The sequence below is a fragment of the Schistocerca gregaria genome, chromosome 8, assembly GCF_023897955.1.
Source record: "Schistocerca gregaria isolate iqSchGreg1 chromosome 8, iqSchGreg1.2, whole genome shotgun sequence".
NCBI classification, from domain to species: domain Eukaryota; kingdom Metazoa; phylum Arthropoda; class Insecta; order Orthoptera; family Acrididae; genus Schistocerca; species Schistocerca gregaria.
Genome location: NC_064927.1, coordinates 232,061,632 through 232,133,720, shown reverse-complemented (window position 1 = coordinate 232,133,720; position 72,089 = coordinate 232,061,632). Strand labels below are relative to the sequence as shown.

At 42.2% G+C, this 72,089-nt stretch overlaps 1 protein-coding gene across 1 annotated transcript; it reads left to right on the top strand.

Annotated features, from left to right (window-relative positions):
* Positions 1–27,370: 27,370 nt before the first annotated feature.
* On the top strand, positions 27,371–45,633 carry LOC126285128 (trypsin delta-like). Its single transcript, XM_049984449.1, has 2 exons — positions 27,371–27,736; positions 45,153–45,633. The coding sequence occupies exons 1-2, from the start codon at positions 27,371–27,373 to the stop codon at positions 45,546–45,548; spliced, it is 762 nt and encodes a 253-aa protein (XP_049840406.1). The 3' UTR covers positions 45,549–45,633.
* The last annotated feature ends 26,456 nt before the right edge of the window (positions 45,634–72,089 follow it).

Sequence of the window (72,089 nt, the reverse complement as noted above, 5' to 3'; positions counted from 1 at the left end):
CAATCTGAGGAGAATACTGGTGATTGAAATTTCATGAGAATATCCTGTCGCAACGAAAAACGCCTTTGTTTTAATGATTGGCACTCCAATTCACGTGTCATTTCTGTGGCACTATCTCCCCTATTTCGCGATAATACAAAACGAGCTACCCTTCTTTGTATTTTTTCGATGTCATCCGTCAGTCCCAGCTGAGGCGGATCCCACACCGCACAGCAATACTCCAGAATAGGGCGGACTAGCGTGGTGTAACCAGTCTCTTTAATAGACCTGTTGCACCTTCTAAGTGTTCTGCCAATGAATCGCAGTCTTTTGTTTGCTCTACCCACAATATTATCTATGGTATCGGTCCAGTTTAGGTTATTTGTAATTGTAATCCTTAAGTATTTAGTTGAATTTACAGCCTTCAGATTTGTGTGACTTATCGAGTAATCGAAATTTACCGGATTTCTCTTAGTACTCATGTGAATAACTTCACACTTTTCCTTCAGGGTCAATTGTCACTTTTTGCACCATACAGATATCTTATCTAAATCATTTTGCAAGTAACTGTGATCATCTGATGACTTTACAAGACGGTAAATGATAGTATCATCTGCAAACAATCTAATACGGCAACTGAGATTGTCTTCTATGTCGTTAATATATATCAGGAACAATAGAGGGCCTATAACACTTCCTTGGGAAACACTTGATATTACTTCGGTTTTACTCAATGACTTTCCGTCTAATACTACGAACTGTGACCTTTCTGACAGGAATTCCGAGTATGGAGTCAATTTGACAGCCCCTGTCGATAGCACTTATTACTTCATGAGTATAAAGAGCTAGTTGTGTTCCGAAAGAACGATAATTTCCGAAACCGTGCTGACTATGTGTCAATAAATCGTTTTATTCGAGGTAATTCATAATGTTCGATTACCGTATATGTTCCAAAACCCTACTGCAAATCAACGTTAGTGATATGGCCCTGTAATTCATCCGATTACTCCTGCTTTCCTTTTTGGGTATTGGTGTGACTTGAGCTATTTTCCAGTCTGTAGGTATGGATCTTTCTATGAGCGAGTGGTTGTATATAATTGCTAAATTTCATCAGCATACTCTAAGAGGAATCTGACTGGTGTACAATCTGGATCGGAGGCCTTTATTGATTTAAGCTGCTTCGTTACTCCAAGGATATCTATTTCTATTCTTGGCACTTATTACTGATTGGAATTCAGAAATATTTATTTCGTCTTCATTGGTGTAGGAGTTTCTGAAAACCCTTGTTTAATAAGTCTGCTTTAGTGGCACTGTCATCAGTGACTTCACCGTTGTTATCGAGCAGTGAAGGTATTGATTTGTCTTACCACTGGTGTGATTTATGCACGACCAGAATCTCTTTGGGTTTTCTGCCAGATTTAGAGACAGAATTTCGTTGTCGAAATAATTAAAAGCATCTCTCATTGAAGTATGCTCCATGTTTCGAATTTGTGTAACGCTTTTCCAATCTTGGGGATTTTGCATTCTTTTAAATTTGGCATGGTGTTTTAGTTGCTTCTGCAACAACGATCTGACCCGTTTTGTGTACCATGGGGGATCAGTACCACCAGTTATTAATTTATGTGAGATATATCTCTCAATTGCCGTCGATACTATCTCTTTGAAAACATTCCACAACTTTTCTACACTTCCATGATCAGAGCGGAAGGAGTGAAGACTGTCTCTTAAAAAGGTGTTAAGAGCATTTTTATCAGTTTCTTGAAAATAGATATACTTTGCAATTCTTTTTGATGGTTGTAGGTCTTACGCTATTCAGCCTAGTTTCAACTGCCTTGTGGTCGGTAGTCCCTGTATTCGTCACAATACTCACTATTTGTCAATAATTATTTGTTGCTAAATGGTCAAGTATGATTTCGCAAACATCTACGCTTCGAGTGGGCTCATGAACTAATTGTTTTAAAATTGTTTATTCTAAATGTAGGATAGTGAACCCAGTACATAATTGGAAAGTTGCTTTGGTTGGTTCCTAGTGCATTTGTCAAGCTCCTTCATTAACTGCTGTGTTAATATTACGTGTTTCTTAAAGATAAAAGGGAAATGAATGTTTAAATTAAAAATTTTCATTGCTCACTGACATTAAATGTTATATTAAAAGAAAAGTGAGACAAAATTGTTCTATTAATTTTCTTATAAGGCTAACTGGCCCTCACCTTAGAGTTTTCTGTTTGTATTTAATAAAAGCGTGAAACTTGTTCCTTGGAATGTCATTACATATCCGTCTGAAGCCCACTAAGACCACTCCACTGCTACGTCACAAATAGAATGTTTGGTTGAGAAATCTATAAATTCTGTAAATTTTCCAGATGAATGTAATTCAGAATGGAATGACTATATGTAAAGCAATAATATACAGAATTGGTCACATGTTACAAATATGGGCAAAAGCACAAGACTAATCTAAAAAAAGGACTAAAGGAACTTTCTGATAAGCACGAACAAACATTTGTGTAAAACTGTTAAAAGTTAGACGCAAGTTAGAGTGCAATCACGATAGACTGTATATGTGAAAGTGCAATGACCATTTTCGTACATTGCGTAGCGTGATGGTACAGTACACAAATTACAAACGTCTTAACTACTGGACATATGGTCGCGAAGCATAAGCACTGAAAACAACTCTACATGTATTTGTTTTTCGGACGAGATTTCTGGGAATGAAATGTGCTCAGAATGCAACGATCTCCGCCTGGATTAATCTTGGGTCGATATCAGAATATTGCCGTCTGAAGTCTCATATCCATGCCTTCACGGAACAAGATACTGGGGAATGGTTATTCACTGGTCTTGAAGTGTAAATGAACAGTGCCACGTGTGAACAAAATAACGCATTCGACATGAAACAGTGAAGAATAAGGTCGATGTGCAAAAACTTTCGCGTAAACAAAAATAACAGAAACAATAAACTGTCAACAGCGTGTTGCGAGATGGAATATGAAATATTGCTCTTGGCTGACAGAGTTATTTATTTTCTGAGTCGACCGCTGATTGTGCACCACATGCAATGTTCGGAATTATGCAGTTACTTTCGTCCTGCTCGTCTGCAGCTGATACTCCACAACGGCGCCAGCTGATAGAAAAAGAAACTAGAGTTGACAAGAGGATCTAGTATCTGAGCCAGAATTTAAACGATCTGTGGAAGATATGAGATACAAAGAAAGCGGCAGGTTTAAACAATTAGATCCGAATTTTTAAAATCAATAGGGAATAAAGATAATCAAAAGATTTTTCGCGTTAGTGAGTAGAATCTAAAAGGCTGGGGCCGTACCATCAAACTTTCGGAGAAATATGTACCCCTAAATTCCGAAGAAAGCAAGGCAGGAAGGTGCGAAAACTACTGCACAATCAAGTTAAAATCTCATGCAGCCAAACTGCTGTCGAGATAAATACACCGAAGAACGGGAAAAGCTAACTGAGAATCTGTGGCGACATGATTTCTATATGTAGGACTAATTTCGTCTACACGTAAGCATCGATCGAGTATGTGATACATTTGTGCAAATACTCGTGTAATAGTAACTAAAAACTCTATATCTCTTAAGTCCGCTGATGATTCATTAAAGGCTAAAGGTTTGGGGATAAACATTTCAAAATCAGGATAACGTAAGTTAGGAGTGTACAAGCAGCTCATGTTAACGTGCCTTAGTAGGGGTCCAGATACTTTTGATATGGTAGTGGTATGCATGCAAGCGCCGATGTCGTCGGTACGCTGGAGTTTCATCTACTCGAATGTACGTGTACGGCAGCTCCACTCAGTAATCCAGAGGGACGATATAGGAACGCTTTTACCGAGTGGTTTTCTGAGCAGGAATTTCGTTTACGAATGAAAATGGCATTTAGCGGAGAAGAACTGTTAGGTTTTAACAAGTTAATACAGGTTGTTACTTCTATCTCTCTTCCTCTGGAGCAGTTGTTGTTTGTGAGAGAGATAGCTTGTAGCATGTGCAGCACTGTAGAATGGTCCGCCTGAACATCATCCTTACATCGGACATAACTGCCGTGTGGTATGATGTTGTAAGCGAAAAGATCAGCCCAGGCGAAAAGATCATCCCAGGAGAAAAGATTCACTACACCATACTGTAGCCATTGCCACCTTATAGATACACTGAGTCACACTTTCGTTTGTAGAGAGAACATCCTGATACGGAACTGGACGTGGAAAAAGCCATCGATTATTAACAGGACGACAGAGAATGCAATCACTGTGGACGATGTGTTACACCCGGACTGCCACTTGTTCCCTGCCTCGAAGAACAATAATTATACCCGCCTCCTAGAACAATGGGCGTACTACATTGTCACGCAACAACATGCAGACCCCAAAACATTCATTTTGTGTATTCTGGAACGACATCATAATTTGAAAAAAACGTCCTAAGTATAAACAGTTGTTCGAAAACTTTCTTATTTGCACCTTACCTCAAATCTGAGAGTCATTCCACATTGTATCACTTCATGTTCGGAAAAGCAACTTGTCATAGTTGAGGAGCGCAAGTGATTTGTTGGAGCAATCTTTTCTTTGATTTTGTTTTCTTTACTTTAAACTAACGGTTACATATTGCTGCGAAGTAAATTTCATTTCCAAATGGTGAGAAGCTACTACCACAGAAGAAGCAACTTTCCTTCCTTTCCTTTTCTTTACGTTTATTTGTCGTTAATAGCATTCATGCACAGCATACATTTGTATATTAAAAGGAGAAGTCAACTACATGAATGGGATACCCTCCTCATATTCTGATGCTCCCAAGCTGGGAGAAAGGATTGAGACCTGGTGGTCAAGGAACGCAGGATTCGTTTACAGTTGTGGACGGGGCCGTAATCAGTTACTATTGGTTGGCTTTTCTTTTAATTACATACAATTTATTTAAAATCAACAACAATTTAAATCATTTACGAATTGTTTCGCGGCTGAAGGCCTCAATGGCAATAAATTAAGAATTGATTAAACTTGCTGCAACTTACAACTGAAATTATTAAAATATAAAAGACAAGTGACCGAAGTCTTAAAGTTAGCTGTAAAAATATAATTGCCAAATTAAAATTTGAAGACAAGTAAAGACACTCACGTCTCAAGGCCTTAATGGCAATACATTAATAATTGTTTCATGGCTGAAGGCCTTAGTGGTAATAAATTAAGAATTGTTTAACTTGTTGAAACTTACAAACTATAGTTATTAAAACACTGAAAACAGATCACCAAGGTCTTAAAGGTTATCTGTTAAAATATAATTGCCACATCAGAATTTTAAGACAAGTAGCGACACTAACGGCTGAAGGCCTTTAACGCCAAGAATGACAACTATATAAAAAAAAATTACAACCATATTGTCAAACAGCAAAGCAATGGCAAAAGTTAATAAAAGACAGGCAACTGATCACCAAACAGATGAGACAAAATGATAGTAAACTTGGTCCCAGAACCATTTAAACTTGTTGTTACGCCAAGTATGGCAATTATATTAAAAAATTTAGAAACATACAATAAATCAGTAAATATAACAACTTAATTCGAAAGGAGAAGCAACTGATCACCAAAGGGCTAAGACAAATGATAGTAACTTGGTAATACAACAATAAAATATTAACACAATATCGAAACACAAGGGCTAGTCACAGACGGTGCTCCACAAATCGACCTCTGAGTAGGTCAGGCCAAAAACACTTTCGCGATGAGAAAGGCAGCCAAGAGTTGCACTCACTTCACAAGATGGTAACTCAGTGGCAGTCTAACGAATGGCTAATGATAATCTGCTGAAGCTACCTAACGTCCGGTGGAACACCACGCCAAAGCCGGAACCGGTGGTTAGCACTACATGCTTAGATGGCTGTGTTTAGGGAGTCCAAGAGGTGAAAGGAACCACTACTACCAGAGTACAAGAAACTCCAACCGACCTACAAATCAGGGAAACTGTCAAAACTACACGCCTTACTGGACAGCACCGGTCGTTACATACACTAACCTCCAGGGCAAGTCACTGGGGAGCTAGCGGCGACCAGACAGGGAAAATACCGCTGGTTGAACTTAACATATGGTAACACATAGAACAGAGCAATTAGTAACCAGAAGTCGAGGAAAGCTAATTAGATCCGACTTCCCCAAGCACTCCACTCGCGGCTCTTTGTCTTGGCGACACTGCGAGCAGCAACACAAACCCAAGTCACTGGAGAATCACGAGATCTCACAATGGTGGAGGTTTCACTGCTAGGAATAAAATCCACCCAACTTAAAGCTTGTTGGATCCGGTTGACGACTAGGCCGTGTACCCCCGCGACCACAGCCCTTCCGTCGGGCAGTGCATTCGTGCCGCCATCGGCCTCGGCGTGTTCGCCCACATCCCTTTTGGCTCCTCCAGAGTCCCCAACCGAACTGCTCACCCGGACGACCCGCAAGAACAACGACGTCACCCTAAAGATAGGGCCACAGTTACTACATATCGATAACGCCGCTGCTGCCACTAGCGGACAGGCAACGCTTGCGAAACCAAATGGCGCCAGTCAACACAAAAAGAATACAAACAACCGGAACCATGTCAACTAAACGATACAGTCTGCCCTCCAACAGAGGACGGAAACCTACAACAGCGCAAATGCAAGACTCACCACGGCTCATGGATCTTTCAGAGCATGACGCTGCGAGTTTAAGGAGATAAACAGAGAAACCCAAATTCGGGAAACCAGAGTGTGGATACATACTTGACGCGAAACGGAAAACCAAGAAATTGCCCTTCTAGAAGACCAACTACACCTGGGATCTCTCATGCAGCGTAGACGGCTGCGGTTACACTTCAGGCGGATACAGTACCCACCTAATCGAAGGGTTGTCCTCCGTAAGAAGAAGCGTGAAGCTGTGCATCTCCTGTAGCGAGTGGGTGTTGTGTTGCCTTCAACATCATCTTATCATCACTGACACGCAAGTCGCCTAATGTGGTGTCACTTGAAATAAGATTTGCAGCCCGGCTGCCGAACTTACCCAGTAGTGGTCTCCTGGCCATGGGTGCTGCAGGATTTCCTTTTTTCTGTAGAATGGTACAGTTTCCGAGGAAATAGCCGTATTATTGGAGGATGCAGTAGAAAGTGTATGCCTGGTTGCTGATCGACACTCAAGAATGTGCATAACTCGAAACACATCTCTGAAGTACTGTTCACTGTCCAGAAAAACAGTGATTTGTTACAGCGTGAAAAAGTAAAGCCAAACAGTGTATTGGTATTTGACGATCACGCAGTGGAAAATCGCCATGAGATCGGAAGATATTTCTGATTTGGTCGTCATATACAAGTCAATATATTTTATTTGAACCAGAAATATTCGAGGACCCCGAAGCAGTTTCTCTGGGATAATGCAAACCATACTATCACTTTCAAACAAGACAATCTGAATTTAAAGCATAATTATGATGCAAATGTAGGATCTGACATGTAGTTCAATGAATTCGTTGTAATTGCTGTAGTAATTCGCGTTATGGCTTTCTGGTTGTTGATAAAACTAGGAGGGCCGATGTAGACGAAACTTCAATGAGATTCTGTATAAAAGGCAGTGTATCTAAGCGTATATTGTAGACTTCTGACCAATTTGCACTTGTGTCGCACACCCTCTCAGAGGCAGCAAAGCACCTGCATCTATTTGACGATACAATAAAGACAGTCAAAGCTAAATTAATGGAACTGGAAGGTCTTGTATAAATCAGGACTATGAATGTTGACGTGTTGAATGCTAGAATACAGCAGTGTTAAGTATATGTCAATGAGAAAACTGAAAACATCAACGGACAATTAACATATTTCTGTCAGTATTCAATGCGATTGCAAAGGCACTTGAGTCCCATCATCTCCAGTAGTCTCGAAGAAGTTGTACATTATCTCCAAAACGGCTACGTATACAGCTGCATTTCGTCGACTAATCGTAAAACTACTGAGGCGCGGATGGCTGTTCGACGGAAGTTACGATTGTCAAAGTTAGGGCAGCTGCAACGAGGTCAGCATCTCTTGGAAACGTTTAAGCCAGTAAACGACCGTCTGAGAGGTCTGTCACGCACTATGGAAGGAAGCGGAAAAGGAGGAGAAGTAGAAGAAGGAGTAGATGATGAGGGAGTAAATGCTGTTTCTGACTTTGTTAATCGTTACAGCAGTGCTGAGGTAGATAGAACATACGGGATTAGCAGGAGAAAACCGTATATGCCAGATAAGCATCCAATGCATTTAACCGAGAATGCAAAAAGAGTGGGAAAGAATGAATTTGAAAAAACTCCCGGTTTATTACAGCTGTTTGATAACGTGCTTCACAAAGCCGCACGCAGAACATTGATGCACAGACATTTGATAATATGAGCATTCGATGACTTGTGTCGGGTTGATTTCGTACACATGTCGTTTGGGTCTTACGGTGAAGGTAAAGACAGGGTAGTAGGTTCATATGTCTTCGAACAGTTGTTGCAGACTGGAAAGAATCGATGTCGCAACTACCTACAGACCTACCAATGAGGGAATTTTGCAATACTCACTTCAAATAAATAATGGAACAATATAGGATAAATCACTACTCAGTATTCTCCCTTTTAAAAGGACGATCAAAAACAGGACGTGGGGAAATTTGATCTCCAAGGTACTTACAATGGCTCTGAGCACTATGGGATTTAACATCTGTGGTCATCAGTCCCCTAGAACTTAGAACTACTTAAACCTAACTAACCTAAGGACATCACACACATCCATGCCCGAGGCAGGATTGGAACCTGCGACCGTCGAAGTCGCGCGGCTCCGGACTGAGCGCCTAGAACTGGCTACACATCCTACCACGCGTAACTGACAAGTATAATCGCACTTCTCACAAAACCTCTTGATTTCCATAATAATAGATACTAAATACAGTGTACAACCGTAATAAGATGGAGTATCCAAGCAAGCAGAAGTTGAACGTAGGTGATTTGATATGTATTTCGAAATACAAAACCGCGTTTGAGAAGTACTATCTACAAAACTGGTCAACTTAAGAACATACATCTCAATAGACAGTGATGGGAAAGAAATCACAAGAAGCTTTTACACAGAGGAATTACAGAAAAGCTCCGAGCTTAATGTGTTCCTCGCAGAGCGGGTCATAAGACGTCAGGGAAACAGGGCTCTGGTAAAATGGCTCTGTTTCTTAACGAAGCACAACAGTTGGTGAACGCCCGCAATTGGTTATGTAACAGGAAACGCAAACCTCGGACCATGCAGTTGCGTGACATCAGTACGATAAACGTATCAACAGAAGTGGAGACGGCATTCTCGAGAATCTACCATTGGAACTTAATATTGCTGAATATATATTCGTGGACCTGGAAAGAAATTGAAACAGCGCCTGGCCCATGGCGGCAACGGAATTAGTATCTACACAATGCATGCAAAGAGAACGACATTGCTTGCGCTATAAACAAACGTTGTAGCGTTCCAGCCAAATGTTAACTGATAAGGCTGGACAGATTCCTCGATGTAAGGATATTGGTATAGGGGAACATATTGCTGGATTCGTGGCCGATAAGGCAATGTCTGCTAAACTTAAATTTGGTGGAGGAATAACCTTCAGGCAAATGAGAGTGCAGCTCGTCACACACTAAAGAAGAAGAAAAAACTACGGGTTGTTTAAAAAGTAGCACCGAATCAGCACTGACAGCAACGAATGTGGCTTTGAGGCAGAAAGGAGGAAGGAAAAGACGTGTTAAAACGCTTAGGGGCCTGCCAATACCAAAAAAATCGAGCGGAATGTTTTCGCTTTTAAACGAACCATTGTCGTAACTCGAGACATTGCCATAACTCAGCTAGTAGTGAGTGCCCGAAACGCTGAGAAGCAATTGAAGTAAGCTCAAAGATATAATACGGCCATGGAGTCCATCAATATCCATAAAAGCCTATATTGAAAACCATTTGTTGAACATAAACAAAAAAGAAGCACGTAGCGATACTAAAAGACTGCTTACATATATCTGCTAGAGCTCATCAGAGAACTCAAAATCTGTAGACTCTGTGCCTTTTTTATGCGGGATACATTGTCTGAATCCATAAGAACGTGGGACTGTCGTTAAGAAAACCGGAATACTATCTTTTACGTTGACTTATTCAGCGATTTACGACTGCCTGAAGAATTGTGTCTTTACTTCATCGACGGACAGCAGTTGTTCATATTTCAACGCTACCATGACTTACATTGATCGACCTGTGGACATTTCTGCCTAATGTCTCTCCTGACAATTACACGAAGCAAGCAGGATGCACGTCATTGCATCACTCAAGGTCGAAATGCGACCGGTAGATCTTAGCAGGGTGGGGAGAAGTGGAAACACACAACAGCATAGGTAACGTTACTGAGATAAATAATAAACGACATCTAGGAACTGGTGAAGTCGTGGAATTCTCTTGGCTAACTCGATATTGCAGATGTTATGCATGTATAAAATGATTTGTAAAAGGCTTTGAGCTACAGGCAAACGTTAATAAATTTAAAACAGAGAAAAAGACTACAGGAGAGACATGAACTTTAGTCACAAAGGTTCATAAGGATTGATACAAGGTTTCGTTGGGGGACAAGGACTCAAGCATAAAACTGATATAATTTACGAGTCGATTCAGTCAGTAGGCAGTCAGTACGATTCATGTCGAGGGTAATATCGCGACGAATTCGTAACGACAGATTAGTCCACACTATATGTTCATTCTGTACTATACTGAGCTTCGGTTATAAATTTGCAGGGGATTCCAGGAGCCTCATAACCTTTTAACATTATAGATCAGAACGCCAGTCTAGTTGATTTTGAATGTGAGGAGATTATAGTACGTCTTCATATGAAGCAGAATTACGGGCATTAAGTATAAATACGGCCTAACTGTCAGAACACCATTTTGAAGCACAAGCAGAACACAATAAGACGCAAGAATTACGTCTTAAATCCACTGGACAGATGCCTAGCAGTCATGCTACTCCTGGTAACAAGTTCAGTACCACAAGACGAGCATATCATTAGCCAAGAATATCATTCCCACAAACCTTTTGCCCCAGCAGCGCTTACAACATTGAATTATTACTCAGCATCAAGGCAGGTGACACTTCCAAGCAGAGTCTTCCTATATTTGTAGGGGGTATTTACACATAATAAAGCTTCAAGGTGGCGTCCTATCTGGGCTATGCATTCCAAGTGCTAGGTCCACATATCCGCAAATTTGCATTTTTTTATTCTGAATTGAGAGTTGCCAAAGCAACCAGCAAAGTGCAGAGATAAAAGTAAGGGTTCCGCACGCGTAATTATAACGCAGTAAGAACAGAAGCTACGTTGCAGTAAAAATGACGTACTATGAAGAACATTTCCGTGGCATTCTGTCGGAGACCACTGCAAGCGGGCTCGATACTGAGCAGTTAACGGGAGATTTTATAAGACCCACAGAGAGGGGCGCCCAGGTCGATATCCTGTGCAGAAGCATTCCTTTGATCTTATGTTACACCGGACGCTCGTGCCAGACAATTGCGGCGCCGCCGCCGTCCAGCAGAAGGACCTTCCAAGAATTCTGAAACGGCGCCGGTGTGGTGCTCGGGCCAGTGACCGCAGACAACGGGAGCCTCCCAGAAGCAACGTTGATTGTACAGCTGCTGGACATCCAGACAGCGAGTAGTAATTGGGAAGTTCGCTTAAAAACTGTTACCATGGTACGGGCCCTGGCGGGGAGCGCTAAGTCCGTCTGATAGCTACAGAAATTACGGACCCGTATTTTAGATTCAATGCCAAGCGGTCGCTTTTGCTCCAGTATGTGCGACGGAGTGATAGTGAACTTCTTCCTTCCGACAGCTCGGAGATTAGTTTTGCACATACGCGAAAGCGTGGGGTAGTCACAGCTGCAACAAGACGCTGATCCACATCTCGACGCCTGGAGGGGATGGTTTCGACGTTGCACAGAACATCACAGGGAAAATATCGGCAGCTCCGGCCGTATTCAAGTCGCTCTTGCCGAGTTAGATACAGAAGGGCTTGATGTTGGCCATATATGCAGTGTAGCGTTTGATCAAGCTTTAGTTTCTTCCGTATGGGAATAACCTTCATGTTGATAGGTAAATCAACTACAATCTCGTGCGCTCTGTGAGTGATAGGAAAGGTATCAATCCGTATTGAAAACCGAATAAATAGCACTTTTGTGTTAGTTATCATTTTTACCTGCGAACACTGTGCCACAATAAATCGGAAGCCATCATCTCATCATGTAGTTCAAATGTTGATGTAAGAACCTAGTAGTAATAAAAACTTTGTTTTATTCAGCACAAAAATCTGGCTTTCAGTTCAAAAATACCCGCCAGCCCCTCAACCCAGTCATTATTTCGGGGGATTATTTTTGTGGTTTTATTAAATTGATTCTGCTGCTGTAAACTAGCTGAATAAAGGAATACTTCTGAGTACCGCTGTATCACTATGCACTGCCCCTTGATGATATTGAAAGGGCGAGGTGGGCTCCGGCTTCACCTCTGCCAACTGTAGTCCTGGGTTCGAACATTGTTGGGCCGCAACAATTTATATGAAGATGGACATAAGAATTTTTTCTGTATTTGTATGTAGTTAGTATTTCACCTTTACATATGATACTTACTTGTACTTACGTGTTCCTTGTGTTTTTCTGCTATAGACAAACAGATCGTTGTGGAACTCTCATAGCAAGCACCAGTGATGTCATTTTCCTGTCAGAGCACTTGGGAGATAAAAACAGTCACCGAGAGTCAGATAGTACAGTAGAAGTACTGTTACTTCTTTTATCGATAATAATAACAACTGTTTTTATGGCTCCACATGGTGTTGTTTCTTCCTGGATTCACTGGACGTTGATATTGCAATGGAAGGCGAAATGGAACTAAACCAAAAAATTTTATAATAAGGGACTTAATGGTATTGTTACTAACGAGGATGATAAGTGTCTGAAAGGAAATAATTTTGGCGATCTTAGATGTATCAATGTTTAATTATTAGAGGTGGATATACATGTGTATTACTTGTATCTATGTGCAGTACTATTCGGTTTGGCTTCTTCTTCCATCGCGAAAGACATGGGACTACATCACCGGCATCAAACCCTTCATTAATGGGGCCATCAACGTATGTGACAGCGTGGCCTAGCGGTTACGGGGTGCTGCTGTCAACATCCGCATCACCTGAGTTGGTGTCATCAGGCTACAGCTCCCAATCTGGACGTAGCTGAGACATTGTCATAGACATAATCTCTGTCAGCCATCCTGAGTCGCTAAAGCACTTACCGTTGGTGGTGATGGACGTACGTTTAGTTAAAACGTCTCGGCTGAGAGGATATGGTCAATCTAAAAACCCGCTTCCTGTCTCGTCTACACCTGCGGGAGATACCTCCCAAGTTAAAACGTCAACCTGCACTTGGATAACTTTGGGAAGTAGTTTTATACCTAGACCACGGCGTCTCGGACCAGATGTCTTACATGAAGAAGACGTCACCTGTGAAAGCCTACATTGTGCGATTGATGGTGAGCGGCACAAGCCTACTGCTTGTATCTGTGTGTGATGCTAATCAATTTCGCCTTTAGGCGTACAATACTACTGCCTTCGTTGAAGCGGGCGTCACCTCTGCGTCGCCTCGGCCTATTAGTAGCGGGGCGGTGCCGTCTACACCTACATCATCTCGGCCGGGGCCGTTAGACACCACTGGCCGCAGCCTAGCGGTAGCAGGACAGTAACGTCGACATCGTGGCCGTCATCCCATCCCAGGTATAGCAGAGGAAGAGCCCACAGCCCCTCTTTCTCACCAATAGCTGATAAATCATGCAGCCAAGTAAGACAATTCTGTAGTTGCTGCTGCTCTCAGGGACAGAATCATACAGTCCCACATTGATAAAGTGAATGCTGGATTTCGAGATCTGGCTACCTTTCTTTGTGTCTGTCAATCGGTACTAGGAAGAGCGATATTCCACCGTTCTCTATACAGAGCTGGTGCACCACACCCTTAACGAATGCAGCAATCATGCTGCAAAGACAAGTATCATTGCAGAGGGATGGCGTGAAATTGCAGGAAAATGCTATGGCATATTTACTGAGAGCGTGATATTGAAACGTTTTTCCCGATAGGAAGGGAAGAGGATCTGCTAAGGCATTCAGCCACGTACTCCACCGTGATGTGCGCTCTCATGGTTTTGATCCAGGTATCCACCTGCTTTGCTGAGTGGTAACGTGTTTGCCTACAATGCAGCTGAACCGGGTTCGACTCCCAGGTGAATAGGAGTTTTTCTCCACTCGTGGACTGGGTGGTGTATTGCACTCATCATCCTTCATCATAATCACCGACGTGCAAGACGCCCAATGTGCGTGAACTGAAATAAAGCTTGCAACCCTGCGGCCGAACTTCCCTGGATGGGGCCTCCTGCCCATACATTTCAGACCATCCTGTCGTTCGTTCTTTTTAATCCAGATAATAGGGGTTGCAGTTTTATCCGTCTCCCATAAGATATTTCTGCTAAAAAGCATGTATTAATGCCCAGAATTTAGATGAGAAGGATGAACCCGAATTCACATGGTCGCTTCTGGCTTGCCATAGAAAATATCTGAGAAATGTGTGTTGTACAAATAGATGTGAAACAACTAAAGTCTGCTGCCATTATGACTTTGAAGACACAACCCTGCCACAATCCCAGTCCTGTCACAATTCGAGAGGCAGAACCATAATTACTCGGTTTATGTTTACGGTCTGCATGTAGATGAGAAAAAAAGCAAACCAGGAGATGTGTAGAATAACGCAACTTGACCAGTCTACTTTTCCAAAGTCACTCTTCAGTGTCCTAAACTGGTAGATTTGTAGGTGTTCTTCATATGCGAGAAGCAAAGTTACGTTTGGATCAGAAGCGTCCTGCTTACTTCCGTCCAAATGATTGAAAATAAATGGCAAGACAGTTTTGCTGCAGATATCCCAACCATTTTATAAGCGTAAAAATATTAGAAAGACATCTAATCGGGAGATTGAGCCAGAAACTGGTACACGTGGAAATGCCGACTGTAGATAGAACGTTTCTAAAATTGAAAAACGCCCTTGACCAGGAACAATGTCCTCACGTTGTATACGCTGACCTTGAGTGTTTATGTGTTCCTGTAGTGCATTGTGAAGGTGATCCAAACGCTTCTCACACAACTTTCACAGAACGTAACGTATGCAGCAGCGTATCAGGTCGTATACTCATATGATTCCAATCACAACAATTTGACTCGTATGTTGCGGATAATCCTGCGAGATGGTTGCTCTCCGAGCTCTAAAAGCTTCTGTGGGATGTTGATTGCCTTTATAGTAGAGACATTCGAATGACCAACCCTCATGAGAATGCCTTATACAACCAGGCGGTTAATCCAGTTGTGACTTGTATTCTTCCATAATTTAAGTGTGTAAGATGCTCACTGTCTTGTTGAGCACTAGCATCCTTTCCAGAATTACTACAGTTTCAGCTTGTAGCGAAGAAATGGATCTTCCCATATGAATACCTGGATTCGATGGAGAGATTCCACGAAACCATTTTACCTGATATAACCACATTCACCAGCAAACTGACCGACAATAGGTTAATATCTGACAGGAGTTCAACATATCAAATTTTTATTGTTATGGTAAACTGTACAGAGAGACAGATGAGCGCCTACCCTCAGCCGTTTATAAGAAATTGCCTTTGCCCATGCGTTCTGGGTCCTGCCTTCTATTTCGCTGCGCTGCGGCATTCGTGCTAGACAATGTTAAAACAGACACGTTTCAACCTGGAACTTTTGATCAAAGTTGGTACATTACACTTTTTCGAACACTGAATTTGCGGGGGACTTTGCTAGCGCGCCCGCACGTACATCAAGGCAAAAAAGCCACCACTGATTGAAGAGGTATATGGGCCATTTGACGCTTTGTGTTACATTATTTGGACGTGAACTAAGTCCGCAGGGACGCCTTGCAACAGCTCTGCTGTTCGGAGATTTTCGATGGCTTTCTAATCGTCGAACTGAAGGACAGAATCCCCAATGCGACTGCTGATGCTGGTACGGGATATGTTCTGCAGGCAGACCTGGAATATCTCGCCAATTTGCATGACACACATAACGACCTTCCACTTTCTCCTTATCGTCTCATCCCACGAAATGTTTCCTTCCCCAAGCTGACGACAATGTTGGTGATACGCAGACATACATTCTCCACTGTAGACATCTTGAACAATGTCTCAGGTGTGGGATGCGACTCATTAAAATCATCCGTGGCATCTCCTGCAAGCAGCGTCCCTAGTTGATGGAGTATACTGATTTAAGCAATAAACAGAGGCCTGTCGCAACAAGCGATATTGAAAAAGATTTTTATAAATTGATGAATCATTCAGTTTTCGTGAAAACAGTGGAGAAACACAACAGTCGCAGTTTTCATGCAATCTAGCCTTAGGATGGGCTTTATGGTGCAAGTGAGTGCGTCAGCAGGCCAAATTTTAAGCGGGCCGCAAAGGACTAGTCGGTGAGGAGATAGCGAAGGTTTCAGTGAACTTCACGAAGACTGTCTATATCAGTATGTGTTTTCTTGACCTCATATGCACCCACTCCATTACTCCACTGATATCAGTAACTTTTGATACGAAATTCTTCATCTATCGGGTGAAGGGATGTGATCCATAGAACGTAGTTAGATACAATCCAGAAGATTTATGGCCGATAAGCCTTACTGCATAACACCTAAGAACAAGAGGGTTATCGACCTGATGAAGGATAAGACGAATGGCTCGCAGATTGTGGAGTTTATAGGGCTCAGATCGAAGATGTATGCATATCGTGTAGATTAAGGCGCTACCCAGTGAGGGGCTAAGGGCGTGCGTGCATCGTGCAGCCTCACGCTCGATGACTATGAGAAGTGTCTCCTCATAAGGTGCAGCACGTAGTCTTTTGGTCACGGGGCCATGTGGTAAATGATGCACTGCAACTGAAACTTTTAGTCGTATGGAAGTACATCAGAACAACTCTCATGACAAGTTTATTTTACACATAATCATTCAGCTTTACGGAAAACTCCGAATAAATGTTGTTAGATGCTTTGAATTCAGCGTAGCTCTCTTGAAGTCGTTATATACTTGTACATATCTTCAGTAAATTCAGCCTCCACTGATCTTATAAAAAAAAATGTTCAAATGGCTCTGATCAGTGTGGGACTTAACTTCTGAGGTCATCAGTCCCGTAGAACTTAGAACTACTTAAACCTAACTAACCTAAGGACCTCACACACATCCATGCCCGAGGCAGGATTCGAACCTGCGACCGTAGCTGTCGCGCGGTTCCAGACTGTAGTGCCTAGAACCGCCTCGCCACCACGGCCGGCCAGGCTCAACACTTACACACTTTGGTGCAGGAGGAACACCGGCAATGGTTCTCTGCTCAATATTTATGCTGTTATTATATAAATAAATAAATTCATAGTATTCTCCTCTCAAATACTGGCTCCAATGACACAGTCTGTAAGCGGAAACTGATAATGCACAATAAAGTTCTTTCAGTTTAACAAAACTTGGCTATTTTACTTAAATTTTCATGTCCCATGATGCTAATACTAGCATTGCCTCACCAAACATCTTAATGTCAATAGGGGTGCAAGATATGTCATACTCGTCTGTTATCTTCCTATGTGTGTGTTCCATCATACTGCATAGATAGACCCACTCACACCACGAGTACTGCACTTACGGACTAGCACATTGTGCATTTGCTACCTCCATAACTATTTCAGAGTCGATGTTGTATAACAAACCTACATTCACATGTTTAGAATCAATGACAGACCTCCTGGAATCTCTCGTTCTGTATTAGAGCAGGTGATTGTTGGAAATGTTCTGCTCATGTTACGGTGTAGTGTAACAGCTGCTGCTGTGCGTCTGTAACGATTGTAGCAAAAAAGAAATAATGAATCATACACTATTAATAGTAATAATAACAACTGAAAATCAACTGACATAATAAATACCAATATTTTTCTTCTCCATTCGAGCTAATCGCTGGTGCTTCCAACGCTTCATTCTGGAGGGCTAATGATGATATACATGCATTTATCTTATTATAAAAAAGTACTCAAAGTTTGGGCAGCTGAGCTTGAACCACACTGGCTGCAGGTTTACGGGGGGGGGGGGGGGGGGGGGAGTGGGGGTGAGGTGCGTCCTGCAGTTGGGGTCCTTTGTGCGAAATTTGCAAAAGTGCTGGTGAGAGCTGGGAGGGGGGTAGGGAGGGAGGAGGAGTGTAGAAGGTTGGGGTGTTGATGTTCGCAAAATATGACATGCATGATAACTGCAGTCGAGTCTCGCTCCTACAAGTGCAGGGGTCGCTGCAGGTGGGGGTTGCCGAAATGTGCTTCATACGTGGCGCTGGATGTCATGGTTGCTGGTATGGCCTTAAAGGTAAGAAGTGCTGATGCTGACGTCAGCAAACTATAGCATGCGCAATTGTCTCAGCTGTAATATGACAGCAAGTAAAAAATGGTGACACGGAATGAGTCAGAGTTTCCTGACAGAACCCACAGTGCCCTACTGCTACTGCAATGACTCTGAAATCACGTAAACATGGCGTGAAAAAGACAAAGCAGAAAATGAACAAAATTCACACGCAAAGACGTTAATTTGGAATGGAAATATCTTAGATAACTTAATGATTACCAATAATAAACAATGACTTGCAAAACGTTGTAGTAAATGTACTATTATTCCGAAAATCACGTTATTGTTAGCTATTTGAAAAATGTCTGAAAGTGACAAAATATGTTTATGAATCTTTATTGATTACTTTGCAAGTAACTGCATTCAGATTAACACCGTAATAAATTTCATTCATCCTTGCTGTGGTGGTCTTCAGCCCAGAGACTGATTTGATGCATCTCTCCATGTTACCGTATCCCTTGCAAGCTTCTTCATTTACATCCTTCTAAATCTGCTTAGTGTATTCATCTCTTTGTCTTCCCCTACGATTTTTATCCTGCACGCTGCCCTCTAATATTAAATTGGTGATCTCTTGATGCCTCGGAACATGTCCTACCACTCGATCCCTTCATGTAGACAGCTTCTGCCACAAATTCCTCTTTTCCCCAATTGTAATCAGTACGTCCTCATTGGTTACGTGATCTATCCATCTAATATTCAGCGTTCTTCTGTAGCACCACATTTTGAAAGCCTCTATTCTCTTCTTATTTAAACTATTTGGCTCCCATGTTTCACTTCCATACCTTGCTACACTCCATGCAAATACTTTCAGAAACGACTCCCTGATACTTAAATATATATTCGGTGTTAACCAATTTCTTTTCTTCACAAACGCTTTCCTTGCCATAGCCAGTTTACAGTTTATATCCTCTCTACTTCGACCATCATCAGTTATTTTTCTCCCCAAATAGCAAAACTCATCTACTACTTGAAGTGTCTGAGTTCCTAATCTAATTCCCTCAGCATCAACTGATCTAATACGACTACATTCCATTATCCTGGTTTTGCTTTTGTTGATGATCTTATATCCTCCTTTCTAGACACTGTCCATTCCATTCAGTTACTCCTTGAGGTCGTTTGTTGTCCCTGGCGATATTACAATGTCATCGGCTACCCTCAGAATTTTAATTTATTCTCCATGGTTTTTAATTCCTACTGCAAATTTTTCTTTTGTTTCCTTTACTGTTTGCTCAATATACAGACTGAACAACATCGGAGATAGGCTACAACCCTGACTCACTCCCTTTTCCCTTCCCAACCACTGCTTCCCTTTCATGCCCCTCGTCTCGTATAACTGCTATCTGGCTTGTATACAAATTGTAAATAGCCTTTCGTTTCCTGCATTCGATCCATGAAACCTTCAGAATTTGAAAGAGAATATTTCATTCAACTTTGTGAAAAGCTTTCCTTAAGTGTACAAATGTTGGACTAGTAGGTATGCGTTTCCTTGACCTATCTTCTAAGATAAGTCATAGGGTGAGTATTGCTTCACCTGTTCCGACACTTCTACGACATCCAAACTGATCTTCCCCGAGGTCGGCTTGTATCAGTGTTAGTATTTTGCAGCCGTGACGTATTAAACAGATAATTCGATAATTTTCACACCTGTCAACACCCGCTTTCTTTCGGATTGGAATTACTATATTATTCTTGAATTTTAAGGGTATTTCGACTGTCTCATACATCTTGTTCACCAAAAGGTAGAGTTTTGTCTGGACTGGCTCTCCGAAGGCTGTTAGTAGTTGTAATGGAATCTTGTCTACTCCCACGGCCTTGTTTCGAATCAGGTATTTCAGTGCTCCGTCAAACTCTTCACGCAGAATCATATCTCCCATTTCATCTTCACCTACGTCCTCTTCCATTTCCATATTATTGTCCTGCAGTACGTTGCCCTTATATAGACCCAGTATGTGCTCCTTCCCTCTTCCTGCTTTCCCTCCTTTGACTCGAACTGATTTTCCATCTGAGTTCTTGATATTCATACAAGTGATTTTAATTTTATAGAAAAGTCTCTTTAGTTTTCTTGTAGGCAGTATCTATCTTCCCTTTAGTGATATATGCCTCTACATCTTTACATTTGTCCTCCAGCCGTCCTTGCTTAGCCATTTTGCGCTTCCTGTCAGTCTCATTTTTGAGACGTTTGTATTCCTTTCTACCTACTTCGTTTGCTGCATTTTTATATTTTCTCCTTTCAGTAATTACATTCAGTATATCTTCTGTTACTCACGGATTTCTACAAGCCCTCGTCTTTTTACCTACTTGATCCTATGCTGCCTTCACTATTTCATCCCTCAAAGCTACTTATTTTTCTTTTATTGAATTGGTTTCCCCCGTTCTTGTCAATCGTTCCCTAATGAATTCTTTGAAATACTCTACAGTCTCTGGATATTTCATTTATGCAGGTCCCATCTTCTTAAATTCCTACCTTTATGCAGTTTCTTCAGTGTTAGTCTACAATTTATAACCTACAAATTGTGGTCAGAGTCCACATCTGCCCCTGCAAATGTCTTACAATTTAAAACCTGGCTCCTAAATAACTGTCTCACCATTATATAATTTATCTGAAACCTTCCAATGTCTCCAGTCTCTTCCACGTATACATCCTTCTTTCATGATTCTTAAACCAAGTGTTAGCTATGATCAGATTATGCTGCAAAATTCTACTAGGCGGCTTCCTTTTTCACTCCTTACCTCCCTTCCAAATTCATCTACTACTTTTCCTGTTCTTCTTTTTCTTACTATCGAATTCCAGTCTCCCAAGACTATTAAATTTTCGTATCCCTTCACTATCTGAAAGATTTCTTTTATCTCATCATATACTTCTTCAATCTCTTCGGCATCTGTGGAGCTAATTGTCATATATACTTATACTATTGTGGTAGGCGTGAGCTTTATGTCTATGTTGCCTACAATAGTGTGTAACGTATCCGCGTTCCTATTGTTTTATTCATTATTAAACCTACTCCTGCATTACCCCTATTTGATTTTGTATTTATAACCCTGTATTCACATGACCAAATGTCTTGTTTCTCCTGCCACGGAACTCCACTATTTCCCGCTACAACTATTTTTAACCTATCCATTTCTATTTTAAATTTTCTAACGTACCTGCCCGGTTAAGGAATGTGACATTCCACGCTCCGATCCGTAGAACGCCAATTTTGTTTCTCATTCATAGGAACAAGTATTTACCGGCAGTAATATATTCTACAAAAATAGAACACAAAACTATAAAACTACTTTGTCATCAAATAAGAGATAATACTTTCGTCACAGAAAATGCATTTCAATTAATCACTTTTAATTTCAACTGATTTTCTGCGATAGAAGTGTAGATACTATCTTGGCCACTATAGTTATTATTGATTTTGAGCGCAGTAAATTGTTCATTAAAAATCATCCGTAAATTTAAACAGATTTGGCTTTCTTTGGCTATTTATTCCATTTGAGGCTTTCTCGGAATTTATGGTGAATGGATAGGGCTCTGCTGATGCTTAACGACTATAGTCAATGAAGTTTCTCTCGGATACTTTGTTTTTGGCTAAATACAAATAATGGTAAATTTACTGAGCGTTGGCATGCCTATTACACAGCCATTTTACTGAATCTTGCTCTTCTTTATACATAAGAACTTCACTGTCATGGACAGTGTGTCCACGATAATGATTTGTCATAAATAACTCTTATGTATCCTATCAACACACGTTACGCATTCATAGAAACTAATTACAGACAAACTTCAGTAATCCATACGTATAAAAAGAACTGGTTTTACACTCATGAAATCAAATGGGTGAAAAATACAGGTTATTTCAAAAAGGTACGGCCAGACTTTCAGGAAACATTCCTCACACACATATGAAGAAAATATGTTATGTGAACATGTGTCCGGAAACGCTTAATTTCCATGTTAGAGCTCATTTTAGTTTCGTCAGTATGTACTGTACTTCCTCGATTCACCCCCAGTTGGCCCAATTGAAGGAAGGTCATCTTGACTTCGGTGCTTGTGTTGACATGTGACTCATTGCTCTACAGTACTAGCATCAAGCACATCGGCACTTAGCATCAACAGGTTGGTGTTCATCATGAACGTGGATTTGCAGTCAGTGCAATGTTTACAAATGCTGAGTTGGTAGATGCCCATTTGATGTATGGATTAGCACGGGGCAATAGCCGTGGCGCGGTATGTTTGTATCGAGACAGATTTCCAGGAAAAAGATGTCCCGACAGGAAAACGTTCGAAGGAATTGATCGGCGTCTTAGGGAGCACGGAACATTCCAGCCTATGACTCGCGACTCAGGAAGACCTAGAACGACGAGGACACCTGCAATGGACGAGGCAATTCTTCGTGCAGTTGACGATAACCCTAATGTCAGCGTCAGAGAAGTTGCTACTGTACAAGGTAACGTTGACCACGTCATTGTATGGAGAGTGCTAAGGGAGAACCAGTTGTTTGCGTACCATGTACAGCGTGTGCAGGCACTATCAGCAGCTGATTGGCCTCCATGGGTACACTTCTGCGAATGGTTCATCCAACAATGTGTCAATCCTCATTTCAGTGCAAATGTTCTCTTTACGGATGAGGCTTCATTCCAACGTGATCAAATTGTAAATTTTCACAATCAACATGTGTGGGCTGACGAGAATCCGCACGCAATTGTGCAATCACGTCATCAACACGGATTTTCTGTGAACGTTTGGGCAAGCATTGTTGGTGATGTCTTGATTGGGCCCCATTTTCTTCCACCTACGCTGAATGTAGCACGTTATCATGATTTCATACGGGACACTCTACCTGTGCAGCTAGAGCATGTGCTTTACAAGTACGACACAACTTGCGGTTCATGCACGATGGAGCTCCTGCACATTTCAGTTGAAGTGTTCGTACGCTTCTCAACAACAGAGTCGGTGACCGATGGATTGGTAGAGGCGGACCAATTCCATGGCCTCCACGCCCTCCTGACCTCAACCCGCTTGACTTTCATTTATGGGGGCATTTGAAAGCTCTTGTCTACGCAACCCCGATACCAAATGTTGAGACTCTTCGTGCTCATATTGTGGAGGTCTGTGATATAATACGCCATTGTCCAGGGCTGCATCAGCGCATCAGCGATTCCATGCGACGGAGGGTGGATGCATGTATCCTCGCTAACGGAGGACATTTTGAACCTTTCCTGTAACAAAGTGTTTGAGGTCACGCTGGTACGTTCTGTTTCTGTGTGTTTCCATTCCATGATTAATGTGATTTGAAGAGAAGTAATAAAATGGAAAGTAAGCGTTTCCGGACACATGTCCACATAACATATTTTCTTTCTTTGTGTGTGAGGAATGTTTCCTGAACGTTTGGCCGTACCTTTTTGTAACACCCTGTATATGAGGCACTGGGTTGTAGTGTTACATAGTATCTTACGCAAAACTCATTCGACAGGAAAGGCTTGCACGACAACGTGGGATGCTTTCCAGGTTGGATAAATAGAAGGGGTGAGATGATTAATCATTGAGCCGTTACGTAGAGCCCAAAAACACCGACGGCAGAAGCTGCAGGAGAGGTGGACAAGTTTAACGTTTAGATTCCGAACGCTGCATCAAGAGTCGGGGAACGAATTACTTCCTCCCAAATACTCTTAGAGAAATTACTCTGACACGGCAAAAGGAAAAGGAACCACATGTCTTAGGGTGGCTTAGCGACACTCTTGCTTCTAACGCGTCACTCGTGATACGGACAGAGAAGGAGCTATGTGATAGAGCGTTACCGCAAGTTCCCTCACCCATGCTCCGTAAGGTCGCTTGCGAAATAAGGATACAGAAGAAGGTATTTCGTACATCAGTATCGGACTTCCTCTCGTGTGCAGGCACTGTGTACACTTAGCGGGATCATTCTCAAAAACTGTAATGTAATGCAGGTAATTAAGGAATCTGACATGCATCCACCATGCGATTGACCATATCAGGAATCAGTCACAACCTCCAAGTATCTGAACATTTCTGTCTCAAGCGACTTAAGGTGAAGCTACCAGATAAATCAAGTATCGAGGAAGCAGTCAACACAAAATCCTAAGAAAGTGTAATTTATTCAGAAAAAAGTAAAATATAAGTTACTTCGAAAACACTTCATCATTCAATTCTTGAATACCGTGCGTCGGTTTGTTACTGTGACCGCGTTTGTATTAAGAGAGAGATGAAAGAGATTCAGGGAAGAACTGTGCGATTTTTCATGCGTTTGCTTAGACGACTACAAAATGTCACTGAGACGCTCAGCGATCTGCATTGGACGACAGTACAAGATCGACGTTAGTAGAGAGCTTTACTGACACGAGCCCACGTTCTAATATGAGTGAAAAAAAACCAACAAGTTCTTCAGCATACATCTTGTAGAGTGAAACCATCGATCTCACGCGGCTGGGTCCCCACAGTCTTCGTTTCCCACGTATCATCTCCGAATGCAACAGAAAGGAGGGATAGCTATACCGGTAAACTATGAACCCTCCAGAAGCACCGAATGGTGGCTTTCGGATTTCAGAGATATATACGTAAACTTTCTGACTACACGTGGCGCAGGACGACAAGAAAACATATCACGGGCTGAAACGCCCTCCTAAATCCGCAGGACAGGACAGGTGGTTTAATTTGGGGAAAGGGGTCAAAATAAGTGGCTGTCAGTTACACTCGAACATACAACTTTATTTGTTTGACCAAACATTACAAGAGCCAAGAAAATATTTTTTTACAAAAACAGAGCATTAATTTTCGGAACTTAATTACCGGCTGAATGCGCCATACACTCTCATGCCTTAAGGGCCAGACCACTTTAATATAAAATCTGCTGAACGCCAATAACAAGACTCAACGAAAATCAGAAATCCAAAAGGGAGAAGGCATTATCTTAAATCAGTTCTTTCAATTAGGCTGAAGGCTCAAACAATTTGTCACCGTAAGAGCAAAACAACACTAATTTCAAAATCAGCTGAAGGCCCATCACCAAAGACTCAAACCAAAATAAAATTTTTAAAAGGCCAAAGGGCTTACCTTAGAACAGTTCTATAATTAAGCGAAAGGTCCAAACAATCTTTCGCCTTAAGGGCAAAACAACCTTAAATTAAATAAATCGGCTAGAAGCCATACAAATACAAACAACAAGTAAGAAAAGGCAGTACACCCTACGGCGGTCATAAGCTTCCGAGGGTCGGCCTGGAATTCAAACACGAACACTGGCTTAGGTGAGACATGCAGTCGGCCCAGTCATTCTCGATCCGACGACAGACAGTCAACGGACCCACCGACAAATTAGCTTCCCCTTCACCTGTTGAATGAAACAACGCAGAAGGTATTGGCGCCCACAACCAATTATACACTGCAGTTAAACTACACACCGTGCTGGACAGCGACACCACGATGAGGAAAATAAAGTGCCTGAATTTACGTCAACGTCCAGGGCAGGTAACCGGAACGTTAGCGGCCACAAGGGAGAAGATTCCGCTGGTGCACTTCAATTCAAAATAACCAAGTGCAGTTAGACTCCACCAGAGGGCGGCTAAAATTTGCCAAATTGAAAACACACGTTGTTGCTCGCGGGAATGTCCCAACAGTCGACAACAAAATCCAAACGACACAATGTGAACAGTCGTGACTTGCTGACAGATTAAGTGAAACGCAACTTCCATGTCCGGGATCGGTGAGCCACGGACCTCGTAGCAATGGGAACAGCACCACACCCTCCGACCGTGCATAGACGCTGCCAGCGGCCTAGGCCAAACTACGCGCCGCGGAGATTTCCTCGCTGCTCCACGCCAACCGACCAAATCACAGGGCCGGAAACGGTGAAAGGGCCAAATATACGTCGGCCGATGAGACTACTAACCGAACGACCAACCAACGGACGCCTCGCTCCAATCTCCCTCCGTCGGACAGTTCAAGTGTGCCGCCAGCGATCGGCGAGCACTGGCTGTCGGCGCCTCACCGACGCTCCGTCCCCGACTTCACTGCTGCTGCGTCCCGACTGCACTGCTGGTCCGTCTCCAACTGATTGCCAGACACACGACAACCTGGAAATACTATCGGTCGCTCCAGAGATGGTACGACAGTGCGCTTAGCGATACGCGGTGTTGCTGCTGCCAACGGGAAAGTAAGGCGGAAAGTTAGTGACGCCAGTAAAAGGACTAAGGAAACGAGGCGGCAGCACCGTAATTGGCTGGCTCTGAGCACTATGTGATTTAACTGCTGTGGTCAACAGTCCTCTAGAACTCAGAACTACTTAAACCTAACTAAGCTAAGGAAATCACACACATCCATGCCCGAGGCAGGATTCGAACCTGCGGCCGTAGTGGTCTGGTGGTTCCAGACCGTAGCGCCTAGAGCCGCTCGGCCACCACGGCCGGGTGCACCGTAATTTCAGATGACAAACAGAAAATGTCCTGAACACGGGCCGTGCACGGCTCACGGGCATTTGCGTGAAGCTACATTTGATATTAATGTAGAAGAACACTTCAGCACAAATGTAAGATTTAACTGTTAAAAAGCTACCGTGTGCAGCCCAAGTCTCTTAAAATGACGCGCGTACGGCATTCAGAAACTTTTAGAGCCAAACCACCACTTAGTCCACACTCTAGATCACTTCCGTACATGGATAAAAAGTGAAAAATGTAGCTGTTTTATTTGCGTCAGCACTGAGGGGGGCCTTATCATGGTCCATATCAATTTTTAAGAGGCTTTGCGGTAGCTTATCTCAGAAGATAAAGAGTCAGACACAGAGGATATTTTCGAAGCACACACATTACCTCAGACTGAGATAAGACTGAATCTTGTACGGTTTATACAGGCCGTCTACCGAGTGGCTTGCACCTACTGCGTCCACTATGCAGCGCCTCGCTCTCCTCCTGGTGGTCCTCTTGGGCTCCGCCCTGGCTGCGCCGCCGTCGACCAGGTTGAGCAGCCGCGGTAGGAACCGCATCATTGGAGGCTCCGACGCCGACATTGCCGACTACCCGTGGCAGCTGTCCTTTGAGTACAGCGGTTCACACATCTGCGGAGCGTCCATCATCAGCTTCAGCTGGGCGCTGACGGCCGCTCATTGCGCTGACGGCTTGCGACTCCCTCTGGTGTATTTCCGGGCCGGGTCTTCAATTCGTGAAAGTGGTGGTGCCGTCCACAAGGCCTCCTCCGGTTACATGCACGGATCGTACGACAGCGATACGCTAGACTACGATGTCGCCGTCATCATGGTGAGTAGCCGTAGCTGAAAATATGCGTGACAAAAAAACTATTCTCAAACGTAAGCTGGATATACATATACATCTACATCTACATTTATACTTCGCAAACCACCCAAGGGTGTGTGGCGGAGGGCAATATACGTGCCACTGTCATTATCTCCCTTTCCTGTTCCAGTAGCGTATGGTTCGCGGGAAGAAAGACTCCCGGAAAGCCTCCGTGCGCGCTCGAATCTCTCTAATTTTACATTCGTGATCTCCTCGGAAGGTATAAGTACGGGCAAGCAATATATTCGATACCTCATCCAGGAACGCAAGCTTCACCGCGATGCAGAGCGCCTCTCTTGCAGAGTCTGCCACTTGAGTTTGCTAAACATCCCCGTAACGCCATCATACTTACCAAATAACCCTATGACGAAACGTGCCGCTCTTCTTTGGATCTTCTCTATCTCCTCGGTCAACCCGACCTGGTACGGATCCCACACTGACGAGCAATACTCAAGTATAGGGTATTTTGTAAGCCACCTCGTTTGTTGGTGGACTACATTTTCTAAGGACTCTCCGAATGAATCTCAACCTGGCACCCGCCTTACCAACAATTAATTTTATATGATCATTCCACTTCAAATCGTTCCGTACGCATAGTCCCAGATATTTTCCAGAAGTAACTGCTACCAATGTTTGTTCCGCTATCATCTAATCATACAATAAATGATCCTTCTTTCTATGTTTTCGCAATACATTACATTTGTCTATATTAAGGGTCAGTCGCCACACCCTACACCAAGTGCCTTTCCACTGCAGATCTTCCTGCATTTCGCTGCAATTTTCTAATAGTGCAACCTCTCTGTATACTAAAGCATCATCCGCGAAAAGCCGCATGGAACTTCCGACACCATCTACTAGGTGAATTATATATATTGTGAAAAGCAATGGTCCCATAACACTCCCCTGTGGTACAGAAGAGATTACTTTCACGTCTGTAGACGTCTCTCCATTGAGACCAACATGCTGTGTTCTGTTTCCTAAAAACTCTTCAATCCAGCCACACAGTTGGTCTCATATTCCGTAGGCTGTTACTTTGATTATCAGGCGACAGTGGGGAACTGTAACAAACGCCTTGCCGAAGTCAAGGAAAATGGCATCTACGTCGGAGCCTGTATAAAATATTTTCTGGGTCTCATGAACAAATAAAACGAGTTGGGTTTCACACGATCGCTGTTTCTGGAATTCATGTTGATTCCTACGGAGTAGATTCAAGGTTTCCAGAAATGACATGATACGCGAGCAAAAAACATGTTCTAAAATTCTACAACTTCTTCAACTTCTACTTCTTCTTTCTTCAAAATGCATTAATGAATTATCCATGGCTTGAATCTCATAGCTGTGCCAGACGTGCATCTTTTATGAGGGTCGTTCAGTAAGTAACGCCCCAGATTTAAAAAAAAATGCCATAATATACATAGACCAACTTCCTTGTTGGTGCTTCACACTTGATGTTTCTTCTGTGCGCCGGTGAAGTTTTGAACAGTTCTCGCAGATGGCAGACCCGTAGTAGAGCGTCAAAATGGCATTTACATACCCCTCACCTTATGAGCAGCGTGCCGTTATTGAATTTGTAAGCGGGATGCTTCTGTGTTGGCAGCGCTGTGTAGCGCTTTGCACTAGATCTCTGACAGCGCTTTCTTTGCAAGAGACTCTGTGGCTGGTTATACTCACTGTTGGAAGTTAATCGCCAGTAGGGTTGCACAATCGGAAGTTAGTCGCCAGCAATGATCGAGTACTGTTGGGCAGCTGGAAGTGAACAGCTAGCAGTGATGGATGTTAAATAGTCGCCAGCCGTGATGGAACTACTGTTGGGCAGTTGAAGGTGAACAGCCAGCAGTGATGGATGTTAAGTGGTGAGACGTAAGCATTGATGGAGGGTAGAGGACTGAAGTGTTAGCGGAGGGTAATAATTTAGAACTAGTGCCAGATATTTTGGAGAGCGAACTCCAGTGGGCCCTTGAAAATATGGCTGATAACAAAACTAGTCAACATGATGACATACCACCAGAATTGTTTAAAGTCACTGGAAAGGATGCAGTGAAATATGTCAAAAATATGGATCATGCAGCAGTGGCCAGAAGACTGGAAAAAATCAGTATTCATCCCCATTCCAAAGAAGATAAGTTCTACTCAGATTGCCGAACAATCGCACTTATCTCACATGCTAGCAAATTCATGTCGAAAATCTTACAAAATAGACTTCGCCAATATCTAGATTGAGAGCTACCAGAAGAAGCTGGATTTAGGAAAGCAAGAGGAACTATAGATCAAATTGCTAAAATTCGGTGGATTATGCAAAAAGCAAGAGAATTCGAGAGAGATGTGTACCTCTGCTTTATTGACTACGTCAAAGCCTTTGACTGCGTCGATCACAACAAATTTTGGAAAGTACTGAAAAACATGGATGTACCAGATCACCTCATTCTTCTGATACGGAGTTTATACCTTGACCAAGAAGCCACGGTGAGAACTACGTACGGAGCAAAGAAATGGATAAAGATTCAGAAAGGGGTCCGGCAAGGCTGCATACTGTCACCGTACTTATTCAATCAGTATGCAGAACATGTTGTGAGGAATGAGAGGCTAGATGAAGGAGAAACAGGGATTAAAATAGCTGGAATAAATGTAGACAACCTCAGGTACGCGGGTGGTACAATCCCGTTGGCAGAAAGTGAAGAAGAATTGAGAACACTCTTGCTGACGGTGAAAGATGAAAGTGAAAAGGCCGGTCTTAGGCTGAATGCGAAGAAAACGAAAAATATGCCAACTACACCTACCAATTCGTGAGGTATGGCAAGAGAAACCATGGAGATAGTGACCACATTCAGTTATCTCGGTTCCCAGATCTCTGCTGATGGCGACTGCAGCCATGAAATCCGGAGGCACCTGTCGCTCGGTAGACAGGCGATGTCAAACCTTGACAAGGTTATAAATAACACTAGCAACAAAGATCCGTATTGTGAGGGCTATGGTCTTTCCATTTGTGATGTATGGATGTGAGACCTGGGCCATTAGAAAGGCTGAACGGCGAAGAATTGACTCTTTCGAATTGTGATGTTGGAGGAAACTTCTTAGAGTTCCATGGATTGCAAAGAGAACCAATAGATCAATGTTGGAGCAAACAAAACCAGATTTCTCCGTGGAATGTCTTACGTTAAAACGAAAGCTTACTTACTTCGGACACACAATGCGAAGGCGTGCCTCGCTGAAAAAAACGTTAATGCTGCGGATGATAGAAGGAACGAGAAGAAGAGGACGTCAGAGGATGAGATGGATCGATGGCATCACAGAAGCAGTGTGTTCCCACCTGGGAGGTCTACGGGAGGAAAAAGTGGCGTGATTTGGCTCATGTGGTCACGAAGAGTCGGAATCGACTAAACGAATAGAGAGAGAGAGAGAAAGACCTGGAAGTATGCGACTTGGAGATTGAAATTTTTTATGATTTTATATGGCTCTGAGCACTATGGGACTTAACATCTATGGTCATCAGTCCCCTAGAACTTAGAACTACTTTAACCTAACTAACCTAAGGACATCACACAACACCCAGCCATCACGAGGCAGAGAAAATCCCTGACCCCGCCGGGAATCGAACCCGGGAACCCGGCCGTGGGAAGCGAGAACGCTACCGCACTACCACGAGATGCGGGCATGATTTTATATCTTTGTACTGGATGTCAATGAAGATTTAGATTCGTGTCTTAACTGTATGTCACATTATTATGGTAAAAATACATTATTTGGTTTGCAACAAAATATTTCCTTTACTAACCACATGCCTGTTAGTAGTCAGTGGCTTTAGTAGTTATCTTTTATTTATCTGGCAGTACTGACGCTCGCTTTATTGCAGTAGTTCGCGTAATGAAGATTTTTGTGAGGTAAGTGCTTAATGAAATTTATAGGTCATTGTTACGATCTTTTTTTAGTCAGGGCCATTCTTTTAAATTAATTATTAGATGTCAGGTTGTAACTTTTTTGAGCAGTCAGATTGCGTTGCACTAGAATGTTGTGGGTCAATGTTGACATGATTAGATAAAGGTAAAGAGAAAGTAGGCTCAGTACGTGCAGTTTTACTCAGCTGTTTCATAATTAAATAACGTAGAAGTTTCATCTTCTCATTCAGCAATTTAAGTGCAGACGCACAGATTTAAATAGAGAAGTTGCAAATTGTTGTGTCCAGAAAATGAGACAGTGGTGAACATCAATTAACATTTGTGTGCATTGTACAGTGATGCTGCAGCTGATAGGAGTATAGTTGGGCGATAGGTAAAGAAAGTTACAGCCTCAGGAAATGCAGGGACAGAGCTCTATGATCACACACGCTCGGGACGTCCTGTCACAGCCACTGTTACAGGCATGCCGAATCGTGCGGATGCCATTATTCGGGCAGACCGGCGCATCAAAACTCGACAATTGTGTCTACAGTTGTCGGTCAGCACTGGAAGTAGTAGTAGTAGTAGTAGTAGTTTTATTCATCCGTAGATCTCTTTTTACAAGGATATAGGACATGTCAAAGTATTTACAAGCTTAGATCAATTTACAATAAGCTAATTCGTATACACATATATTTACAGACTTCTAGTTAGAGACAATCATTAGATTTTACTCCTGGTATACAATAATTTATTTACAAATAACTCATTAAATAATGTAATGCCACACTATTCACTCATATTTCACTATCAGTCACTGCACACACTATACACACATTGTTTCATAACACTTCACTCACTACATACACACACACACACACACACACACACACACACACACGCACACACGCACACACGCACACACACAGGTGATCCTTGGGTCATTTTCTGTACTGCAAGTTCCCATTTGCTATCCTGAAAAACTGAGTCAGCATCCCTTCATAATGAGTGAGATGTTGAGCTCAGAAAGAGGAAGAGGTGTTAGTATTGTGCTATGAATAGCTTGAGGGGAGAGTGTCTCTAGAAAGGAAAAAAGAAGAAAAATAATAAAGTGAAGGTGTTATGTGGAATATTGGATGTTTTATAATCATCATTATTCTTATTATTTGTTTGTATAACATTTTTTTTATCAAACCCCTACTCTGCTTTATCTAAATAATCCTTCAATGTATAAAATGTATTGCATAACAGGTACTTTTTAGCTGCCTTCTTAAATAAGTGTATTTTTGAAATTTCTTTAATCTCTTTTGGTAATTTATTGTACAGTTTTATTCCTTGGTAGAAAATGCTGTTTTGAGTTTTATGTTTATTTTTTCTTGGTAAATGTAAGTTGAGTCTATCTCTTGTTGCATGGTCATGGACAGAGCTGTTTGTGCAGTAATTGCCAATGTTACTTTTGATGTGTACAACTGACTGGTAAATGTGTTCACATGGAGCAGTTAAAATTCCCAGTGTTTTGAACAGATCTTTACAATGAGCTCGACTACAATTTCTGGTTATTATTCATATGGCACTTTTCTGGAGTTTGAAAATTGTGTTCATATTTTGTGGATTTGTTCCCCAAAAAAGAATGCCATAGCTAAGAATTGAGTGTACATATGAATAATATGTAACTAAAAGACACTGCATTTTACACACAGATGATAGAATTCTAAGGGCATAACATGCTGATGACATTCTGTTTGCAAGTACCTTTGTGTGTTCGCACCACTTCAGCTGAGAGTCAATATTCATTCCTAGAAATTTTGCATTTGTTACACAGTCTATACAGGTACCATCTACATTTAATTTAACATTGTCATTTTTCCTCTTCAAACTGAAGTTCATGGCATTAGTTTTCTTTATGTTTAATGTCAATTTGTTGCTTATTGACCAATCGTAAACTTCCTTGAGAGTTTCATTTGCTTTCTTGGTAAGGAGTTCTCTTGTTCTCTCAGTGACTATAATATTGCTGTCATCAGCGAAGAGAATTTTCTCACCATGAGTAACACTACTGGGAAAGTCATTGATGTATATCAGGAATAGTATTGGTCCTAATACGCTACCTTGTGGAACCCCTATATTAATATGTTTTGGTTCTGATAAGTATTTTACTAAATGTTTAGATCTATTTGAAGTATGTGTTATCTCTACTCTTTGTACCCTATCTGTTAGGTATGATCGAAACCAGTCATTAGCTACCCCTCTTATTCCTAATGCTTCTAATTTATTTAATAGAATCTTGTGGTCGACTGTATCAAAAGCCTTAGAAAGATCCAAAAATATGCCTGTGACACACTCATCTTTATCAAGAGCATTAAGTACAACTTTTGTGAATTCTACTATGGCTGACTCCGTATTTTTGCCACTTCGAAAACCAAACTGTGATTTGCTTAAAAGATTGTATTTATTCAGATAATTCATTAATCTGTCTTTCATAATTGCTTCTATTATTTTTGAGAATGCTGACAGCAGGGAAATGGGCCGGTAATTTTCTATGTCTTCTGCATTACCTTTCTTAAGCAAAGGTACAACTCTTGCCTGTTTTAGCTGCTCTGGAAATGCCCCTGATGTGAAGGATTCATTTATTATATTTGTTAATGGGCCTTGTATAATCCCTATGCATTGTTTCAGTACACACATTGGTACATCATCAAAGTCTTCTGACTTTTTATTTTTTAGCTTTTGAACAGTTTTATTGACTTCATTCTCTGTAGTTGGAAGTAACATCATTGTAGCTAGTGCAACAATTTTTGCAGGTGTTATATTTGTTTTGGGGAATTTTTGCTGTAACTTCTCTGCAATACTTGAAAAATGCTCGTTTACATAGTTTGCTAAGTGTTGTGGATCATTTATTACCTTATCCCCCTCCCTTAGCGGTATGTTATTCTGCGTTTGTTTGCCTCTCCCCGTTTCCTTTTTTATAACATCCCAGACTGCTTTGCTTTTATTCTCTGCATTATATATTATTTTGTCATTAAATGACTTTTTTGCAGCAATCAGCACCTTCCTATAAATCTTTTTGTATCTATGATAGAAATTTAAGAATTCTGGATCATTGTGAATCTTTTTCATGGAACTGAGGTGTTTAAGTGTTTAGGAGGACTTCTTAATACCTGCTGTTATCCATCTGTTTTTGTGAGATGTTGATACAGTCATGCATACTTTTGGAAATGCTGTTTCAAAGTTCAATTTAAACAATGTGGAGAATTTGGAGAATTTCATATTCACATTGGTTTCCTTATACACTTCATCCCAGCTTTGTTTTTCTAGCTCTTTTGAAAAATCTTTTATTTTGATTTCTGATAGATGTCGTTTATAGGCTTGTAGTTTAGGGAATGATTCGATGCCTGATTTTACTGTTGTTATTTGACAGAGATGGTCTGATAGTCCGAGATCTTTTACAGCTACATCACATTTTTCCCTGTCTATATTTGTGGCCACATGGTCAATTACTGATGCAGTCATTGTAGTAACCCTTGTTGCACTATTGACCAATAGGGACATTCCAAAACTTTGAAGGATATTTATGAAGGTGCTGCTGGATTCATTTATGATATTAGTGTTGATGTTTATGTCCCCACACAGAATTATGTTGACCTTTGTACTTGAGACTTTATCTAGAACTTCTGTTAATTTATTGAAAAAAGTGTCCCACTACCACTGGGAGATCTATACACACACAAAATGATTAATTTCTTGGTGATATCGAGCCCTGATAATTCAATAGCTGATATTTCAATGTGTTTGTCTTCACTTACTGTACTGAGGTCATGTCTAGATTTGAACTGTGTTCCTTTTCTGATATAAATGCATGATCCTCCACCCATTGAAGCAGTTTTGCAGTAAGAGTTTGCCCTTTCATACAATGATAATACTACATGTTGGATTTCTGTGTCTCTACACCAGTGCTCAGTAATACAAACTACTGTGCAGTTCAAAGATTGGAGCTCAACTTCTAATGCTTGTATTTTATTTTTTATTGATTGCATGTTTTGATGGAGGATTGTTAAGTCTGTGAAATGCTCCATGTTACTCTTTCCGATGGTTTGTTTTTCTTTGTGACATCTGGTATGTGTGATTTTTGAAGTGTTATAATCTGTCTTGTGAGTGATTGTTTCAGTATTTTTTGAACTGCTAGAGATACTCTTTAGGCAGGGGAACCTGTTGTCTGGATTTATCCTAAAAAAGACCTACTTTTCCTACCTATGACAACAGGTATTTGACCATGTGTGGCCCGAGATCCACCCCCTATACTTTCATGAATCAGCTGTACCAATCTTCCCTTCCCAGTCCTGTTTAGGTGTAGGCCATGCCTAGTGAAACCCCATCTGTTGATAGTCCCGACGGGCACCAGAGAAACATGAGCAAAGTTGGCCGTCCTCAGAGCCATCCCCAGCCCCACATTGATTCGCCTCACAGCTCCATCAAGGCGTGGCTGATCATGACGCCGGAACAGCTCAACAAAGTGTACATTGGTGCCATGAGTCAGGGAAGCTATCTTGTCCAGGTCACCACCTATTTCATATGCCCCATCCCTGTCCAAACTGTTTCTCGCCCCACCCACTATCACTACATGGTCCTCTTTTGTAAAATCCTTACATAAAGACCCTAGGTCCTCTATCACATGACTTAGCCCTGCATTTGGTTTGAAGATACTGGTGGCTGGTACGCTGCCCCTAAACTTTCCTGTAACTGAGGGCCTACACCTCGCCCATGGCTACTACCTAGCAGCAGCACTTTCTTCTTCCTAACACTTTGTACATTCCTAGGCTTCTGGGCCTCGGTTGAAGTGTGCTGCACATTTCCTGCTCCTCGTTCTACCTGAGGCTCTTCTCCACTTAACTCTGGCAGTGGCAGATACCTGTTTTTGGTGTTGATGATAAAACTATCAGATCGCGTTCTCTTTCTTCCTATCCTCCTACCAGCTGCCAGTTCCCAACCACCCTCCTCCCCCCTATTTCCCTTGATCCTTATCAGTTCCTTCCTTGCTTCCTCCAACTGTGCCTGAAGGGCACAGATTTTCCTTTCCTGCTCCCCAATCAAAATGTTCCTACTGCATACTCTGCAGTTCCAGGAGAGAGCCTCTTCTGTTCTCCCAACATTCTCCCCACTGCATCCCCCCCCAGTGAAAATATTTCCTACAAGATTGGCAACAAATCCCTCTACTCACTACCCTATAACAGCTCCCACATTTCTCACTCATGGTCAGTTTCGAAATAATAGTTAAGTTTAAAGAATGTTTTAAATTTGTCAAGGTCGCGAGATTGTATGTCTGCAAGCAAAAAAAACGACACAAAGATCTTATGTGCGGTGGTTGTTGTTTTTCTACTGATTTAGAGATGCAAAAACAGAAGAATTAATTTGTAATTACTTTGCTTTTAGAGAATTTAAGTTATCAGGCGTGTTTGGTCAGGTTTTTAAACGTTTATAACTCGGAAAATTTAGACCTAGATCGCGTCTATCTAACTAGTAAACAATACGAAATGTGTTAGTTAAATACGATTTAGAAATGTTTAATTACACTTTTATTGCGACAATAGACACTGATGAAACTAGTAGCTGTCTTTTTTAAACGATTTTTGCACTATCAAGAAAACTTGAATAGAATTTGTTGTGTTTATGTCACGCAAAATTACGGGTTATGTCGCGATTATCGGGACCTCAGCTAAAGAACAAGTTTTTTCACGAACAAGCTCTGCTTGGACGCTAATATTCAGTTGTGCGACAAGTACGGACACTACAGCAAGTAATGAAATGATCGAGACTCTCGGATAGTCAAGGACTTGCTCACGACGGGTTCCAGGAATGCCCTCAGTGGACCACAAGATTCAAAGTAACGGTGTTTAATCAGAATTGTTTGAGCGTTTTGAAAGCGGAGATTCTCTACGGGGAAACTCACTTTGAAGCTGACGAGAGTGTCAGTCTTGCAGTGAAAACATGGCTACGCCTACAGGACAAGAGTTTTTACCAGCGGCGAATACATTCTCTTCCACAACGCTGGCGTACGGCCAAAGAAAGTGATTGAGACTACATAGAAAAAAAGGCCATGGAGGAGACATGTTGATGTATATTGCCACCACATTCTTAATAAAAAATGTGTTGTGAGAGAAAAAATGTGGGGCATGACTTATTTAATGGTCCTCGTGCGTTCCCTATACGTTCCTGAAATATTTTCCACGGTAGTGTGTAACGTTTCTCCCGAACTTGGATATTTTATTCACCAATATGTCGTAACGGTTTTATGAAAGCCATGTACACAACTGCGTTGGGAGCAAATGTACGAATATCTTTAGTGTTGTGTGTTGCGTCAAATGGTTCAAATGGCTCTGAGCACTATGCGACTTAACTGCTGAGGTCATCAGTTGCCTAGAACTTAGAACTAATTAAACCTAACTAACCTAAGGACATCACACACATCGATGCCCGAGGCAGGATTCGAACCTACGACCGTAACCGTCGCTCGGCTCCAGACTGTAGCGCCTAGAAACGCACGGCCATTCCGGCCGGCGGTGTTGCGTCAGCTCTAATCTACAAGATAACAGTTAGAAAACGATAAATATCCGTAGAGTATGTATGCTTAATCCACGCCGATGTCCATAACGACAACTCTTTCTCGTGGTCGAAACATGTGGAGTTAAATAATCTTCTAGCTATGGTACCTATGGTACGTACGATCAGATCAAATTTACTAGGATAGAGTAGTTGGTATATAACATTGAGCCACTGAGTACTACAAGGAATACACATTACTGTAAACATACTCTTCTCCACGCTTCTACTTTATACATGCCTTTTTTCCTCACACGTTGTTAATTCAAAAACGTCGTATGTAAATATAGAATGAATGTGATGTTCGAAGTTGGAAAGGTGCTTGGGAAAACATTTGTTGAACAGAATAAATAATGAAGAGAGAGAGAGGCGGAAATACTCACTGCTGACCAATATAGAATGCAAATACCAGAGTGAAACACACACACAGTTCATAACCTAAGAAGACACTTGAAAAGCATTGGAAAAGAGACAGTTTAGTGAATGCAATGAGAATATGAATTAGGTACCACATTTAAAAACAAGAAATTGGCCACGAGAAGAGGCTTGGCTGTAAACCACTGGTAATCATAAAATAACGAAGATTATGATACTTAGTGAAAGAAGACGGCAAAACGGATGTATCAGTTATGGCCATGGAATAGAAACAGGGGATGGTATTTAAGTAGTAAATTATGACATGTTTTCTACTTGTATTTTGTTCATGTCTGCTATATCTTAGATAGAAATACAGAAACTGACGTTTCCTTGCATGTACTGAGCTTGTGGCAGCACGATGATGATCCAAGTCGTGATGCAGGTACTCATACTAAGATAATTTGAAGTCTGATAATTATTGAAAGTAGTAGCTCAGTAAATAGCTTCACTTTGAAGCTGACGAAGTGATTTCCATAATGGGTTTCGTAATCATTCGGCTGCAATCTCGAAAGCTCTTGGAATTGTCTTAAAATGCATTAACGCTCTCATATATTTCCTACGGAAAACATTTTTTGCGCAGACGGTACTGTTCTCAATGATCGGCCCATTTGTCTTAGATTCCAACGATGAACGCTTTCTAGGTAGTCGCACACGAGTGCGTGCAGCCTCAAACGGCACCCGTTTCATTCTCGTATTGATCTATGAGATCAAACACGTAACGCTATACCTCACAAACTTTGATTAAAATCTGATTTACGCCAGGAAAAAAGGCGTGCAACAGTTCACTTATACCTTCATCGTCGAGTTGCTTTTAACATTTGTTAAGTCTGTCATATAATTTTGAGAATGACATCAGCGTCAGGGGCGAATAAGATTCTCTGTATTTTGTTGTGGAAGACAGATTCTACTTTATATAGAAACAACTAATTATTTACAGGAAATGTGTTCACTCTTGCGAATACGGCCATGTTCAAGCTGTAGAATACAGAGGGGTCCAAAAAAATGTATCCACTGTTTAAAAGTCCATAACTGGCAAAATAATTTACGCTGTTGTCTCATTTTTTTGTGAAAGTGTAGCTTAAAGTCCAACTTAAAGATATCACTATAGGTGTTCGAAATGGTCACCATTAACATCCACACACAAACGGTGTCGCCGAACTGCAGCACGAACTACTGACTGCAACGTGTTCAGTTGGATATTTGCACATGAAAGTACGATATATTCTCGAAGTTCATCCAATGTGCGTGGCTTTTGTCGATAAAAGACGTCCTTTAGTGTTCCCCACAGGTAAAAGCCCAGAGGAGTTAGGTCTGGGGAACGTGGTGGATAGTCCACAGCACCTATACGGCCTATCCATATTCCTGGTCGATTTTCGTAGAGATACGCCCTAACACGATTTTGATGGTGGGCTGGGGCACCATATTGTTGAAAGTAAACTCTTCCGTCTCCATACAAACCTCGGACTGCAGGTAAAATGGATGTCTGAAGCTTCTGAAGGTATACCTCACCGTTAAGTGTGCCGGTGGAAGATGGATGGGCCGTAGAGGTGCTGTGGAGTATCCACCACGTTCCCCAGACCTAACTCTTCTGGACATTTACCTGTGGGGAACACTAAAGGACGTCGTTTATCGACAAAAGCCACGCACATTGGCTGAACCTCGAGAATCTATCGTACATTCATGTGCAAATATCTAACTGAACACGTCGGAGTCAGTAGTTCGTGCTGCAGTTCGTCGGCATCGTTTGTGTGTGGATGTTAATGGTGACCATTTCGAACGCCTACAGTGACGTCCTTAAGTTGGACTTCAAGCTACACTTTCACTAAAAATGAGACAACTCCGTCAATTAGTTGGCAATTTACAGACTTTTAAACAGTGGGTACATTTTTGGGACCCCTCTGTATAATGGCGAAATCGAAACATGTGCTCAACTGGAACTCGAGTCCGGATTTCCAGCATGTCGTGAACTTTCACCTTAACCATTTTGTCAATCCATGCACGCATCATGGACAGAACTAAACATTCCTACGTTGCCATCCATGTGTCATTAACCTTGACTCGTACATTTGCTGTAATACTGTAATCGAAAGTCGCTGGCCTGTTTCTTATTTTTCATTGGTCATGAACCTTCTGACTGGCTCAGGCGTCCCGCCACGAATTCCTCTCGCTTGTACCAACCTCTCAATTTCAGAGTAACACTTGCAGCCTACGTTCTCAATTATTTGCTGGATGTATTCCAATCTCTGTCTTCCTCTACATTTCTTATCCTCTACACCTCCCTCTGTTACCGTGGAAGTCATTCCCGACGTCTTAACACATGTTCTGTCATCCTGTCCCTTCTTCCTGTCAGCGTTTGCCGTACCCTGCTTACCTCTCCGATTCTGCGAGGAATCTCCTCTTTGCTTACCTTATAAATCCACATAATTTTCAGAATCCGTCTATAGCACCACATCTCAGATACCTCCATTCTCTTCTGTTTCGGTTTTCCCACAGGCCATTTTTAGTTACTATACGTTGCAGCGTTCCAAACGTACATCGTCAGAAATTTCTTCCTCAATGTAAGGTCTGCGTTAGATTTCTCCTTACCAGGAAAGCCATTTTTCACCAGTGCTGCTCTGCTTCGTCCATCAAGGGTTAGTTTCCTGCCTAGGCAGCAGAATGAACTTCGTCTACTTCGTGATTCCAATTCTGATGTTCAGTTCATCTCTGTTCTGATTTCTGATACCAACCATTATTGCCGTCTTTCTTAAACTCACTCTCAATCCATATCTTGTACTCATTAAACTGTTCATCGATTTAATAGCTCCTGTAAGTCTTCCTCACTGAGGATAGCAGTAACATTGACATCTTTTCACCTTGAATTTTAATTCCATTTCCGATATTGCTTGTTCAATGTACATATCAAATGGTAATGGCGAAAGACTGCTTTGTTGTTCTTGCACAGATTGTATATTACCCGTCTTCTTCGGTATAGCTTTCACCTATTTTTTTCAAAATTTTGGACACCTTGTAGCCTCTTATATTATGTTTCCAGGTAGGCAAAACCTATTAACAGCTCTTGATGTTACTCCAGTCTTTCCTCCATCGCGACGCCAAAACTGCCCCTCTGGTAGCTTTATATTTCCTACAGACAAACTAATCGTCATGTAAGAGAGCCTCAATTTACTTTGCCATTGCGCCATTCATTATTCCCGTCAGAATCTTGTATGCTTGACGTTTGAAGCTAATTATGCGACATTTCTTTCACTTGTCGGATCCTGCTGTCTTTACAACAGTGTGGAAGATATTTTTGTGAAATTCCGATGACACATTGTCAGTCTCATACATTCTACACATCAATGAGAATAGTCCTTTTGTTACCACTTCCCCAGTGATTTTAGAAATTACGATGAACTGTTTTCCACCCCTTTGCCACCTGTTTCTTCTTCTGTCACATCATCAGACAAGTACTCATGTCGTAGATCATGGTGATGCTTCCGCGTTTTAGGGACTTTTTCACACCGAGGGCAAGAGAGTACCCAGAACTTCTGTCCGCTCCTCCGTCCTGTTCACAATGCTGTTGGGATAAGGAGGGTTACTTCTTATGCTGTAAGTCTTTGGTCGCTTTTGCTCGTGATCTTTATTCAAAATGTAAGCTGTAGCGTGGTTTGAACCCAGGAATTAGAATTTAATGACTGCTACTCAAAGACGCTAGCCCCTACCGTTTTTTATATGTAGTCACGGGGACTCGAACCAAGATATCTCGCTTATCGCGAGCTGTGAAATTAACCACTTTTTTAAAAATATCAACTTAAATTGCTACTCAAAAAATAATAAAACCAAATCGAGTTATACCTACTTGGCACTACCACTTCAATGTCTACAAAACAAAACAAAAAAAAACAACAACAAAAAAAGGCAACAGACTTTCTCCCGCGCATTAAGAAAAATGTGGTAATGTGACGCTCGCTCTGCGAGATATCAGCCCCCAATAATTGACAAAATTATAAAATTCGTGGCCGTATTTTAAATGGTAATTCATTTGTCCAACAACGACATGTGTGGACTCCGATCTTAGAACTAGATAGTCAACACCGGGAACCGAACAAAAACAAACGCATTTCGACTTTCAATTAAGCGTAGCCCCTTGGGGTGGGGAAAAATCAATTTTGACTCTCAAAAACTAATGTCTATCGACCACTATCAATCACGAAACAACAGCATTATCAAAAACCTGAAATTTAACTGGTATTTGCCTTTGTTGATGAAGGCACCATATACAAGGCAAAAGGCATCAAACGTTGGACTGTCTTTTCTACCAACAATAACATCAAAAAGTACTTCATTTTAAATCGATTCGTTCCCTTTAGAAAGTTCTGGCGTCTATAAGATTTTCTGTGATACCTGCTCTTCTTACTTCATAGGACAAACAGGACGTGCCTTTACTACCAGGTATAAACAATACCTTTTTTAAAAAATGGCACTAACCCCAAAAATTCGTCTTTTGCCGACCATCTTCTGATTACAGGACACGCGTCTAAAGCAGTTTCCGATATCAACATCTTGCACACCGAGAAGAAAGGGCATAGGTTAGATATTCTTGATGAATTAGAGATTTTTAAACATATTTCTCGAAGGAGTAGCTGCAGTTGCGTAACAAAAATTTCTTCAACTATGTAAAGACGTTACTTGACATATAATATCGAGGACTCCTCGTGTAGTTCACTGAAATGTTTTTTTTTCCATCCAAGTCATCCCATAATTTTTCATTTATTAAACGGTGTATTGGTTGTATTTCATGTTATATCGTTTTATACAGGCTGTGTCATTGAGCCCTTTCTGTATTTTCTATAATGACCTTTTTATGGTTCAAACTGTACTTCTAAGGTCTGATGTAGACAAAATGTTACTTTATCTGTCACTGTTAAACAAAATATTGCCTTTTACATTAAGTAGTGAACAACATTCGTTTTAATTTTCGCCTGTCTACATTTGAATGTTAGGCAGCCAAGTTGTACCTGCGGCTACTAGATGGCGCTCTCGCTGCAATGTAATGTTCACCTGCCACACTTGTTAGCGCGGGCTCCTCAGTCCGTTGCAACCTTTGGCTGTACAGGTATGAGCAGCCCTTAGAGACTCGCCTTCACACATCCCTTTTTAAATATTTTGTGACTAAAGCCGTTGAGGAATGTTATTTATTTTATACGTGACATGTAATTACTGTCTCTGTCTTGTATTGTTAGTCAGTGCTTACTTTTCTTTAAAAAAAAATTACCATAAATTTGTAATTATGTTATACACCACTTTAAATGTCTAAATTCTGCTGAAGAGACTCTTCGAAATGTTGAAACCTGGTTAAAAAGACTAGAAAATTGTGACCGAGGACTCACTTGTTTCAATTTTAATTTAAAAACTGTCGCTGAACCAAACAGCCATGTTAAAAGATGAAAAAAATAAACACATATGTTAGAGAACATAGAAAACTGGTCGTTATGGGAAAATAGATATGAAATCTTCGGCGTCACTTCTAATCTTCTAGTACTTGAAATCTCATTAACGAATTTAGTTCGTGTACATTTTCTGTTTTCAACTGGTTCAACTGGCTCAGAGCACTATGGGACTTAACTCCTGAAGTCATCAGTCCCCTAGGTCTTAGAACTACTTAAACCTAACTAACGTAAGGACATCACACACATCCATGTCATAGGCAGGATTCAAACCTGCGACTGTAGCGGTCACGCGGTTCCAGACTGTAGCGCCTAGAACCACTCGGCCACCCCGTCCAGCTCTCGGTTTTCAGCACTCGTTATTGTGTATTAGGTTCTCTACGTCTATAGTGACACAAGTCATATGACGGATGGCCACAGATTTTTGCTTCAGGTGGCTACCAACCTTTGTGATAAAAAAAGTAATACGTCCTTACCATGATAACGGCCACAGATGAAAACGTTTAGTCGGTTTCGTAGTAGTGAAACGGATAAAAGCAGTTGTTTCATCAGGTGCAATGCTAGCTCTCTTTGAAGGTAAGATTCAACGAATAGGACTGAAATGTCCTTATGCAGGCTCTGAATGGAGCACTGAGCATAGGTAAAGTGGCTTCGTTGCGCGAGGAATGTGGAGCTTGGTATTTTCCTCGGCATCCTCTATTAGCTACAGCAAGTGCAGGTTGGATCACGATTTATCCGCTCACCTCACTTAATAAGCAGCCTACACACTAGTGTAGTTTTAAGGTACAAACTTTGAAAATATTTTCTCTGTAGTGTCACCTTGCGCGAGGAATGTGGAGCTTGGTATTTTCCTCGGCACCCTCTATTAGCTACAGCAAGTGCAGGTTGGATCACGATTTATCCGCTCACCTCACTTAATAAGCAGCCTACACACTAGTGTAGTTTTAAGGTACAAACTTTGAAAATATTTTCTCTGTAGTGCCACCTTCCCTCCTTCTTTCGACGCCTAGATGATCCCATCGCAGAACTTACTTCACGAATGTACTCCACCTAACCGTGCTATCATGTTGCCAGGTCATTGGATCCCTCCTCGACTCAAACGCTCAGGCCGTCAGCCTGCCCTCTGACGGCTACGACCCGCCAGGTGGTCTCGCGGTGACGGTGACCGGCTGGGGAACCACGTACACGGACGGGCCAGCAGCCAGCACCCTGCAGAAGGTCGACATCAGCATCGTGGACCGCAGCACCTGCAGGAGCATCTTCGCCAACAACACTGTGACCGACCGCATGGTGTGCGCCGGCGAGGCAGGCAGGAGCGTCTGCAACGGAGACTCCGGCGGTCCCCTGGTCAGCGGAAGCACCCAGGTGGGCATCGTCTCCTGGGGGAATGCAGAGTGCGAGGCCGCCCCTGGGGTCTACGCCAGTGTCGGCAGCCTGCGCTCATGGATCCGAACTGCAACTGCTGTCTGAACCTCCTGGGTCTCAGGTCTTCTACACGTAGCACAATGGCAATGGATAACTTCGCTGTTGAGCACTCTTGAACTCCAGACAGTGACAATCCGGGCAATTACAACCGTTTGCACTAAAGGGCAAATTTTTATAATAAAGAATTGTGCATAACTTAGAACTTTCAACGTTATAATGCTTCGTTTCTTTCTAATATAACTAACATCACTCCATTCCTGTAGTAGCTTGCCATGGTTGTCTGAAATTGCTTCAGTCTTCTTATTTTGCTACTGCCTTTATCCCCCGCATTGTGCGCAGGGTCCGAAGGGTAAAGTGCGGATTTGGCATGGTTAATTTTAAGGGATGGCCGGATGCCCTTCCTGCAGCCACCCCATAACCCCTGGGACTGAAATAGTGTACCCCAGCTGTCTGCCTCTAGTGTAAATCGTGAAAGAGGGTGAATGGGTTACAAATGTCTGCGAATGGTGTAACTGAAGCGGCACGTGGGGACCAGCCCTGTATTCACCTAGTAGGATGTGGAAAACCACCTAAAAACCACATCCAGGCTGGGCGGCAGACCGGCCGCCATCGTTAATCCGCTGGGCGGATTCGATCCACGGGCGGCGCGCCTACCCGATTCCAGACAGCAGCACGTTAGCGCTCTCGGCTATCCTGGCGGGTTCTGAAATTGCTTCAGTATCGATGGCATAATAATAATTTCTAGATTCTGAGGCAATATACGTGATTTGGTAGCCGAAGAACATAAAACTTCATTTATTCAACCGTTTTCTCAAATCAGATATTCATAGGCAAATGCCATGACTGCAGACTGGTAATCTTTGCAATCTCATACTAACTTCAAAGGTATAACTTTTGTAAAAGGGAAAATAATGCACATTATGAAATATGTGTCTATATGTAGAGTCACTGACGTATTCAGTATGTGAGTTCAAGACACAGCTGACAAACAATCAGTACCTTCAAAAGATAGCGATTATAACAACAGAAACTACACTGAAGCGCCAAGGAAACTGGCACAGGCATGCGTATTGAAATACAGAGATATGTAAACAGGCAGAATATGGCGCTGCGGTCGGCAGCGCCTTTGTAATACATTAAGTGTCTGGCGCAGATGTTAGACCGGTTACTGCTGCTATAATGGCAGGTTAGCAAGATTTAAGTGAATTTGAACGTGATGTTATAATTGGCGCATGAGCGCTGGGACACAGCATGACCGAGGTAGCGATTAAGTGGGGATTTCCCCGTACGCCCGTTTCACGAGTGTACCGTGAATACGAGGACCCGGTAAAGCATCAAATGTCCGACATTGGTATGGCCGGAAAAAGATCCAGCAAGAACGGGACCAACGACGACTGAAAAGAATCGTTCATCGTGGCAGAAGTGGAACTGTTCCAAAAATTGCTGCAGGTTTCAGTGCTGAGCCATCAACAGGAGTCAGCAAGCGAACCATGGTACAAAAAAAGTCTCAAATTAAGAGTAAAATACATTTTTAAAATAAAATTACGAACGATAATGTCTGCATTTTACTACGCAACAGAGGAGAAGTCTTTACAAACATCAACGTTCAGCAAAATGCCAATGAGGAAAGGCTGAACAATGTAGCGTTTAACTGAACTTAAGTAGTAGATGCTGTACACAATGAGGTATTCTATGGTGACGGCAGAAATTATGGTGTTTAACTAGAAAGAATGATACAATTATTATTGTAACGGAACCTGTACACAATGAGAGATTCTTCTGTGGCGGAAGAAACAGTAGTAGTACTGTGGAAAAAATTGCATCTCTAAAAAGCAGAACTGTATATGAGGTGTGTTGTTCCACTGGTTCCTTACAGTGATATCGGGTGGCGAAGTACAGTACGATCGGGAGCAGAAAAGTCTTGTTATTTAATCTTCCTCGACCTATTATTTCAGCACACTGAAGTTTCTGCTGAAAGTTAAGAGTACAGTTCCAACATCCAGCTGACAAAATAAAGGTGAGACTGCCCATTAACAATTTTTCATATCTTGTACTCTCGTATACAAAGAACGAGCGTTAAAAAATTATTATATACACAACATAGTAAACACATTGAGAAGGAGAACGTCGAAAAACGAACTGTTGAAGTTAAGAGACGTCAGCTGAATGTACCTCATGGTGATAACTGAAGTGCATCTAACTGAGGTCGATAGTGCGTCGTCATTATCATATGGCATCGAAACTTGGTACAAATGCTAATGCGTTGATGCGGAACCTGTTTACGGCGGTCACCAGGAAAATATCTTGTACTGTGCACTGCGTATAACCGTATGGCATCCATTCTGTCATTTGACGAGGCATAACGTGGGTGAATATCATGGTTGTGGAGAGGAGAGACCATGCGCTGTTAATGACACAGTTTTATGTGAGCGGCGGCAATTACAGTGCTGCAATACGTCTGAGGAAATGTCTGACGTCATTTACTGGTTTAAAGAAGATGGTAACGAAATTCGAATGGTATGGCACCTGTAGAGGAAGGAAGGTGTCCTATCACGGCGGAAATCATCGACGAGGTTTCTGTTGTTCTAACTGACCATGCAGCGTGTGCCCCGGATAGTGGTAGTGCTCGTGCACTGTCACGCGGATTGTCTACCATATGGTCAACAGTACCAAAAGTTTTGGTGTCTATTTTATTCTGGTACCCGTACAAGATCCAGAGAGTAGAGCAACTGAAACCTCACGATCCACAGCAACAAGAGAGTGCAGCGAATAAACGGAACTGCTGAATTTAGGGTACTATTAAGCCGCATGCTGTTCGGAAAAGCTATTGGTCGCACCGTATGTGGCTGTGTGGCCTGGATTCAAAAGCATTCTTACTCTCGGTCCATCAACTTTAAAGTGAACACACCCAGAAGGGCTGTCAAGTGTACCGTAACACTTCCACGGTCTGAAGACCAACTCGTGCAGCAAGTGACTCATGTTTTGGAAGAGCGCAACTGTGTGTAAACCACTGTTTTCGTGCAAGACAGTGCGACACCACGTTGCTCACCCAGTGAAACGTCTGCTTGATGTAACCTATTACGATCGTGCTATCTCCAGAGCTTTTCCAGATATACGACCTGCAAGTCACTTCAGCAATGCATGTGACTTTTGGCTCTGTGGATACCTAAAAGAAAGCGTTTATCAGGGACTCATACTGTTTCTGATCTAAAGGCCAGTATTCAGGAACACATTGCTCGGTTTCGGAACTGCTACAAGGAATTTTTGGCCATGTCATTTTGCGGATGCAGCATCTCGTGTACAAATACGGTGCACTTACTGAACAAACTGTGTAAGCAGCGCTCAATGCTTAAATCAATATTATGGGTTTCTCACTTATTTGAGCATCTCTGCCCACGTCCCGTTCCTAAGTCATTACATAGGGAAACATTTCTATAAGTCTATTGCATTCACAGCCCCAAATTTACACCTGTTAGACAAAATTGGAAGTACGTTTTTGCAGATTAAATCGGTTTCACATTTACACATTAGCATATGTGATAAGTAATTCCTTAGTCGTACCACACTTGCACAGCATACCTTAAATACCATAAAAGAGGAAGCGGGATGGAATCGTGGTTGGTAGACACACTTTATAATTAAGACACTTTATTGGCATTACGCCTTTAAAAAATAATTTGAGAATTACAAATTGTGGACGAGCCACTAGATAAAACTTAGCAAATACAATTAGAGACCCATCGTACTAAGTACTCTAACAAACAATTCCAAATTAAGAATAGGGGGTTTCTGACAAACTTGAAAACCTCCAACTCGCATATGGGACTTCCCTCAAAACAGATATAATGAAACAATTGCAGGTAAAGGGTGACTTGATAACGCTTGAGCACTAGTGCCAAACTGAGATGCCATTACATAACACGACAGAATCACTTAATAAAAAAACTACAACACAGACACTGATCTCATAAAAATAAATCTTTCGGTACTTAGACGTGTTAATAAAAAATTACTAGATAAAGCTGCACAAAGAACTCAGCGGATGCCATGCAGTGTGAGGTTTAGCCAGTTGCCAGTGCGTAATATTTAAGAAAACAAGCTCAAATACAAACATGTTACATACAAAAAATATATCTACCAGCTTATCCCGCATTCACGGAAAGAAGATAAATACTAAACTTTGAAAGAGGATATGTGACCAACTCCGGTAGTGGTGAGGTTCTTAAACACTGCCAGGCCTTAGACCTCGGATGACATTTCACTCCCCGCCAAGGCGATGGCACAATTAAAAGATTCAGTCTAAATCACAAAGAAATTCCAATAACTCTGGAACACAGAAACACTGGGCGGAACCTTTGACTCACGTACACATGGACAACTGTATTAATAGAGTGCAGACTTCAAAACAGCAACATAAAACCATCTGATTCTAAGAGACACCAAAAAACTTCTGCGAAAATTGTCAAAATAACGGCCACCATATAACTAGGCCAAGAAAGTCTCCCACAACATTAATAAAGTTTAAAATCTCTGAGTGCGTCGGTGAACAAACAATTACTAGGATTTACTCCACATCAGGTACACAATACGAGGGAGCGGGTACCACAGCTTCACCGCTTCCCTTCTAAATTCGTTCCCAGCGAAGTCACCGAACTTCTATCTCCCAGCTGCCCATGTCGGCAAAACGCCCAACCAATTTCACACTACAACGTGTAACGGTCATCACACTCGTTTGGCAGCCGTTGACTCCCCTGCGAATGACACGAGATCTCCAGGGTTCCCGTCGAAGGCTAACAACCAACTCGCTTCGCCTGCGAAACCGCGGGATAAGACACGCGAAAGGCAAAGATACCTTACCTCAACTACAATCGATCTCAACGATATATGAGCAAAATAAGACTGTCGCCAGCTCACCACACCTCAATATGTACTAAGTTTCGCTGCGACACGATAATTGCTGCTCGCACTGGACCACCACGAGCAGATGCACTTTCAGTATATTGTCCCGGAATCAAAATAACGAGTTTTAACTTGTCCCCGTCATTGGCATTATGAAGGACGCTCGTGTTGTATGGTGCACACCATATCTCCAACGCAGGAACTAGCGATACGGAATAAACCGTCCTACCAGCAGCAGGTATTGCGAACGTGGAACTGTGTTGATCGTCGTCCCTATATGCATATGCGCTGCGACCATCAGTCTGATTACACATGCGCATAAATAAAACTTACATTCAAACAGTGGATTATCTAATTCACAACGGAAAGAAATTTTTTTATAGAGGTGAACATCGTTCGTCAACTCGAAAAATGCTTGTGCAACTCATCACTTCACCGATGTGGTATGTTACAATACAAAGGGCAGGCTGCGACTTGTGCGCAATTATTTTAATTAACACATTTAGTTACCGTGCACAGTATTTAAGAAACAGTGATAGATATTTTTCTGTGTGGTATGTAATCAACACTGATTTGGTTAACATTCTGTATTCCTTCTCCAGTTGCCAGTGATCTTTCTCAAAGCGTTGAAAACATACTGGATAGTAATTACGCACGAAAATGCTGAAACTGCGATTAATTAATAACATAAACAGTTATGTAATAGGACAATATTTGTTTCGTTATTAATATATAGAAGGATGCTAATTTCCACTGTCAGAGCATGCAGCTTTCATGACCTCACAAATTTGAAGCATATGTCCGTCACGCTGGTTGCCCCGAACATTACCTCCAGGTGGAAGTATTTTGGTAGAAAACGCCAACTCGCTTCGTTTACGCGTGTACTAATCATTCTAATTATAGTGTAAAATGTGAATGTATAATACAAAATTTTTAATTTTTTTACGCGAATTTTCGTTGCTCTCTTTGCCTGTATTGTAGTGGCCTTATTTCAGTCACTTTACTTCAGAATTCCTATCAATCGAACTCGAAAACATCTCCGGGTGAATATTACGTGAAAGAAAGGCCTGACCAAACATAGTAAAACATGTCCTCATCATTTTCGGCAACAGGACATACAGTGAACATCCGTCAGTCCGAATTGAGAAAAGTGCAGGATTACGAATTCAACCCTTTCATGTCAGTCTCTTCTTCTTTTGGTTATTCGAAAGGTATAACAAAACGAAATTTGGCGAAATTAGTTGAATATGCGTTAAAGAGTTTGATTTCCAGTTGGTGTGCATTTCGCGGAATCATTGTAACATTTTCTATTTAAAACAACTGTAGAGAGCACACGGGAGAAACTAAGAACAAGAAGCAATTGCGAACAGTTGTTGACTAATATTTTGGGGTATCTAACATGGTGATGCCGACTTCTGTCTGTAACACTATCTCTCCATATATCAGATAATACAGCAGATGACTACAGTATTCCATTTTTTGTCAAAAATTTAAGGATGTTATCATATTAAAAGTAAGTCGCAGAATGAATAGCGACGTCATAATTACTCTGCTGCAATTAAGACATTTACAAGAAATATAGCGTAATAAACTACGTACGGCAATAACATTAATGTACGAGTGTTCGAACTTAAATAGTGGCAACTATTTATTCACAACCGATACAAAAGATTTACATCTTTGCACCTGTTACTGTCCTTCAGAGTAGTCACCAGCGTCGTGTAGAACCCGTGGCCAGCAATGTGGAAGCGTAGTATACCGTTACCAGAACCTGTTCTGTTGATGGTGCGAATGGAGTGGTCTAAAGTTATGGTGATTCTCGTGTACGACTGTGATGGAATTCAAAGGTTCAAATGGCTCTAAGCGCTATCAGACTTAGCATCTGAGGTCATCAGTCCCCTAGACGTAGAAATACCTAAACCTAACTAACCTAAGGATATCACACACATCCATGTCCGATGCAGGACTCGAACCTGCGGCCGTAGAAGCCGCGAAGTTCCGGACTGAAGCGCCTAGAACCGCTCCGACACCGGTCGGTGTGATGGTGTTATCCTAACGCATTACGTTCTTCCACGGGAGGTCGTCAATGCGCAATATTACCGTTCGTTTTTGGAGCATTACCTGCTACCAGCTTTGCGAAAGATTTGGCAACACTTTCTGCGCAACCCACCCATCATTTTGCACCACAATGGGCGGGCGCATACAGAGCAAGCTGTGCCTCTGTTCGGTCGATGGGACTGGGAGGTAGTGTACCATCCACCATACTCCCCGGACTCAAGTCCATGTGACTTTGATACGAGTCTGAAGATGAAGGAACCACTCCGTGGCATTCGTTTCAGGACTGTTCGAGAGATTCGACAAGTAGTAGATTGCTCCATGCGCACGATCAACAGAACAGGCTCTGCTAACGGTATACTACGCCTTCCACATCGCTGGTAACGGGTTCTACACAACACTGGTGACTACTTTGAAGGACTGTAACAGGTGCAAATATGTAACTCTTTTGTATCGCTTGTGAATAAATAGTTGCCACTACCTAAGTTCCAACCCTCGTATTTTCAAAAATACGAAAACATAAGCAAAGTTAGGACACAGAATAGACATTATCCGGAACACAAACCATGGGACGGCTCCTTTGATTTGTATAAAGTCAAGCACGGCCCTCGATGTCGTAGTGAAACGGAGTTCACACGAAACCATAGCTGCTTACTACTACGGCCCGAAATGACCATTCGTACTAAGCCGAAGTAATCTGACCGACTACCTGAAAACTTCTAGGAAAGGAAACACCAATGAAATAAATCCTTAAAAAACATAATACAAGCTTTTAAATTCATTACTGTCCGCCTGTGGAAGCGGTGAACTGACACTGGTGTTAGCTTCAGATGGAAATGTAGGTACTTACTTTTGTAAATATCATTTTTTTAGGTGAATTAATTTTACTTGTTAATTGATCTTTTCCAGTACTTTGAACTTATCCTCTGAGATGACAAAACTAATTCATTATCAATACGTGCAAGGGTCCTATATACATTGTGGTAGCATCGCGTACACAAGGTACCAAAGTGCAGCCCATTGGCGGAGCCGTCATTTTCATTCAGGTAACTCATGTGAAACGGTTTCCGACATGATTATGGCCGCACGACGGGAATTAACAGACTATGAACGAAGAGAACTGGACGCATTGGATATTCCGTTTCGGAAGTCGTTAGGGAATTCAGTATTCCGGTATCCACAGTGACCAGTGTGGCCCGAGAATATTCCAGTTTGAGGCGTTACCTCTCAGCACGGACAACGCAGTGGTCGACGGCATTCACTTAAATACCGAAAGGAGCGGCGTATGCGTAGAGTTGGCACTGCTAAAATACAAACAAAACTGCTTGTAATAATGACAGAAATCAATGTGGGACTTACGACGAACTTATCGCGTAGGACAGTGCAGCGAGATTTGGTGTTAAAGGGCAGTAGACGACCGACGAAAGTGCCTTTGTTAACAGCAAGACATCGCCTGCGACGGCCTCTTCTGTGCTCGTGATCATATCGATTAGACCCAAGACGACTGGCAAACAGGGACCTGGTCAGACGAGTTTGATTTCATTTAGTAAGAGCTGAGGGTAGGTATCTAATGTGGAGCACACCCCCGGAAGTCATATACCCACGTTGTGTGCAAGGCACTGTGGAAACTGGTGGTGGCTTCGTAATAGTGCAGGCTGTGTTTACACGGACTGGACTGGGTCCTCTGGTCCAACTGAACATATCATTGACTGGAAATGATTATGTTCTGCTACATGGAGAGAATATGCCATTATTCATGGGCTTCATATTTTCAAAAAACGATGGAATTTTTATGCAAGACAATGCAGCCTGTAATTGGGCCACAATTGTACGCAATAGGTTTTACGAACACTCTGAACAGTTCGCGCGATGGTGTTGGCCACCCAGACAGCCTGACATCACTCCTAATGAATATTTGTGGGACATAATCGAGAGGCCACTTTGTGCATATAATCCAGCACCGACAACACTTTTGCAATTATGGATGGCTATAGAGGCAGCAGGGCTCAATATTTCAGCAGGGGACTTCCTACGACTTCTTGAGTCCATACCACGTCGAGTTACTGCTCTACGTCGGACAAAATCCTACACGATATCAGAAGGTATCCCATGACTTTTGTGACCTCAGCGTAAGTCAACTTTAATCCCAACAGAAACAGCTGTTATGCGACACAACGCCGGAGTTTACGTGTGTATAGTTGTAAACTCCCCTTCCTAATCCGTCTACTGGATTGCGGTACAACTGACCGTTAGCACATATGCCTAACGAAATTTTGCAGTGAGTAAGGCAATCGTTACCGATGGAAAATAACACCGGTCAGTTGGAGGAAAATGTATAGCAGACCCTTCTGAAGGCAGAATCCACTCTAAACCTAATGTAAATAATGATAATAATTTTGAAAATGGTGGAATATACTGCAATCGCTGACGGGAAAAATCTGTCACATAACATTTACTACAAAAATTTCTGATAATACATAGAAAACACTGGTTAACTAAATACGGGATAATGGTATGGTGGCGAGCCTGATGAGGCAATGAATATCCATAATATGGCATGGCAACAAAAGATTGTCACGCTTTTCCACAGCAAGATAGTAACGCGAAAATAAATTACTCAAAAAGCACTGAGTTTGCAGTTACTTATCCTAAAATACAAAATTTTGAAACTAAGGTTAATTGGAGTACTGGTTAAATAAATGTAACTAAAACTTTGTTATGTAAAATAAAATTATTTTCAGTTTCCTCAAGGTAAAGTAATGCAAACTTCAGAAAAGATCCCGCAATATACTTTTGGTTATTGAAAGGCTGAATGGAACTCCCTATAAGTAAATTGATTTGTCTTTTAAGTCGGCCGTGGTGGCTGCGTGCTTCTAGGCGCTACAGTGTCGAACGGCGCGACCGCTACGGTCACAGGTTCGAATCCTGCATCGGGCATGGATGTGTGTGATGTCCTTAGGTTAGCTAGGTTTATGTAGTTCTAAGTTCCAGTCGACTGATGACCTCAGATGTTAAGTCCCATAGTGCTCAGAGCCATTACAACCATTTTGTCTTTCAATATAACGACAACGAAATACATACCAAGCCTGCAGAAGCCACTAGCTAAGTTAAATACAGAATAAATGAAATTGCGCGCTCATAATTTGTGCTTTGTCTTTAATTATTAGTCTTGCCAGTTAAGTTTTTGTTACTTTAAGTGAAAGAAGTTAATATTCAAAATAATAATCAGTTAAACCTCTTTTATGCAATACAAGAATGAACAGTTACTGAAACAGAAAATTTAGACCTAAACTGGTCAGTAACAATCACACAAAACAGTCAATAAGTAATTAATTAACATCAAGAACTCCTTATATTTGAGTCACAGTCGGTAACTCAACAGTTATCCGTATTCACACGTATAGACTGACCTGAAATGTATACACTATGTGATCAAAAGTGTGGTTACACATGGCTGTAAACGACTTACAAGTTCGTTGCGCCCTCCATCGATATGCTGGAATTCAATATGGTGACGTCCCACCCTTAGCCTTGATGACAGCTTCCACTCTCGCAGGCATACGTTCAGTCAGGTACTGGAAGGTTTCTTGTGGAATGGCAGCGCATTCTTCACGGAGTGCTGCACTGAGGAGAGGTATCGATGTCGGTCAGTGAGGTCTGCACGACGTCGGTGTTCCAAAACATCCAAAATGCGTTCTTTAGGATTGAGGCGAGGACTCTGTGCAGGCCATTCAATTACAGTGATGTTATTGTCTTGTAACCACTCCACCACAGGCAGTGAATTATGAACAGGTGCTCAATCGTGTTGAAAGATGCAGTCGCCATACCCGAATTGCTCTTCAATAGCGGGAAGCACACCCTGATTGTTTGAAGTGATTCTTCACTCCACACAACGTTTTGCCACTGTTCAATAGTCCAATTTTTACGCTCCTAACACATAGCGAGGCGTCCTTTTGCATTTACCGGTGTGATGTGTGGCTTACGAGCAGCCGCTCGACCATGAAATCCAAGTTTTCTCACCTAACCGCCTAACTGTCATAGTACTTGCAATGGATCCTGATGCAGTTTGGGATTCCTGTGTGATGGTCTGGGTAGATGTCTGCCTATTACACATTACGACCCTCTTCAACTGTCGGCGGTCTCTGTCAATGAACAGACGATGTCGACCTGCACGCTTTTGTGCTGTACGTCTCCTTTCTCGTTTCCACTTCATTATCAATTCGAGAATAGTGGATCTAGGTATGTTTAGGAGCGTGTAAATCTTGGGTACAGACATATGACACAAGTGACACCCAGTCACCTGACCACGTTCGAAGTCCGTGAGTTCCGCAGAGCGCACCATTCTGCTCTCTCACGATTTCTGATGACTACTGAGGTTGCTGATATGGAGTACGTGGCAGCACGTGGCAGCACAATGCATCTAATATGAAAAACATAGGTTTTTTGGGTTGTATGGATACTTTTGATCCCATAGTGTACTTTGTCTGACTGCATCGGTAGTCACTTACATAGTACATGGCATAAAGAATTTTTATACCATATTCTTTACAAAATGACGAATGATACATATATCAGATTGACATTTATGCGCATTGGTCATGGATTCGGTTTTGCTTTCGTTACAGTTGCTTTCAGAACATGTACCCTGTAAGCTATATTTTTCGTTATACTTTTTGCAAATTCGTTGATGAAATTAGGTATCATCGTAACTACGACCAATATCGAAAAACGTGGATACATTATCGAGCTGTGATATGAAACTATCAGACACAAAAGAAATAAATTTTATAAATTTTCAGCTCCGTTTGCTTACTTACAGTTTAAGGAGGGGTACTAGTACACTAGTGAAGGAACTGTGCAGTTGCGAAATAAGTAGTTTGTAGTTTTTAATACTTTACAGGAAAAAGAGAACTTCCAACGAAAACCTAATTCAAGGAGTTGATGTAGCTTCACCTCATATACATATAGTATTTCTCATAGTGTAGTGAGCTTCTATTGTCTACAGTAAGAAAATTCGTAGGACTTATTTGTCACGTACTGCTATCAGCTGCTTCGTGGGAACTGCACCTTTCTTCCCTGTCTTTTCTTTTACTACTGCTCACTATATACTACAGAACATTAAATAATTGTTTGCATGCAGATAAACCTAACTTCTAAAATATAGGCTTAATAAGGTAAACAAAACGTTTCCTCTCGTCTTTGGCTTCAGACATAGTTTTTTACTCGGTTTAAATAAGGTAAACTTTGCGCATGTGCATTACGTTTTTTGCGAAAGGTTGGTTCGTTGGTTTTGTTTGGGGAAGGAGACCAGACAGCGTGGTCATCGGTCTCATCGGATTAGGGAAGGATGGGGAAGGAAGTCGGCCGTGCCCTTACAGAGGAACCATCCCGGCTTTTGCGCAAGGATTGTAGCTGATTTTCCGTTCTGTATAGTGCCTGTGACCTTTCTTTTTTTTTTTTTTTTTTTTTCGGCATTCTCGAACTCGACCGGCCGTATGTTGAGTCACATTGAAGCGAGCCTCTTTCCGGTCCCGCGTAGTTGAAATTGAAAGGACGAATAAGGTGATAAAATAATTGCTTAACAATAGCATGCGCCCAGTACGAAAGTTCTAGGTTAGTCGTAGTACGATATCATATAAGCTGTTGTGTTACACTGACTCATATAGTGTACTGATTTCTGTGAACTTCAATTGATGTTATTGCGTGTTGTCGTAACTGCGTTAGACTGCCTGGTTACTAATCAGCTCACTTTAACTGCCATCAATGAACTCTACGAATGTAATTCAAATTGCATTCAACAACAGAACTGATATTTTCATCATCTCAGAACATATGTAAGGAAATAGTTCTGCAGCCCTGACGTTTCTACAAGAATCGCATCGAAAGCGTCCTTTCGAAATACCCCGAAGGAAAAGCGTGTTCATACACGTACACCTGAAAGATAACGTCTGCTCACATTTCGTGCCGTCGCCTAAGAGTGGCGCTAGGTGGACCACTATGACGGTGCAAATTAAGTTTGCTTTGAACACACGCTTTAACGATCATGAATGTAATTTGCCTGTACGACTGGACTTGGTTAGTTGAAGTTAGTGAAGAAAGCTTTTAGGGTTAACTAGGTTGTGTACTAGGGCAAAGATGAACTGGATGTGTTTAATGTGAAAGACTTGGGGGGAATGTAACCTCTGTACATGATTGCTGCCAGCGGCGGTCACGAGAACATACAGTAGAGTCGAAAGAGGGCCGGATTCGGAACGGCCACATGGCACTACTGAGAGGGAAGACCACAGTTTTTTGCGTACGGTTGTGACGCATTGTACTGCATCGGCAGCCGCAATTTCAGCAGGAGCTGATACAACGAACTCGCTGGCGTACATTCCACTGACCCCAAACCACCGCCATTTTCAGGTTCAGCAATGACGAGCACAATCTCATCGGAGGGCAGGACGAAGGTCTGTTGTGTCTTCTGAGGGATGCTGCTTTTGCCTCGGTGCCAATGATTGGCAGTGTGTTGGTTAGAAAGAGGTCTGTTGAGAGCATGCAACCAACCTGCCTGCGTGCTAGAGGTACAGGACCTATACCTGGAGTTATGGTCTGGCGTGCCATTTCGTATAACGGCAAGAGCACTACCGTGGTTATCTAACGCATCCCGGCCGTAAATTTGTATGTAAATCTATTTATTAGACCTGTTATACTGCCATTTACGAACTGCACTCCAGGCTTGTTTTTCAACAGGATAACGCTCTCTCACATACTGCTACTGTAATCCAACATGCTCAACATGGTGCCCACATGTTGCCTCTGCTCGCTCGATCACCAGATCTGTGTCCAGTCGAGAAGATATGGGGCATCTTCGGACGACTACTCCAGTGTCATCCATAGATCATTCTCCGTTTCGACTACCAGACATATCTGCTGCCAGTGTATACGGTTTCTTATATGTTCAAAACTAAGATGGAACAAATACAATTTTAAAAGCAAATGTTTTCGCAGAGACATCATCCTAACCCAAAAAGTGTAACTTTTATGACATGTGTGGATCGACGTTAGTTTGGGCTACCATAGAATCAGAGCAATCAGCTGTTCACAGGAGAACAATTATGTTCATGGGTGATTTACCGATTAGCTCGCGAACCGACCACTGGCTTATGTGTTTATCCTTCAAATTCCTTCAAGAGTAGAAAAAACTGGTTCACATGGCTCTGACCACTATGAGACTTCACATCTGAGGTCATTAGTCCCCTAGAACGTAGAACTACTTAAACCTAACTAACCTAAAGACATCACACATATCCATGCCGAGGCAGGATTCGAACCTGTGACCGTAGCAGTCTCCACATTGACCGACTTCAAAAGTAGACTTTTAGGAAAAACAGTACCTACTTTTGGCCTGAAGGTGCAAACAAACGGCTCCTTGCTCTTCCCAATAGAGTTGCGCAGGTTATAGTGATTGCTTCATTGATCCTAGCTGCAACATGACCTGATTACGTCTTGTGGCGTAACAAAGCTCAGCCAAAGATGATTAATATTGTGGGCATACAGGGTGTATCACAATTCATGTTACTGACGTCTAGAGGTTCTAAAGAGTGCTTTGTTGATCAAGTTTTACCCAAGAAACCATGTCCAGAAACTTCATCCAACGGTGCAACAGAGCGTCAATGTTATGGGCGGCGGCGTCTGTAAATATATGTATATACAGGATGAGTCCTGTGTAGGAAGTGAACGAGTCGAAATTTATAAGCTTAAACCGTTCTGATAACTCTGACGGTGGTACTGGTACTATTGGTGCTGATACTGTTAACGCAAATACTAGAGGGTAGGCAATTTTCATAAAAGGTAGTATGGATCAAAACAAGGGAATAATGTCCGGTAGAGATGGGCTCTGAAACTCATACCTGCGAGCCAATGAGCAATCTTTACGTTTTAGGGCACATGTTTACTAGACATTTTTTCTTGGTTTGGCCCATGCTACAACCGCTGAAAATTGCCTATCATGCAATCTTAGCAACAACAGTCCCGGTACATGTGTTGTGTCAAAGGTTATCAGAAATGTTTCCACTTATAACTCTCGACACGTTCTTTTCCGGTACATGGACTATTACCTCAGACTAATTCACTTATCCTTGTCCATCATTGTAGAAGGCTTGTAACATCATCACGGAATCGCCCAGTGTATACTGTACATACATCTACAGCCGCCTGCGCTCTTATGTTAGACGCGCTGTAGCGTGGTTGGATGGCGTTCTCAGACATGAGTTCTTGTGTAAAACCTGATCTAATCAGTCCCCTCTACAGCCTCTAGAAGTATGTAAGATGAATTGCGAAACATCCTATATATTCTGAATGCCAAATAAATTTAATAAATGGTTTGGCCATCTCCATTTACTACCCGAAAGCATGTCTGATATAATCGAGAGGTATGTTGATGTTTACGTATCTTTGTGACTGCCCAGGACTTGAATTCGGATACGGTGCCTGATATGGGCAAATGCTCTACTGACTGTGCTGTCCAGGAACGACTCGCCATATGCCAACTATACTTGCGCGAGTGCATTTTATCTAGCTTCCAGCGTCCACATAACTTCTACTGTGAAGGCCATTGTGGCCGAGTGGTTCTAGGCGCTTCAGTCCGGAACCACGCGTTTTCTACACTCGCAGGTTCGAATCCTGCCTCGGGCATTGATGTGTATGAAGCCCTTAGGTTAGATAGGTTTAAGTAGTTCTAAGTATAGAGGACTGATGAACTGAGATGTTAAGTCCCATAGTGCTTAGAACCATTTGAATCCTTTTTTGAACTTCTCCTGAATGCAGTGTATTGTACACCAGCGCTCTTCGTACAAGTGACTGTGCGGAAAGTGGCTTAGCCATGGTGTAGGGGATTGTTCCCCAGTGAATGTTTCTCTGCAGTGGAGTTTGCGCAGATTTCTAACTCTCTGAGAGATTAAAACTGTATTTCCTCTTTTGTTCGGAACTGTTACTCTCGCAGGAGAACTTACGTGATGTTTCGTAGATGGGAGTTGAGATGCTGGCGGCAGTGTGGCGGTCGTAAGTCTAGTATGCTTAATATAACTTAATGTATGTGTTGACAACCATTCAGCCAAGTAAAAGTTCGATAACATATAGGTTGACAACTTATCAGCCAAGTAAAGTGCCAAGGAACAGTAAAGTTTGTTTGGACTGGTGTGCCCAAGGCGAGGGAAGCGGTTTCGGCCGTCACACTAAGCCCCCAGGGTGGCCGGCGAACAGGCACTCAGCGGGCGGAAATCGACTGTTTCACCCAGACAGCAGCAGGTGGGGGAGGCGGTTAGTCGTCTGACGGCATGGTGTATGTAAGTGGCTGCAATGATGGAAGCGTTTTGCAGCGTGACAGAATGTGGCAGCTTACAAATAGTTAGAAATTCAATAGTAATCCACTGTTTTCATCGTAGCGCAAAATCTATCACAGGAGAATGCTGACATAACTATTGTTCATGTATTCATGCGTTGATATCATGGATAGGGCGAAGTATACATATGTTAGGTAGTCACAGTAAATGTATAATCTTACTGTACTGGAGGATAGCTCAGGACTTCTGCTATCATCACTGAAAGCTGCATATGTATACATATTTTATTTGTTGGATTACTGCGTATATTGCGTCTTTTTAATTATTCAAGCGTGTCAGATTGTCGTAATCTACACAGTTACGCAACAAATGAACACAGTATGCCATTTCTTATATCTCTATTTAGTCATCCATATAACATATGTCCCCATTTAATTATCCACGTAATATACGTCTAGGTGATTATTTGATATCTGTTATTTAATTAAAAAATGAATTGGCACGTATTAAAAAGCACAAACTTTAAAAGTGGTAAATTGCTTTAACATTTCATACCACCATTAAATAGAATATAAAAAGACGCATCTATTGAGAAAGTCAATTTTATTATTTTACATGTTTTAACAATGTTTTCATTGTTACCTGTGAAAAGCACATATGCACAAAATGCATGTTTTCATTAATTACAATTAAACTTTCATATATGCACGCATCAGTGACATTAATATGACCATCGCCTATGCCCGACGTCAACGTGACATAACCACTCACCGTCCGAGGTGACCGAGCGGTTCTAGGCGCTACAGTCTGCAACCGCGCGACCGCTACGGTCGCAGGTTCGAATCCTACCTCGGGCATGGGTTTTAGGAGCTGAGGGCCCACTCATGTATCCTTGATGACTGCACGAAAAACAACTTTACTCCTCGACTGGGCCCGTCAGCACCAACATTGGAGACGGCCGCAGTGGCGGAGCGGTTCTAGACGCTACAGTCTGTAACCGCGCGTCCGCTACGGTCGCAGGTTCGAATCCTACCTCGGGCATGGATGTGTGTGACGTCCTTAGGTTAGTTAGGTTTAAGTAGTTCTAAGTTCTAGGGGACTGATGACCTGAGGTCATCATTTCCCTAGTGCTCAGTCCCATAGTGCTCAGATCCAACAACCACTCACACACAACAGACGGCAGCACAAACAGTGGAGGGTACATAAATCGAGGGGGAAACGGAAAACAGTGCAGTCGTTGTCGCTATGCGGAAACGGTGCGATTTAACTGATGTTCATTGGCTTTTGGAACAAGAGTGGAAGTGTTGTATCGTGCCTACTCGTCAAATATGGGGTGCCTAGGAAACCTGCTTTCGGCAGGTCGCTGGACAACGATTCCAGCAAATCGTATTAGTGAATTTTATTACAGAAAATAATTGACAATGCTTAACACTGAGAAATACAAATGTGTCGCAAGCAAACGCCGAGAGACATAATAGGAAATCTCTTCATTGTAGACAATGCTGTATAGTTGAAGCGAAATGACTAGTCTTGATGCTATTGCTGTACTCGCTGCTGTATAATTGGCCACGGCTAATCTGGTGCAGCGCTTATGTTCTCTTCGCGTAGAGGGCGCTGCCGTCGCGTTGTCGTCCTAGAGAGGGGTCGTTCCGCGTGCCTTTGGCTGACCTCTTCCCACAGCCCTCTCTGTTCTAACGTTCCCGACCGGCGTGCCGGCGCCTGACTTTACGCCGGAATAATACGCGTTTCCTAAATGGCTAGGTTTGTAAAGAGCAATATATCTGACGTCCAAAAGGACATGATGATTTGCTGTGCGCCAAGAGTACAAGCATTTCGGAAGCGGCTAGGTTCGTAAAGAGCGATACGTCTGGCATCCAAGAGGGTATGACCCTTGGCTTCTGGATCAAGAGCTGAAACATTTCCGAAACAGCTAAGTTTGTATTCGCGTGTTGCAGTGATTAAACTATATGGTATATGGCACAATGGCACTATCCAAAGCCGGCGCGGCGGCAATTTGTGTGCATCACAGGCCATAGATGACAGTGTGGAACCACGGCTGCGAAGGTGTGTAGGGGCGAATAAACATTCAGTTGGTGAGCACCTGACTCCACAGATGTACGAATGGGCTCCTTAACAACCGTTTCGCTAACGTATGGGTCTCCGCAGCAGGCAGCTCGTTCAGGCATCCATGCTGACTGCTGTTAATCGGCGACGGGGCTGGAATTTGCAGGCCGATATCGCTACTGGATATCCACTGAGTACCGGCAGGGGGCCGTTTGAGTTGAATCTCACTTTACGTTCTGTCGGACAGATGGCAGTTGTCGTGGACGGCTTGAAACGTCACCAAATATCAAACACCATGTAGACGAGTCCAGGTTTCAAGAGGGTGCGTTATGATCTAAGAAATGTCTTCGTGTTATTATATGGATGATCACGTAATTCTGGAGGCAGAATGGAGCAACATAAGAGCGCATCTATACTTGAGTCCGTGTCCATCCCGATATGCATTTTGTTTCTTCTCGCGACGATGGCATCTACAAGAGGGACAGTACAACGAGCTACAATGCTCGCAGTGTACGTAGGTGGCTCAAAGAGGAACGGAATGAGTTTCCCGTATTCTACTGGCCACCAAACTCTTCGCATTTAATCCAAATCGAGACTCTGCGGAATTATGTCGATCGGACAGTACACTTCATGGACCCTCAACTGAGAAACATAGTAGAACTAGCCATGGATGTGGAGTCGCCAAGACTCTACATCCCTGTCGCTATCATCCAGAACCTCATAGACTCTCTTTCTGCAAGTCTCGCAGTGGTCCTCGCTGCAAAAGGAAGTTACTCTGGCTTTTGACAGTTGGTCACATTAATGTGGCTGGACAGTTTAGACTTATGTGTTTGGCCACATGGGTACCAGCAGAGAAAAAGCTTTTATTTAAACCCTATGACAATTTAGATCTTATTTAATTTTCAAATTGCAGTCCCTTTCTTGTTTATGTTAAGTATGTTACGTAATTTGGAGGGGTGACCGAAGCCTTAAAACCCGGAACGAGCAGTTGTTCCACGCCATTCAAAGTAGAGCGGTCAGTCTGTCGAGGTAAATAGCGGGTAATGTGCTCGGAGAGCTGCTATTACGGCTGCAGACTCATAAAGTGATAGACTTTGAGTGGCAAACGACTGCCCGAACACAGTAATTAATTATTACTTAAAACAATCTGAGCCAAAAGGAACTTACAATTAGCCTGTGACAGTTCGTTAGAACTTCAGTATTTCGAGGGCGACAGACGATGTGCCATTTTCAACTGTAGCTTCTTTCAGTTGCATATTGCCGTTGATGGATTTCGCGAGTTTTAAGATATTGATCACCATAAAGGTATTCAAGTATGTATGAGCTGGGAAATATTTTGTGTTTGGTGTTACGGTATAGGATTTTCTCTTTTTGTGGAACAGTGATACTTACCTGGTATTTCGGCAATCTGCTAACGTTGTAGTTACACTCTTAATCAAACTTAAATGCAGCTGAGAATTATTATTATTTTTCTCGATGTATAAATCAATTGTTGTAGGACTATCATTCTTTAAAAAAATCTGCTGTTTCACTGACTTAAGAAATCAGTACACTCGAAGTAAACCCAGTTATCTAGTGGAATACAACACGTTTTTCTTATTAGTATTACAAGTATTACACGTGAAACTTGTTTTCAGTTAAAAATTAGTGTTACATGCCTATGCTTGGACAATTACACAGAAGAACAACGTGTTACAGCTATTTCTGCAGCGAGTGTAGCTGTTGGACTTGAAAGCAGACATGTACGGCTCGACGCAATGACTACATTGAACCACAATTCTAAATAGAGCTGTTCATTGCTAGCTACATTTATTTCTGAATCTCGTCTCAGATATTAATTTAGTAAAAAACTATTAGTACTGGTAAGCTGCAATGTCTGAGTAGGTACAGCACTTGTCCACTAAAATAAACTATCCAGTCTTGACTCTTAGGGCGGCACACAGATTTAATATGCTATGAAATTTCAGTCAGTGCACACTCCACTGCCTGCCGGTGTGACCGAGCGGTACTGGGCGCTTCAGTCTGGAACCGCGCGATCGCTACGGTCGCAGGTTCGAATCCTGCCTTGGGCATGGATGTGTGTGATGTTCTTAGGTTAGTTGGGTTTAAGTAGTTCTACGTTCTAGGGGACTGATCCTCAGAAGTTAAGTCCCATACCGCTCAGAGCCATTTGAACCATTTGAACCACACTCCACTACTACTCGAACTAACCAAAAGCTCACAAGGGATATGACTCCAAGTGCATCAGACACATCAATTAATTTCCCTTGCTGCTCATGGGCCGATCTCGGCCTCACTGTTCGCTAGTTAAAATGCAATATTATGGCCAGCACGAGTAATTGAAAGAAACGCATAAGATCTATATTTCTTTCCTGGACTGTACTGGTCACAGAAGTTGTTTTAGCTCCTGTTTAAATAATCTTCGTCAGGAATGTACACTGTTAACAATCACATTGGCCTGAACGAGAAATCTGTTCCAATAATTCCTGCTTAACAAACACATAATTTGGTGTTCCGGCATATCTAGCTAAAAATATTCGGTTGCATGAGACTATCCATTTACAGTTATATATCGTTCTTCATATTTCTTGCAGTGTAACCTATGTTTTAGTAGTGGTATTCAGCAATTTTGTCTCTTTTTAGTGGTGGTTTCCGCATTGACACAACTCTTTCAACTGTCAGCTTCTGGAGGACGGTGGTTTGAACCCGCGCCCGGCCATCTTGATTTAGGTTTTCCGTGATTCGCTTCAGGTGAATGCCGGGATGGTTCCTTTGGATGCGCACAGCCGTCTCCTTCACCATCTTTCCATTACCCGATGGAACCAATGACCTCGCTGTTTGGTCCTCTCCCCCAAACCAACCAATCAACTGACCAACCACACATTTGAACCAGGTTTATAGGAACCGTTGACCTAGGTTTCTATAATTATATAATTAATACTTCGAAAGGACATATAGTGCAGTTACATCTCGTGGCGTAAGCATATGTTAAAGTAAAGCCATTTGGATCGTCAAGCAAAATTTCACTACCTAAACAATAAGATAATAATTCATGGGCATCAAATAAGAACAGCATGATGTTCATTGATGAAACAGAGTTACAAAGCTCACATAGAAGCTCTCTGATACTTTAGACCTGTTATTTTATAGTTTTTGAGGTGAAGATTTACTTGAAAAGCGCCAAATGACTTTACTTTATTGTACTTCTACAACACAACTTGTAACAACGCGTTAGATGTCTTTCTGTGGATAGTTTTTCGACTTACACGCTAATAGACAGGTTTCTAACACTTCTACTCCTTGAAAGCTGTGCTGTATTAACAAACAGTAAGTTTGTACAGTTCAGCATAAGTGATTAGGCGGCGGGTTTCGCGATTTCTGTCACCATGCGAAGTGCGCATTTATATACACAGACAGACAAAATGGCTACAGCAAGAAATAATTAATGTAGAGTAAAGAAATTTATGGAAAATTTTTTTCTAGATTACACGTTTAAGTGATTGATATTGCTAGATCATATGTTAATGTATGCGTGACAAAAGTAATTGAAAATGTGAAATTCTGGTACATTAGTAACCGACGTAACCATCAGAGTGTTGAATGCAAGAATGCAACTGGCCTCCTTCTAACCAACACGCGGCTATCACTGGCACCACTTCAGAACCAGCTTTCATCAGAAAATAACACAGACCTCCACGCTGCACTCCAATGAGCTCTTGCTTGACGCCACTGAAATCGCAAATGGTGGTGGTTTGAGGTCATCAGAATCCACGTTAGAGGGTGTCAGGTTCGGAGCTGTTCATGAGGTAACCGATTTTTAACAACTTGTTGACGCTGTGGTGCCAACTGTTGCTTAAAATGAGGCTGCAGATGCAGTACGGTGCGCCGGAGTCATATGTCGAACAAGATGGACTTTCTGCAATACAGAAGAAAGAGCATCCAACTTGTTGTAGCCTTATTATGCGAACTCCTTGAAACTTACTGAGGTGTTGATGGAGTCTGTCGCCTTAAGCGCAATCTTGACTAACATCAAGTCACCAAGTCCAATCTCATAGGTAACTAACGGTCGCCACCCTTACAGAATATATATAAAGCAGACCAGATTTACATCCTCTACTGGCTCCATTCTTACGAGACTGGCACGAAATCTGAATAAACGTAATCATTTCCATTTATGTCACACGACTCCTTCTAGGTTTTACGACTTTTTTTTTTTTAGTGCATAATATCGTCGCCTATGTGCGGCAGCAGTGAACACGGGAGAGTATCTGCGGTTGTCTCTCTGGCAGGCGCAGTTCGAAACACTGTTGAAGAAGACCATGTACAAATGGCCCTACGTCGGCGTAACGAATGAGAATTCGATTTTAAAATAAGGGCTGCGCCACTCGTACACAGGTTTAGGAAAGAATGGTGTTGTGGATGTCTGTTGTTTTCTCAGTGTGCAATATGTAACGCCGACACGACCCGAAGTATGTCTCCGTGTTCAGTAAATCGTGCGCTTAGTTGCTTAGTTTATTTTCACTTTTGGCATATTTTAACGTAAATTGGACATGAGACCTATATTTTTCTTTGTGTATTTCCGACTCTAAGACCTTGATGAAGAATTTGTACGATTATGGAGATGTCAATGCGCTATTGCAGAGTATATAGTCAGAACCGCGTCAGCGAACGAAACAAGACAAAAAAGGTCGTTTATCATCAGCTTCGTTTGGCAACTAAAACACTCTTCATGGATTGATCTGAGGTATAAGGGTCCGAGAGTACAGAAATAAAAATATTAAATAGACTACCGCCACAATATTAGCGATACTTGAAATATAGTGCTGGTAAAAATACTTCATCCTCAAGGACAAGGTCAAAGTTAGGTGACACGTTGTTCATCGTTGTAGGAGTATATGGCAACAAATTCAAACGAAATGAAACACACATGTCTCAGTAAAGGGTGCCCGAAGAATCGCTTCAATACACAGTTTAAACAGTTTTCCTGGTAGCAACACGTGTGTATTCTCGCGTGCAAACGGTCATAAACATGCATTATGGCATCCTGCGATGTTTTGTCCCAAACATTTTCCCCCACTTATTGGTATTCGGTAATGGTTGCTGCAGGCTCTGTAGAACGTGTAAGCAAGACAGCCTGTGACCTTGCTGGTCAGGGCAGCTGTAAACCAGAAATAATTGCACCAGCAGCCAGATGTAGATGAGCATTGTCCTGTTGAACAAGCACACCTCCATTAATGTCGAAGAAATAGCAGTAGCACGGGGATAGCAGCTGTGCAGTGTGCTGTGCACCGGTCAGTCTACGCTGCAGAAACACCTAATGTAACCACGAGTTGTAACTGATGCAGTCCCTTCGACCATCAAGCCTGAGATGCCACGTGTGTGTCATGGGCGAATACGCTATGGAACAGGCAGCTCAATAGGTCTGCTCCACAAAGGTAAACATCCATCACCCACACACAGAAAGAATCTTCCCCCTTGAATGAAGGCGACAGACCGCCATCCCACTTTCCAGTCAGTTCTTTGACGACACCAGAGTATCGATGCGTGATAGTGTAGTGGTTGATAGCATTGCCATATACACAGGTATTCAATGTCCCCTAATGACACTATATGTGTCCCGATTTGTCCCCTGGATGATGTTCGGTCGGCCATCGCTGCTCGCATTATGCGTCGATCTTGATATGTGCACATACATATTGATCCCGACCTACAGGTGTGGGAATATTCTGCAGACCACCCAAGTAGCGACACTCCACCTATACACTGTGCCCAACATGTGCAGCAATCCGTCGATACGTCCATCCAGTTTTTCGCATCCCCATAATGCGACCGCGTTCATATGACTGAAGCTATTTAGTAGGAGTCCGAACTCGATGGTGCGTCTCGATTATACCCTAGAATACACGTAGGAAACACTGTTCACCTCTGAACTCAGCACAGTTACTGCCTGGATTCAAAACAGAGGGCACCATGTCATCGTCGATGACTGTGACAAATGAATTATTGACACTACAACCCCTCAGTATGCACATATCAAACCAATGTAACAGTGAACACAGAGCTTGCGGGATTTGCATTTCTTTTTTCTAGCAGTGTAGAATAAACATACTGTTAGAACGAGTGGAACAGTAAATTTGGGCAAATTTTAAATAGAAGCAAATAGAAAATTACGATTTTTAATCCTAATGAGTCTCTACCGCAAACGGTTACTTAAGCAACATAGTTAGCCGTGGGTTATTTCAACTACTTAGTGCCTATGGTACTGAAATAACAAGAAGAATGACAATCGACAGGGAGCTATATTAAAGCTAAGACAATTATTACAAAGTGTATCTGTTGCCAGAAATACAAAATTAAGCCTCTGAAGCTCAGCAGTATGTCCAGTGCCCCTATATTTTACGGAAGTGTGACGTATCAGAGAAGCCAAACGGAAGAAAAGCGATTGTATGTCTGCACATGTAGGGGGTTATACCGAACTTAATGCTTGAATGAAAAATTGAAATCGCCATTCTAGAAGCAATAAAGATAACCAAGAGACGATAGTCGTAGAAATAGGAAAATTATAGGCCAAAGTTTACGATGCAGATGTTGGAGCAGACGGTTAGACAAAAACCAACAGAATACAAGGAAGTTTGAATCGTGAGATTGATGATCGCGATAATTAGAGAGATATTTATAATAAAATTACGTGACGATTCACCCACTCACAACACTGAAATCGAGGAGGTACAAAAGAAATCTCATTAGGGCACATATTTGTAGGTGTACCAGCAGTCGTAAATACCTGCATAAACGTCAAACAATGTCGAGTGGTATCATCTGTACTACATGCTTTTGGAAATGCAAAAGATGGACATTCAAGAGCGAAATTGTGTATAGAAAAGGTTTACACGACAAACTTCTGATTTAGATGCAACTTTTTAATGTTTGCGCGTAAGACGATCGTCTTTTGTTTCGTGTAAGAAGGTGAAATGTCTACGGGTAGATGCCAGATTTCAATAGCGGCAGGATCGTGACCTATCGAGAACAGTCGTTTATCTTTCCGTGATATTGCTGCTCACATTGTTTTGAACCCCACTACTCACATGCAAATACGGAATCTATGGGTTCAGAAGGCCCATCAACGCCATACAGGATTTCACTGGACATATTGTTCGTTCGGCCATGCAAGCGTCGTACAGGACAGATTCATATATCTTGGGTTCTATTTCCAGCCAGTTCGAAGATTTTTGTCTTGTCACTTATCCTTTCTTTCACCTCTGGCTGTGTTTGTTGATGTGAAAAAAAGCCTTGTTCCGTCGTAGTTTGGAAACCACGTTAAACAGTAGCTTCCCCTATAACTGAATAGGAAAGTCTTTGGGGTCGTCGGAAGAAGGCAACAGCATACAGCCTCCATCAGGTTAGGTTAGGTTAGGTTAGTGTATAACGTCCCGTTGACAACGAGATCATGAGAGACGGAGCGCAAGCTCGGGTTAGGGAAGGATTGGGAAGGAAATCGGCCGTGACCTTTCAAAGGAACCATGCCGGCATTTGCCTGAAACGATTTAGGGAAATCACGGAAAACCTAAATCAGGATGGCTGGAGACGCGATAGAACCGCCGTCCTCCCGAATGCGAGTCCAGTGTGCTACCACTGCACCACCTCGCTCGGTGCCTCCATCAGGATCATCCCAAGTTAAGCATTGTGGTGTTCGAAACAGTGTTCAGTTTGATAACAGCTTTAGTTAGTAATTGTCCAAAAGGTCAGTGCGGTGACGTCTGGAGCGCCACAGACTGTCAGCATGATCATACGAGGTGAGGGTCAATTTCACACACTGCTGCTCAGATGGGTCTTAGATCAGCGTATATTATCACTGCGGAAGTATCCGTACGATCGTGTTCCGAGGAGAAAAAGACACTGTGAGTTAGCTTTTGTTATCGGTGTCCCCGCACCCGCTGAGATGGTAAGAGTGCCACTGGATACACAATAGGATCAGCTCTGTTTGACGTAGCCAGGTATTAACGCTGCTGGCAGTGCCCCGTCTTCTGGAACTCGGTGACGGTGTCTTTCAACAGGGTAACCTAAGATGCATTTTTGCCAGTGATGTCCTGATTTGCTTCGCTATATAAGACTATCGACTGTAGTCATGACCTGGACATTCTAAAGAATTCTGAGTCACTAAAAACATTTCATCATAGATTGTAGGGCAGACTGGAATGCCATCATTCGTCTGCAGCTGCGACTGATCAACTCTAAATAAGTCAGA

What these genes read in the sequence shown, in the direction of transcription:
- LOC126285128 (XM_049984449.1), top strand. Translation starts at nt 27,371, where the DNA reads ATGCAGCGCCTCGCTCTCCTCCTGGTGGTCCTCTTGGGCTCCGCCCTG. An exon ending in ACGATGTCGCCGTCATCATG is followed by an intron (nt 27,737 to 45,152) that starts GTGAGTAGCCGT and finishes TCATGTTGCCAG; the next exon opens with GTCATTGGATCCCTCCTCGA.